This window comes from Micrasema longulum, unplaced genomic scaffold (assembly GCF_059751315.1).
Source record: "Micrasema longulum isolate JH-2025_06_02 unplaced genomic scaffold, ASM5975131v1 h1tg001071l, whole genome shotgun sequence".
NCBI classification, from domain to species: Eukaryota; Metazoa; Arthropoda; class Insecta; order Trichoptera; family Brachycentridae; genus Micrasema; species Micrasema longulum.
Genome location: NW_028278259.1, coordinates 266,709 through 338,797, shown reverse-complemented (window position 1 = coordinate 338,797; position 72,089 = coordinate 266,709). Strand labels below are relative to the sequence as shown.

The following is a 72,089-nucleotide window of genomic DNA, read 5'->3' as shown; positions in this document are numbered from 1 at the left end:
TTTGTGTAATCTATATCTTTAAATTTTGTATTGCTTAATGAAAAAGTCCTACGAAAAAAAGCATTTTTAACATATGAAATATACAATATATATATATACATATATAAGGGAGGGCATATTGCCTTAAGGCAATTTCTTCCTACCACCTAAACCATTCAGTTCAAACATCAATAAAGCGCTCTTTTACTTCACAAAAGTCAACATTGAAAGCATCCACCATAAAACTGAATGCCTAGACTTCCTTATTCCCTACTCAAAAATCTTTTTATCTCTGTTGCAACACATTAAGATCCATCTTTCATTAATCAGAAGAAGCATTGTCAATAATTATATTTACTTGGATGTACTTAATTGATTTATCCAAATGTATTATAGTAGTTTACACATCAGGAGATAATTATGATACAGTGATAAAAAATATTAATTATGATGTAGGAGGTATTTCAAACAGGATGTGAATAAATTGTTAACTAAAAATCGAAAAAAAATATATATTAATATTGGGATAAAAAATTTACCCAAAGGATACAATATTATATTTATAATTTAGCCATAAATTATGTGGATTAAATGAACGTAGTTTAGCAGAAAGCAGCCAGCCATATAAAAATGAAACTGAGATAATAGCACTTTCGTGATTTTTTTTTATTTATTTATATACGGCATTTCTGCCATTTGCATATATGTGGTATAAAGAGTGCTTAAAAATTAAAATATAAAAAAATCGAGTGTAAAATATTAATATACTCGTACTTTACACATTATAAATTATTTGAAAGAATTTTAAAGAAATTTTACAATAACAAAATACATTCATTAATCAAATTATAACTATTCCAACCTAATCTCCTGAAGTTGATTTGCTCTTTTTGATAAAAATATGTTGGTCACTTTATTTTTTAAGTAAGGCAGAGATAAACTAAATATGTTAAAATATGATGCATATTCATTCTCGGTATTCTGTTATCTAAAAATAAGTGAATTATCAAATCGCAACAACAGTTGGAATGTTTTTGACTTTAACAAATGATAAACGTGAAAACATAAGTTTTTTTATATATTAAAAACAAGAATCTAATTAATTTGGTAATGCATCCAAAATAAAACAAGTTTATTGGATTATAATTCTACTTTATTTTTTACAAAATATACAAAGGGTATATTGTGACGCGTTTCGTCTTGTTAGGACATTTTCAAACAAACTAACTTAAATATTTACAAAGTTTCCTTATATACTAAAAATGATTGCTATTTTATGTTTGTGGATTTCTATACAAGCCAAAATAAGTGGAGTAATTAAAATTCAATAAGGGTATACTGAGTATATTAGAGGAATATTTTGGTTCTTCTTCCTTGTTCTTCTAGAGGGATATGTATATTACCAGAGGGACTGCATACCTGCCATATGTACAGAATGTAACTGACAGGATAGCCAAAGTACTGAAGAAACAAAATATTGTAACAACGTTTGGGACTGTGGGAAAAATAAAAGACCATTTAGTAAACCCAAAAGATAAAAATCCTCTGAAAACTGAAGTCGTGTACAATCTAAGTTGCCAAGGATGTGATAAAGTGTATATTGGACAAACAGGGCGCACAGCAAAGAAGAGAATTGAATAGAAATGTGCCTACTGCCGACTGCGACACGGTACAAATTACTAGAACATAAACATAATTATTATTTCCTACAAAACTAGAAATGTGCCTACTGCTGACTGTGACACGGTACAAATTACTAGTACATAAACCCATACATTTCTCTATAAAACACACAGTTTTCCCTGAAGATGGCTCCTGCAATGGTAGCCGAAACGTCGGATCAAATCCAACATACACGGTATCACCCAAAAAAGATACATAATAATGTTTGAGAAAGTCTCCGCCAGGAATAACATATTACGAAATCTCACCGGTTCATCTTGGGAAGTATTCCGCACTTCTGCCTTAGGTTTGTGTGAAGTCAGTACACGCCAAACAAGTGAATATTGCTATAAGTGACATGGCGCGACTGGTGTCCGGCTGCCTGAGGCTCACAACGGTGCACAAACTTTATTCTATTATAGGAATCACTCCACCCAACATAAGGAGAAATGTAGCAGCGGACACAGAGAGGCACAAACAGATCCATGACCCTAGACACCCCCTACATGACCATCAAATGACTCCTCCGAGACTGAAATCGAGGAGTTTACAACTGACTTAGGGACTCTGCCAAAAAACGCAGATAGGATTTGTGGGGAGAGGAACTCGGCGATAGGCTCTGGATAATGCCATCTAAAAGCACAAACACCGCTCACAATTTGGGCTTCCCTCCGTGGAAACTTCTCAATAGACTAATGGTAGGAGTGTATAGGTGGGGTTTTATGGAGGAAGATGACATGAACTGCGATTGTGGAGAGGTGTAGGATGATTCTCATCTGCTGCGGTGTCCATAAATACAGTTAACTTGTGATGATAATGATTTGAGAATGGCCACTGACAAGGCGATATCTGTCGCTGCATACTGGAGTTGTAAGGTCTGAAATCCGGACCTGATAAGTATGTAAGTAAATTTTAAAAGATTGCACAAAGAAATTGGCTTGCTCACAGTAAAAAAAACAAATTAAATGTGATATGGCAATTTTTATGTATAAAATAAAAAATATAAACAATTTTATGCAAAAATTTCATACATAATATGAAACTAGAGATAAAAAAAAGATAAGATTACCAATGAGGAGAAAAACAGAGTCCCAAAACTCATTGTACAAGAGATTGAAGCTGTACAATGATTTAAATATACATACTTACAAAATAAGTTTAACTTTATCATATTGATTATTTATTACTGTAATTGATCCACTTCGTTGGAGAAATTTGATTTGATAATCTTCTCTATCCATTCCACTTGGCTTGATATTGATAAAAAGGTTGAAACCTTATTAAATATGCAACCATCGGGGAATATGGTTATTCCAACCAGGACCTCATCAACTACAACAGGCGATCCGTCATCAAATCTACAAGGACTCATTTCTCCTATTCCTCCAGCGCAAAATATATTGTCAGCAAAATATTCGGAATACTCTTCGCACATTTCTAGGTCTGGCCATATTTCTGTATTCATTTTATTCAATTTTGTCGGTAAAACCTGCAAAATAAAACACCGCTGAAAAACTTGGCGACAAAGAAAATATTTTTATCATAAATCGCATCTCGAGTGAAATACCAAAGTATGCGCGAATAGTGTTAAAAAACTGGATTTTTTAGATGCGAACGTTTAAATTTAAGCTCACTTTCTTTTCTTGAGACAAATGTGACTATTTTGCATTCAAACCTAGAAAAAACTTTGTCCACAGCAAAATATATAGACGCGATCAGCAGGAAGGATTAATTACCTTGGCCCTACCACTCACTCAAAGCTAGCTCAAAGAAACTTTACCTTCCTGGCTCCGAAATTGTTTAATCAACTTCCGGTAGCCATAAAGAACTCCACAAGTCCAATGTATTTTTTAAAAATGTTTGCAGTTGGTTGTTGCACATCGACAGGGACGAGGTTGTCAATTTTTTTAAAGTTCGAGATTAGCAATTAGCAAAAATTGACACATCTGCTTTCCTTCCATCTTTTACTTTTATTTGCTTTTTGTGTATCTTGATATTTTAATCTTTTTTCATTATGTATTTTTGTATTATTTAATTTTTTACTCTACTACTACTATTTGGCATATTATTTATTACTCCTATTTTTATATGTTTTTTTTGTATTGATTTCAATGATACTATTATTATGTTTTTTTTAATACTACTAAATTTTACTATTATACTATAATTTTGTTGATTTCAATAGTACTGTTATTTTGTAACTTTGAATTTGTATAAATCTAAATTTGTATGATGTATTTTTTAATACTTAAATCTGATTATAATTATCATTTAATCTTATTGATTTTACCATGAATTTTTTTTTATTTATTATTATGGCTTGACATGGGCAGATCCTAAAAAGCCTTAATAAGTTAATTAATATTCAACCGAGTGTTATTTTGAATAAAAAAATATATTTAAAATTAATCATGAGTTGGAGAATATTCCAGGGGTGGTATTCTGAATCGTCTCTACATTTTTTTTTGCTTGCATTTAGACTATGCTTTATAATTTTTTTTTGCGCCACAACAGGCCAGAAGGCCCAATACCAGTGGTGAATTACATTACCGAACACGTCCATTACACTAAAAACCAAACAAAAACCAAACCAAAATTTTTTATCGCCTTTGTTCTATGCAATAGATCTAAGGGCTTCTCTAGAAAATTATTACGCTGAGTAATAAACCAAAAAAGTTGTAATTAAAATAAATATTGTCTCACTGTAGGCGATGTCATTCCGAAACCAGTTATCTCACAGTTTGATCCGTAGGGTACTCCTTGATTTTTGTTTGGCAATGCTATAGGATACGCTGCAGGTCCTAAAATTATGGTCTTTTCAAGTTGAAGGAGAGCAATACTATTTTCTGGCCAAGGGGAGTAATATCGAGTGGCATTATTTATAACTGAATAAAACTGACCACCATTATAAACCGATGTTGAGCCCAGTCTTACTTTAAAGTCTGCTGTTCTGAAACTGAAATAAAAACACGGTACTATCAATCAATGATGTTACAGCAGACGCCGTATACCCCTACCAGACCTACGCTTATGTACATTAGGGTGGGGCGATAATTATTTTTTCCGAATTTTGAAATGAAAGTGGCCTGAAAAGTTGCCCTTTGGATCACTCGGAATGCAAAAAATATTTAAAAAAAAAATTTTTACTACTTTTGGCCCTCAACCAGAGCTTGAATTTTTTTTAAAAGTCAAATTTTCACGCTAAACCGGCTGTCATTTTGTATTTAAGTAAGAAAATCAGTCAATTTAAATTTTATAATGTGCATTGAACCTTATTAAATAAGCATTAAAGGGCGTGAGTTGCACTTTGTTTTGTAATAAATGGGTAGAATGTTTAAATGAACCATTGTTTTCGTCAATATTAGCCAGGCGCTCAACGGAATCAGTTCCGCGGAGTGTAAAATTATTGCGTTTCGGTAGTTCTAAAACGCATTTGAATTTGTAATGTGATTAAGTTATACCTTTACTAACAAAAAAATAATTTTATCGATTTTGATAATTAACAAAATGTTCAGACAGTTATAAATTTCAAACCTCGGTTGAGGGCCAAAATTAGTACGGAATATTTTTTTAAATAATTTTTACGTTCAATGTGATCCAAAATGCAACTTTTTAGACCCCTTTAACTTTGACGTCTAAAAGAATAAGAAACTTCATGCAAAATCGGCCCACCCTAATGTACATGCATAACTGCTGATGTCAGATGGAACGAGCCTTAATTTATTAATAATTCGTCGGATCAATCGGCAGAACTGACCGAGAAGAAGCGGAAGAGAACTTGAGACGCCACATACGGAGTTATTTCAGAAAAACAACATTTTCAAAAACCATTGCGCTGATAATACGATACATAAAAGTTTTTTTTTGGCTTACTTTAAGTCTATTGCTATTGATATACTGAACTTTCTCATTGTCTTTTGTGCCCTTATTCTCTAAGGAACTTTCATAACGATCAAACGTGATGCTACGAATATTTGATTGTGCCAATGTCAAAGTCGCGAATCTCCATTTTTGGCAGTTTTGAGTGAAATATACCATGTGAGTTCATTTTATACGGAGCACGCACTATCAAAACAGCCAATTTAAAATTGAGTAGCAAAATCGCGGTCTGACCACCTATCGTTTCACTAATCTGACCCATCTATGTAATGCCAAATTCTCTAAAAAAAAATCTAGACTTTGGCATTAAATATATTTTTACTTGTTTGCCTTGTTAAACTACGCTAAAATAGCGAATGCGGTCAATTTAAGTTTCCAGCGCCTTTGACTGAATGTAATGTTTTTTTTTTATTATTTATCCTTTTCTTTTTTATTTAACAAAAATATTATTCAAATCATTTAAAATCTAAAAAAAAACGGAATTCATTTTAACCATGGTAAAATAAATTAAAAATAATAAAAGATAAACATTTAAAACTAAAAAAATACAAATGATGCATTCTCAGCAAATCCATAATCTGATTAAAATAAAGTCAAATGCTGAGTAATTATTGTTTTTAATAAATCATCTTAATTAAGAGATTTTTTGAGATATTGAACTATTCGACACTAGTTTAGTAACAATACAAATTAATTTATGACACAAGTTTTAAACTTCAAACTGATGTTTTTGTCTTAAATCTCAAAATTATTTTTTTGCACATTTGCGACCTTGGCATTGACCCGACGACATATTCCATCGTCTGTGGTTAAAAAATGATTAAAGTGCTCTGGAAAAAAGCAAAAATAGTGTCAGGCACCTGAGTTTGGCAGGTGTATAAAATAATATTGAGTAAAATAAGTTAGAAACAAAAATACAAACCGAATAATAAAAAAAAAAAATTATATATTTTTTTAAATTGTAAAACCTTCATATTTAAAAAAAATAAAAAATATGCACAGGCATAATATTTTATAAATATGTATTAATTCATATTTATAAAATATTATTTACAATATGGAATAGTAAATTTTGCAGTATGTGCTCTGAAATACTTGAATCAGTACAATATATAAAATATTTGGGAATAATTATTGATAAATATTTTAAATGAACATAACACATAGAATATATAACAGAAAAAAATTGAAAACTTTCCCATATCTTCAAGTTGATACTGAACATCTTATTCCTAATTAAACTCAAACTCTTTTTTTTTATGTAACACTATTATAACTAATGGCAAAGTAGGATGGGGAGGCACTAATAACATCTCCAATCTGCTCAAAAATCGATTATTAAAACAATTTTTAAAAGTTTGTCAGGTACTCAAGTATCAAGTTGTTTGAGGAGTTCGAAATATTAAATAAAAGGCAATTAGAATAATTATATTTGTGAAAGCAAATTTTTCTACCAAATTTCAAAAGGAAAACTCCCACACTACCAGAAGTCAAACTAAAGGATGGGTCATGGGTCTACCACCAACTCTAATTTAGGGTAAATAAATTTTAGGTTTCTGGGCCCCAAAATATTCAATTTGTTACCCAAAAATAACAAAACCATGACCCAAATTCAATTAAATTATATTTGTAAAAAAATGGTTACCGGATTTAGGTAGACAAAAATCAGAAAACTTACTCAAAAACATTCTAAAACAATAAATAGTGAATTTATATAAAGTATTACTCTTTAATAAATTAGCTTGTAGGTAGTCTTGTTATTGTTTATTTTTGGATGAAAATGTCTGCCTTAAAACAGGATGTACCTATTTAGGGAGACATAATCCAGAGAAATCTTTTACCTAAGTTTGTATGTAGATAAAGAAATTATATTTTTTGTTAATAAACCATGATTATTATGATAATTATTATAACTCATTTTTTCTTTATATATATCCTTTGTTTTTTTTTCTCTAATGTACTTGTATTTAAAATTATATAAACTCTTAAAAAAACAACTACAACAGTGTAAGTCACTCTCCAAGCACAAGAGTTAGTTTCTGTTTTTGGAGAGTTACGGTGATAACATTTACTAGTTGTGTAAAAGTAGGTATGTATAGAATTTAAAAAAAACATGTACATTTTATGAAATTTATTAGTGAAAAAAAAAATAAAAAAAATCTCAATAGAAAAAATCGTAGAGATACGTTAGTCTCATAAGGAGGGGAAAAAATATGGTAAAGCGGTATTCATATCTCAAAACAGACTAATTCAGACTTTTGACAGTGTACTTTTGGGGGGTGCGATTGATGATATTTTTACTATTTAATGAATAATACAAAATTAAATAGAGCATTTGCATTTTTCAATTGAAAACTGAAGAAAGATAAATTATTTTTATTGAAAATGAAACAGGAGAGTAAAAAAGTTGATTTCATAGTTGCAATTGGTTTGATTGTATGATTGATCAGTGAAGCTTTTTTTCCATCGGACTTTATGATAACTTCATGTCGATGGTACGATCAGTTTTTACTTACTTTGTAATGCAAAAACGTGTTGTGATTACCGCAGTCTGAGTAATAATACTTCCAGAGCATAAGAATTTAGTTCCACCACTTGCGACTATTTCATGAACTGATGCCGTCCAAGGAGACTCGTTTATATCTACGAGAGATCCACCGAATATTTTCTCTGCAGAAACCGAGGAAAATTCTTCAGCTGAAATGCGTAAAAACGGATTTATTAAAAGACAAAAATAGATTGAACTATGTATAGTACATCGTCTTAATAATATTTTTCAAAGCATCAAAAACAAAATAATATAAGTTCATTATTTTATACGTATGAAGTATTACGCCTGTACTCTTTTATTTGATTATTAATTAAAACTAATGTCTGAGCACCCGATGACAAACTATTATTGAATAGTTTATCCGGACAAAATATATTTTAATACTTTGTTTTCTTTATACTGTATTAATATTTTTTTAATGTGTTTTTTTTATTGAATAAAGACTCTATGGGAAAAAAAGGACAATAAGATTTTCTTCAAGCAAATTAAAACACAATACTGTTTAGTAGTTGACGCAAGAAGAAGCCGCAACCTCGGGGGGCCACTGCTTGAACCTGAGAATGTTTAAGACCTCGCCCCCTAACTAATAGGCTAATGCTTTACGGATCTGAGGTTGCAGGGGGAGATTTAGCAATATAAAAACGTTCGCCTTCCACAAAGTAGCCAGGCTCTTTAAATACCTGAGCTTGGAGGGCGAGAACTATTCACGGGGACCTATTACAATAGACCTTTAAGGGTCGCAGTGACGTCAGAAGCTTGTATAGCACTGAACCCTACCCTTAAGAATGAGAACAATAGTAGTTAACACTTGTAAAATAACTAATACAAACTTTCTACATGGCTGAAAAAGTTATAGTTAAATGTTTCTGAAAGACTAATATGAAAAATGAATCAATGTTACGGAACTTGTTCTAAAACTCATAAAATTCTTACCATCTTGTATAGAACTACTAACCAATTACATGAAAAATATTTTCACGCAAATTCAAAGCATTTCAATCATCTTTGATGTGACTAACAATGTGTCATTAATTATGTAGTTAAAAATATTGCACTTACCATGTGAAATTTGTAAGCAAAATATCCAAAATAACATGTACACAATCATGTTGTCTGAATTATAATCACATTCAGTCAATAATTTAAATTATCAAAACACGTACCTATTAGATAAGCTGACTTTTTTATCAGTCAATTAATGAAATTATTGAAATCCTGATTATACTTAAATATAACCGCATTCATAAATACCTTCATATTAAAAAAAACAGCGATGAATAAATATATGAATATAGGTACTAATAATGACCTTTTAATTGTCTGTTCTATTGACACAGAAACAGATTTCTCAAGGTGCGAAAATGGAATTTCAGACGATGTAATTTTCATTTATCAATTAAAATATTTTCCCAAAATATAAGATTCTTATATGGTATTCTTGTTTTATCAATAAGAGTTTATTTTGCTGTATAATCACTGTATTCTCCGAGCTCAGGGTGTTGAATGGTTTCTTTAAACCAAAAAATTATCTAAAATTAAGTTTGACTATTTTCTTATTTTAAAAAATAATAATAATGTTGCAAAAAATGGGTAATTCAAGGATATATTAAAATAATATCTTACAGTTTGAGAGGTATTTCCTCAGCCAGTTACCCCGCAACTTGATCCATATGGTATGTTTTGACCTCTAAATGGTAACGCAACAGGATAAGGTTCAAAAACTATATTGAAACTCAGTAGGAGTATAGCTCTACTGTTATCTGGCCACTGGATGTCTCTTCTAGCTGCATTTTTGATTACTCTTTATAGTTGGCCTCCATTAAACCAATCTGTTGAACCAACTCTTACATTCAGCGCTTGATGTCCTATGAAACCGTTTACACATTTTTTTTTAAACGCGTTTTTAATGGTACACCGCAAGGGTTTTACTTAGAGCTTTCACATTTTAACACGACTTGCATACAAGTTTGATAAAGAAGTGTTTTGAAACTGTAGATTAAAAAAAACTGAGTTCAATGTTTTATGTTGCCATATTTCTAGAATGATATATTATTTTTATACTATCTCATTTATTTAGAATATCAACGGTAATTCATCAAATAAAAAAAGTACAATGAAACCAATAACAGATATCCACAAATATATAGGGACGAGGTTGTCAATTTTTTTAAAGTACGAAATTAGCAAAAATTTACAAATCTGCTTTCCTTCCATACTCTTTTACTTTTATTTGCTTTTTATATTTATTGATAATTTTTATGTTTTTCTTATTATGTATTTTTGTATAATTTAATTTAGTACGTACTGTTATTTGGCATATGATTTATTGCTCCTATTCCTTATATTTCTTACTATAATTGAGTGAATTTCTAGAAAACATAACTCAATTATCATTTCAATTATGCTTTTATATATATATATATGTATTTTTTTTCTGTTGATTTAAATCATGCTCTTATTTTGTGTTATTTTTTTCAATACTACTATATTTTACTATTCTTTTGTTGATTTTAATGATACCACTATTTTGTATATTTGATTATGTGTGATTCTTAATTTGTATAATTTATATTTTAAAAATTATTTCTGAATATCTATTTTGCATTGTATTCTTTGGAATTCGATTATTTATTACATTTACCTTTTTTTCTAGATTGTGATTCTATGTCATTATAATTTGATCTAATTAATTTTACTATGTATTTTTATTGTTATTTATTGTGGCTTGACACGGGCATAGCCTAAAAAGCCTTAATAAGTTCGTAAATATTTAATTTTGTAATTTTGAATGAATAAATAAATAAAATAAATAAATAAATAAATAAATATAGTAAACGTACAACAAGTATAGAATGAGAGTGGGTAAGTGTATTTGTGTGTGAAAGTGAGGGTGAGGTGTACGTTTGCAAATAAGGATCAATTAAGTATTATAGAAATACAGTTCATAAGTATATGTAAATATTTTAAAATTGCAAGATTAATTATACATATTGCAAGAATTGTTAATAAGAGTAGAGTACCTAAACGAACATAAATATTTATTATATTTGATTACATTTATTATTTATTACTATATTTTTATTATAAAGAATTGAAAGTGTTTAATAAGTTGTATTATTTTGAATATACAAAAACGTTTTGAGTATGTTCAAATATTTGCAGACAGGCTGGATTCTCTCCTAGGATGTAAATTTGTTGCAATATAATAAGCCCTGTAAATGCCTAGACTTCCATATTTTCTTCTCAAAAATATTTTTCCTCTCTGTTGCAACAAATTTAGATCTAAATAACTCCCTAGGGACGAAATCCAGCATGTCTGCAAATATTTAGACATACTCAAAACATTGGTGATTTAATTAACTGGTTAAGAAGTACAAAAATTGGAAAATTGTTTTCAGGCGTTGCCTAGTGGGTGAATTGGTTCAGCCGGATGAATCTCACCAACGTGTTAAGGTTTCAGCTCTTTTACTTCACAAAAGTCAACAGATGAAAGAGTTGAAGAAATGAGGACTTACACACAGGGAGAATGGTGAATGTTACACAGTGTGTTAACTGGCAACTTGAACCAAGAAATGACCGGTCATAAGCCATGTAAATGCATAAACTTCCATACTCCGTTCTCAAAAATGTTTTTCTCTCTATTGCAACAAATTTAGATGTATTATTATTCAAAAAAAAATATTGACGTAGTCCGTAAACAAGAAAGTCTATAATAAATTTACTTAAATATTTGAAAACTCCTGGTTTGAATTTTGTATTCTTTGACATAAATTTAGATATATCAAAAATATCTAGAACAATAAATGAAATATATTTTACAATAAAACTGATTTATTGATGTCAACTTACACTTGAAGACAATGGGCAGACGTTACTACAACCGTTTGAATAATTATGCTTCCGCTACATAATAATTCTGATCCATTAATGACTAATCCTTCAATTGAAGCTGTCCATGGAGCATCTTCTATTTCTATACATGTTCCTCCAAATATTCTGTCTCCAGGATTGGACAACAAGACACTTGCTAAAACATGCTTTTTGAAATCTCTCATACCCAAATTCTGTTTGATAATTTTTACCCACCGTTTCTGTGTTGTAACCGGTATTTAAAATCTCAGTTAATTAATGAATAACTCGGTAATTACTTTAAATATTACCACGAAATTTTGTGTAATTTTTAATTAATCTATAACATCCAAGAAAAAAAATCACGTATTTAGGTATATTAAATAATTTTAAATGAAATATTTTGTTCATCAGGATCTCTAAAAATGACAAAATATCGAGTACTCTGAGACAAGTATATAACACATTCATTTGAGCAACAAAAAGATGTAATCTAATTAGATCACTAAGTAAGACACACATATAATTTTAATAAGATGAAAAAAGACAGTGACTATCAGGCGATCATTTCCTAACCTCGGGTTATCTAAGGTTAACCTAAAGTAACCTCAGGTTACCACACAGACTCGAGGGAGTTTTTTCGTAAAGCATTTTTAGGTTAAAACTGAAACAATAATTCGATTCATCGTGATTACAAATTATGTGCTCAAAAATAGTATATCTGTATAAAATTATGCCATATTTGACAGCGAGGATCTACTGACTAGCAAATGTAACATGAATATTAGGGAAATAATAAATATCAACCAAAAAATTATGCTGTTTTCTCTCAAGGGTAGCTAGAGAGAATAGAACGCCACATCACTGTACCTTTAAGTAACGTTCACACGAGGACAGGACAATATTATCTTGTCCCAGCATTACCGTAATTTAATGAACTAAGACATTGTCCTTGAGAAAGACGGGCAGGCTATCTCCGCAAGATGATGGATTATTACCACCACCGCAGCCGCATTGTCTTCGTGTAAACGCGCATGGACAGGACTGTAGAACAAAAGCCACTTGCTCGGCGGGTGCAAATTATTGTATTTATTTATTTACATACATAAATTTATTGTACATTATTTGAGACATAAGTCCCAACTCAATAGGACTAGAAGACCTGTGTTGAGATGGGACGAGCAATTAGTTTACACAGACACATGAGTATATTACTACAAATATTAGATCAGAAACAAGTATATGGTACATCAATATGGTAAACAGTAAACTCAAACATTTGAAAAATCACTTAGGAAAATCCAGTCTTTAACTCCTTTCTTGAAATAAGTTTTTATCCTTGAGAGCTTGATACGCTCTTCCAAAATATTAAACACTCTCGGTGTGACGAATTAGAGATGTCTCTTAGCAAAATTTGTACGGGTTTAGGGTGTCGCTTTCATTGTTCTGTCTTGTGCGATCGAGGATGTCCGGGGACTATGAAATATATTAGATTAAATAGTTTTTTTTTTCTTTCTTGCCTCTTCCCAGTTCACCTAGGATCGGTTCGTCTAGTCCGCAGTCTCCAAGTCTTTCTGTTTTCTCACTTCTCAGTCTTCGTCATTCTTTCTGTCTTTGTCATCTGCTTCTCCCCTCAATATTGGTCCACCAGGTGGCTTGCGAAAAACCTCGAGCCCTCGCTTGTGTGGAGATACCCAGCGAAAGTCTGACCATTTGATCGTCATTTCGTCTGTTAACGTGTCCTGTATACATCGGAGTCTAGTCTCTTTAATTTTCTCCAGAAATGGCATGACCTCAATACTATTGCGATCATCTTAATTTTTTATTGGCATTTTAGTGAAAAATACCTTTTTAAAAATAAACGTTTATTTCATACCAACCATGCCGAGAATTCAATCAAATAAAATTTGCGAGAAAAACAATAAAAATCAAACTTGCCATATAACAAGTGCAAAAAAAACACAATCTATATTTTACAACACGAATGCATGGTGCGAAATAATGGTATTATTTTTTTCATAAATAGTCGATAAATGTTCACATTTATACTGATACAAGACGTTATCTTTTATCATTTGATATATTTTTAGCGAAAAACGGTTTATCGAAAACATCCGTAAAAAATAAACAACAATCATAATTATGATAACATCTTTTTTCATTTTTCTGTATGCATCCAGTGGTGCATAGGGCACTGCATTGGCACTCCAATCACAGAGTATTTAGATTTTTTAAATATATCGGAAGGTAAGGCGATTAGTCTTACGATTCAGACACCGTTCCAGAGACAATGAAATATTGCATTGTCAAAACAAGTATTTCACGTCTACCTTACTAGTAATGGAACCTGGGACCTCAAGACTGGTAGGCGAATGCGCTATCACTACACTACGAGGCCGACTTATTCCTACTCCATTTTTTTTTTTTGGGTTTTTACCCGAGGGTTAATCATTGAGTGGAAAATGCTTGTCCAGGGTTTTGGTTATATTTCACACAAAGAACTATATTTTGTCAAATTTAATGTTTAGATCTTTTACTTCATTTATGAGAACTAATTTGGTTGTTTTATATTAATTAAAAAATATTTGTTTTTAATATTAAATATATTTAACTGTATGTTCTCTGAATAAAATAAATAACTTAATGCCCATAGATAAACAATTCTTTACGCTTCAACTCATTTACTACTCATGTATTGTTCGCTTCGCGGTCAAATAGATAGCGAGTTTGCTTACAATGCAAGATGTCTCGAATCCCATTCCCAATATGTCGACGTAATAGGTTTATTTAAACAGGTGTTTAACGCTAGTATATTTTACTTGACAGACACTTGAAGCGTAAGACGGACAATCTTACCTTTACGTTATAAAAATGGTCAAGATTTAGCAATGCAGTGTCCCTACGCACTATTAAGTCCAGAAAAGGAATGAAGATGAGTTATTTTTATGAGATCAGCATGTTATTATTTAGGTAAATATTTATTCATATGATTTTTTTTACCCATCAACCCCTGTCAATAACTTTAATATTTGCTGCTCATTAAAAGCTGATTTAATTTTTTTATAGTTTTAGCAAGTCGGGACATAATTATTAAAGCCGAGTAGCGTGCTTATTGTAAATAACCGTAATGAAACAAATAAATATATATATAGTTAGAATATGGAACATTATGGTATCCAAAAGCTTCTCTGGATGTTGCCAACCACCCTTCAACATTTTATATCCATATCCATAAAGATGACATCGAGAATTAGACGACTTGTAAAAAAAGAAGGCAAGCTTGGAAGGTTTTCAGGAGACATAATTGAGCATTGAATCGTTCTCCCTCTAAGTCAGTAAGTTTTTTTTATTTCATATTATTTAATTTTCTCATAAAAACAAAACAAATTATATAATTAAACAACCGTTTCAATATTTCGGTAGAAATGTATTTTAAAAATGTGTCTCAATTACATTAGGAGGATATTTTAAATTATAACACAATCATAATTATGCTAAGTGCTTGTGTACTTGTGTTAGTGTATCGGTGTTATTATTGTACATGTTAGTGAGGATGAGTATACGATTATGGATATTATTATGTGAGAGGGTGTGTTATATGTGTATGGGTAAGTGAGTATTGTATGTATGTGACAATGGTAGTGAATATGAGTTGACTTAATGAACAATGAATATCAAAAATTATTCAAACCTAAATGAGGAAACCTTTAACCACATTTTCGATCTATGTAAAATTGGTTAAAAAATTGTTAAAACGCTTCGGCCTGAAATCCGTATTTAAAAAAATGTTAAAATTCTTTAAAAGTAATTAAAAAATATATATTAATAATAATAAAGTTGTCACAATAGATTGCTGCATCCGCTGTCCGTTTTCAAAAAGATAATAGTATTTCTATTTATCATCATACCTTTGACATTTTTTGCTTATAAATACTTTTGAAAGCATTGTATTTATATTTTATTTCCAATAAGAAGAGGCACTAGGCTAGCAAGCACGAGTGAATTAGGTAATTATAAAACACGTTTTTTTTTAGATAGATGTATCGCAACTGCAGCATATCTTGTTAATTTTTTTACATAGAGGTGAGATTTTTTATTTTATTTTATTTAAATGTACAATATAGCACGACTGTTTATTACAATGTACAGATTACATGATGAGGTAATTTAAAAAAAACACCGTAGATTTTTAAGATCAAACATAAAGTCTATATAAACAATAGTAAACCGAGACGAATAAGTCACTAATACAAATTATGATACGTAGTAAGATCGGAAAAGTCTGAAACTGGCAATCCCAGCATGGAAAAGATCGACGTCTTTCGGTAGGCTGCTCAACAGACCAATCATTCTCTCCACAGGCATCATCAACAAATCAGGATGAATTTACTAATTTGCCCTGAATTCAGGAAGAACAAATGGTGAGATGGCCAGTCTTACGCGTCATGTGTCAGTCATGAAATATTATAGTTCAAAAAAATCTTTCCAAATAAAACTTTACGTTGATTATGACAAAAATAGTATCCTTGATCTCTTGCAAGGTGACAAACGAATCGACTATTATACCACGAGGTGATTTTTGTTTACGTATTATATTATTATTCTTATTAATACTAACTTTAATTTACTAAGGCATGTTTTGCAACAAAATTTATGTAAAAATAATAAACTCAGAAAGCATTCTTTGATAACTGATTTTTGATAGCTCAATTTCTGATGTTTATATTATACAACCACCAAAATCTATTTATTTCACTGTTTTTGCAATTGACACAGGTTTTTTCCCCACTAACTAGGATTCTTACTGTGGTTTTCTTTTATTAGACGGTGCTAAAATAATAAAAATTAAAACAAATGAGATTTAAAATTGAAAAAGAAAAATAAAAATGAATTTAATTAAAAATAACAAATGTTATAAAACATAGTTAAAACTAAAACAGACAAAATCTTATGTCAAAGAATGAATTCAGAGGATACACAAAAAATTCAATTTTACCCATATGCCCACCATTCTTTCTTCTTATGTGCATTTTTATCACTGAATAGAGAATATCGTAGTAATTGGCAGACATCTTTATGCCAGGGTCCAACATGCGATTAAAAATACCATGAAATTCTTCCAAAAATGGTCAGTTCTATTTTAAGGTACCCTAAAGTAAATGCTCGTGGAACATCGTGTTTTAATATATTATTCATTTTTATTGTTTATTATAAACAAGTTTTGAGTTAAAATGTCATGAATTCTTTGGGTTTTTTTTTTCAATTTGGTTTTTTTAGTAAACACAATTATTTTTGCAATAAATTAGATTTCAACAATTGCATTTGTTCATCCAACATATTACAACTTTAACCCTTCAAGTGCATTTTGAGGTTTATGAATGGTAAATTTATAGAAAATAATATATGAATTCTCAATGGTCTTAGAGAAAGACAGTGATGACAAATTTATTATAGAACTGCCAATAAATTCAATAAACTACATTCAGGAATTTGTGCCAAAATAATATCACGTAGTATTAAGTGTGAGCATCAAAAGGTTGCAATATTTTTTGAGCATTTAACGAAAAATATGGCCTTTGGGTGAAGAAACATAAGTAATATTTATGACAAAGTTTTTTCCGGGCTTCCCAAGGGATAAAATTTTGGCCCTTTAATTTTTTTATGGAAGAAAATGTATTGAAACACATGTTTAAAATTTACTTTAATATTGGAATAATTTGACAAATATTACCGAAATATGTATCTAATTGTATTTATAAGAAAGCATGATTCATTTTTCCTTTTTGATATGTACCACGTACATATATATGAAGTTCTATAAATACTGCTGAGTTTAGTATCCTGTAAAGTTCGAATTTAAAACAGAAAGTATCCACTCAACTTGATGAGCCACAGACACGAATGTGGATGTTCTGTTTTGGTTGCATCCAAATGGATATATAGTTATTCCTATCAAAACTTCATCGACTACAAGTGGAGCACCGCCATCGATTCGGCAAGGACTTAATTCACCAATCCCACCAGCGCAAAACGTGTTATTTGCAAAATCAGTTGAATATATTCTGCACATTTCTTGATCTGTCCATATTTCTGTATTTAATTTCACTAAACTCTTCGGGATTTCCTGTAAAATAAAAAATAATCTTAAACAATACAAAGTTCACAAGAGCTAAAAATAAAGATGTTTTACCGAATAGTAGGGTTTCAAGAGTTATTTGTAAAAAGAAACGGAGAAAAGACCTCCCTGGAGATGGTATAAACTACAACAATAAATTTAGGATTAGTGATTTATTCTAAATTTAGTTGCGGTGTTCATATTGATGGAATCTGCGACAGATTAAGGTACTGGCTTAAAGGCATTTATGTAATCAAAAGCATACTACCTTTCAAAACGTTAAAATACATAATATATACCTCGCTCATTGAATCGATTATATTTTACGGAGTGCGTATCTGGGGTCTCACCTTCCAGTCTCATCTGGGTAAAATTTATGATATTCGGGTGAGACTTCCAAAGGAGACAGTACCGAATAGCATAATCCGTGAGGCAAAACATATGGGTGAAGATGTATATTTTAAATTCTGTAATGTCCTGCCGGTAAAACAACTTTGTGATTCTAAATTCATTATAAATCACTTTGTTGATCCGGAATATAAAACAAGAATTTCCCACACTTATAAAACTAGATAAAAAACTAAGGATCCCTGGTCGTTCCCCGAATTACAAATTACTTCGGAGAACGAACATTAAATTGCGTTATTCCAAGGTTGTTCAATGGTCTCAAATTAAAAAAAAAAGAATTAAAGAAATTTATTTTAAATACTTAATGGTGCCAGTTAATAAAGAAATTTGTATTATATAAATAAAATAATGTAAAATAAACCTGTCATAAAAAAACATGTGTCCCACTGAAAAGATTTTAGACTTAGTGGATAACAAATTTTAATATGTATTTAAAATATAAAATAAACGCTGTTTTGCAGCACTGAAACAAAATGATAATTATTGGCAGAGTATTGTTATAATTTATTTAAAAAAATACTTTCTAATCAAAAATATCGAATTAAATCTTACTGATGGAGTGATAAATCCAAATCCAGTTATTTCACATCTTGATCCAAAGGGTATTTCTTGATCTTTCGTTGGCAATGCAACAGGATATGCTGTGGGTCCTAGAACTATGTTCTTTTCAAGAAGAAGAAGAGCGATACTGTTATCTGGCCACTTGGATCCTCGCCTTGTTGCATTATTAATAACTTTAAAAAGTTGACCATCGGCCCAATAACTTGAACCTATTCTCACTCCCAAGTCATCATAGCCTCTGAAAATAAGAACTTTGCTGACTTCTGTTTTTTAGTGTCCTTGTATCCTCTAAATTTTTTTAGTGAAGAGAATACGTTTTTCAAAAAAAAAGTCATATTGATTTAACTGCCTGGGGTCTAGGAAATAAAAAAACAGTACGAGTATATGTCTATAAAGATTTTGACTTTCCAAAATACTTATTTATTTTACTTTATTACACATATAAGCCAAGGGGTACATAAAAAAATATCATGGATAAGTACGAGCATAGTAAAACAACAAAATGCCTTTTAAAAAACCCAAAAAGTATGCTCTAATAAAAGAAAACAATAAAAGTTAATTTAAACAGAGAAAAAAAACATTTTTTAGAAGGGAATATGAAAGTCTGGGCATTTACAGGGCTTGTTTTACAAAAAATCCAACCATGCATAACTTTATATCGTGTTATATTTATCAAAAAACATGTATTTAAAAGAAAAATTTAGCATGTAAATATTTTTTTTTAAATCTATTTTCAATCATTTATTAGAATAGTCGTGTAATTTAGGCCTGTTGTCGCAAAATACAAATTTGTTATTTTTAAAAGATGCATATATCAAGTCTTGTATCTGTGTAGACTCATATGACATCATAGTAATCTTCAATCACATATGGGATAATAGGATGGGGAGGAGCCTTGAACGTGCATAGTCGCTCAATAGAAAGTGGATAGAAAAGTATAATTAAGATCATGTACAAAAAACATAGACTATTTTCTAGTAATGAACTAAAGTAGTAGAGAGTAGACTCTTTAGTTTTAGAAAGTTATATTTATTTCAGTTCCTGAAATATGATAAGCAATAGATCTGAAATTGCACTGTCAGTTCCAGGATGCAGAAATAAGTTCGTACAAAGGGAATCTTTTCATGTTGGTCCAAGATTCGTCAATCTCCTACCTAAGGAATTGCAAAACATTAAATCTCTTCTATAGTTTAAAATAGGTTTGAGGTCTTGGATTAGCATGGAAGGAACAGATAGACACCTTAAAAAAATATATATATACTGCATATTAATCCTATTTTTTTAATAGCAGCGTATGTTAATCTTGTTTTTCTTTTCATGGTTATGTCATACTATATCTTTATACTATAAGCTTATAAATTATTTAAAAGGAACGGCTTTGTGGGCATTTTTTACAAATAACGGTATAGCTTTTTAAGATGTATTATTTAAAGTGTATTTTTGTAATAAAAATTCTACGTACTTAAATATACGCATGGAAAACAAACAAATAAAAAAATAGCCATACATGGGTAAACTGGGCAATTAAAAAAAATTACTTAAAGGATTTTGGAGGTTGAGGATTGGAGCTCTTACCGCAGTTGGAGATTGACAGATGACACGTGGTTGATGTTTAATGTGTATTTATTACGTGGCGAATAAATATATTGCGATGATACGTTAAACTGACTGCACTGACTCTTTGAGCTTACTGCGTGCTACCACGCCCCGTGGTCTCCTTATAGGCCGCGTTCCTTTGTTTTTCTTGTTTCCGCAGCGTAAATGAACTACGGGATGCAGTTTTTATGTAGACGGACGCTTTATGCGCAATATTGCTAGTCTCGCAGAATATGATCAATATTAAATTATGACTTTCTCCATCGATCGTTGCTCTATATTTCAGGTGAAATCATTGCACGTGCGTGTGTCATCGACCAGTGGACTATGACCCCCACAGTCACACTCTTATATTCAAAATGTGTAGTTATTATTAATGATTGACTTACGTTAAAAGGCAAAAAGCTGATGTAGCTACCACGTTCTGAGTAATAATGCTTCCGCCACATACTATATTTGTTAAATTATTATTATTGATAGTATGCACTGACACTGTCCAAGGAGCTTCTTTTATATCTATAGATATACCTCCATATATCTTCTCTCCAGAATATGAAGGCAAGGCACTTGCTTAAAATCAAAAAACATTTATTGAATCGATTGATAGAAGAAAAGAAAAAAGGAAATAGGGAAGTTTAAGCATTACATGGTTGATGCCACGTCATTGGTTGGTTCAAGTCACTTTCCACACTTCACTTTTGCTTGCGTTTAAATACCCATATTTTTGAAAAATATCTTCTTTTTTTTAAATCAAGCAACAATGGCGAAGACGCTTGATTCAAGCATGGGGTTCAATTCGCAGTGATACCACAAAACAAAATGCCTTTTTTTCTGACCATTGCGTGTTTCTTTAAATAGGCACACTGGCCTGTTGAAATAACCCTATTAAATTGATATGTTTAATTGAATCAGCATTCACTTCGTAACACTTCATTATGAATTATTATGAAATGATGGATGAAAAATTTGTTATTAGTGTTACACAGAATTGAATAACAAAGTTTTATTTTCATAATAATCTATTAAATTGAATTTATATTTATGATTATTGAATCCTTCAAATACTCGAAAACTTGACCGTAAAAACTAATAATTAAATTTAAACTTTGAAAAATAATTAATGGAGTTACAATGAACCTAAATGCTACCATAAATTTAAAAATAATAGTTTTCTTACCATATAAAAGTTGTAAGCAAAATGCGAGTAATATTGTAAACACAAACATGGTGCCTGAGAGCTAATTTATTTTGAGTTCTATCTAAAAAACAAAGATAATTTTTGTTCGATAAGTACTTAATTTATTATCAGTAGGTGCTTTGATAAAACGTTTAGCCAATTCTTTGAAATTTTTTGTTAAGTAACCTGATTATATTAATTTGATAAATAAATTTTACATCATCAACATTTCACTTTTCGCTCTCATTGGTTCACAGGGAACTGCATTAGTACTCCGATTGCAGCCTATCTTGATCATTTGATACCTGGAGGCAAGATGATCAGTCTTATGCTTCTGATCCAAAGAGTGACACTCCCTCTTCATACCCGAAAAAACCATTTTGAAGATCAAGGCTCTTTTTATCGGTTTTGCTGATACAAAAAACAGTTTTTTTTGTCAATGAACGTGTTACTCTTTTAAACTGATAATTTTTTTTAATTTTATTGATTGAGATTTTAATTGAATTTATCTCTACAACTTTTACTGCCCTTTCACTGTGCGATTGCCAAATTATATGGAAGGCCTTTGTCTGATATTGTATTTCTTCCTCGTGACTATATTGCAAACACGAATAGTAGCAAAAGCTGTGCTTACTTGTATCAAATTCAGTTACAATAGTCTCTGTCAATTACAGTGTTTTTTTTATAAATTTAATAATAACATCAAGTTAGATTATTATTATTATCATTATTTTTTTAATTTCTCAACTCTGACACCCCTCAAGTTATCAAAAGAAAAATTCCATAATCCTGCACGTAGTTGCAAAGGTTATTAACAAAGCGACTAAAAAACCCAAAAAAATCGAAATGACTGAACCAAGCAATCTGGCTTCTCCTGGAAACGACAATAGTCGGCCAATTCTTTTGCTACCGGTCAGCCGTCTCGCGTCCGAGATCTAAAAACAGTAAAATCAATGCCACCTCCCCTGTTGACTTCTCACAAATGAGGGTATCCAAGGAGGTGAACACCTACCATACTCCATGTGGATAGCCCTCAATAAACTACGGGTGGGTGTTACACGATGTAAAAAAAAATCCAAAGCTGGGGGTACGAGTACCTCTCTGGTGATGATAGATTGTAAGACCCATAACGAGAGCCACCTATTGACATGGCCGCTCATGAGAGAAGGCTGCACTCTCGGGGACCTGATTGTGGCAAACGACAAGGTGAAATTTGCTCAATTGGAGATCCAGATTTACGGACCTTAACTATAAAACTTCTTGTCATAAACATAATATACTTAGTCTTGAGGATCGTCGTTTGGTATTAGATATGGGGATTTTACATGATATTCTTAATGGACGTCTTGATAGTCCTGTTCTAGTTTCTGAGTTGGCCCTTAATGTACCTGGCTACCGCACCCGTCACACGAATCTATCTCTTTTTCATGTACCTATAGTTCGCACCAACTATGCACAGAACTCTCCTCTAATTTGCTTGACGCGTAATTATAATTTATTTTTCAATAACATAGACATATTTAACTGCAGTTAACTCACTTTTAAAACCAAAAAAAAAAAAAAACTATCAAATTAAAAAAAAGATGTTTCTTCTCAAAAAAAACTATTTTTACATTATAAATTTAAGTTGTTTCTATTCACTTATATCAAACACACACTCACCCAGTCCATAAACCTACCCTCACACCCATATGTATTGTATTTATGTGGAAAACTGATTTGGCTTTATTTTATGTTTTTTTTATGTTGTGTATATTTTTTTGTATTGCTGTTGTTTTTCTGAATAAACAAAATTAAAATTAAAATCCAGAGTAGACAGAACAGAAGGGCATGTATGGCAAGATGTATGCAAGGCGGTACATCCTCTTTGCCTACTCTTATGTGGGAATGGCGTGATAGCAGTTGTTCTTGGAAGAGTTAAATTTAAATTAGGAAAGAAATGTGATGAAAAAATAAGTCAACTAACATAACGCGATTTTATTTTCTTCTATTAGATACAAAAAAGAAATTCAGATTAATGCATTTAAATTAAATCATAATTGTTAATTTTATATTTCACAATTATTTAAAGAATGAATGACACCACAGTTTAAGAAAATTTCAATTACTTAACAAAAAATAAACACAATTTAATTACGTACTGAACAATTGTATTTCAAACATGGCACCTATAGGATTTCGAAACTCTTCTTCATTTCGGTGCAATATCACCAGTTATAATTTGATTGCATCAAAAATTTTACGGTTTGGTAAGGATTACAGATTCAATCCACTCAATTTGGCTGGAGACGGACATGAACATTGAAGTGAGGTTGTACTCTGGGAAGCACCCAGTTGGGTATATAGTGATTCCAACAAGAACATTTTCAACGATAAGGGGATCACCACCATCGTGTGCGCATGGAGTATTTTCACCTATTCCACCAGCGCAGAATAAATTGACGGATGATTCCAACTGGCACTCCACATGGTTAGTCCTAATTTCTGTGGTTAGTCTTCTCAAAGGCGTTGTTTCATGAATTTCCTATAAAATAAAGCAGGAAAAAATAACACATTATTTTTAAAAACTAAATCTCAAGATAAAAGTTTATAGATTATCAAACAAAAATAATATGTGTCATGTTAGCTGCTTTTAAGCCTCCTTCTCTTTTTGATGAGACTATAAACTTTTCCAATGATGTCAAATATCTGGAAATAATCTCAATCAAAGATTAACTTGGAATTTACTTTTTAATTTTAATTTAATTTACATGGTAAGACCTGTGGTCGCCTATAAATACATAGCTTGGCACAAATAAGTCCAATAAATCCATGCGAAGGAACTGATAAAAGGATACTTGCAAAGGTTTGCCTTCGACCCTAATAAAGCTTAGCCGAAATCAAGTGAGGGTTATCACTAAAGCTTTTACAGGGCACTGCAGATTGAACAAACACCTTGCTTGAATGAAATTTTTCAAAATTTCTAGATGTAGGTTCTGCCGTGCAGATGAGGAAAAACCTAAACACATTATATGTGCATGTGATGCTTTACATCATAAAAGAAGCCTCATAATCGGAGGACCACTGGTTAAACCTGAGCATGTTGAAGAGCTCGCCTCCTACCTAATAGCCCAATATTTTACAGATCTGAGCTTGGAGGGGGAGATTTAGCAAAATGTAAACTCTCGCCTTCCAGACAGTAGCCAGGCTCTTTATAAATCTGGGCTTCCAGGGGGAGATTTGGCAAAATTTAAACTCTCGCCTTCCACACAGTAGCCAGGCTCTTTATAGACTTGGGCATGGAGGGCGAGAACTATTCACGGGGACCCATCACAAAAGATCTTCACAGGTCGCTGAGACGTCAGGAGCTTAAAGTGTCTAGGAATAATATTATATTACAAACAGAACACCGCGCACAGATTTAATGTAATGAATACTTCATACATTTTACCTCAGTTGTATTTTACTGAATTTGTTAACAAAAATATTATCGAATGACTTGAGCTCAATAGCTGTGGACTTTAACAAACACGTAATGATTTTTTTGCAGATTGTTGCTCATATCGGCTGTGAAAATGAAAAAGTTACTAAGCGGTTTGTTGCAACTATTCAGAAGAAGCTAATTTAAGTTTTAAAAAATATTTTCAAAAATTATCATAAATACCTATGAGTTTTTAGTGATTTTAAAATAATTTAAATAAAGTTTTTAATCTTCTTCTTCTTACATTTTCACTCCCCGATGGGTGTTGGAAATCATTGCAGCAATTCTCACTATGTTGGCAACTGTCCTGAACAAGGACGGATTGCTGCAACGGAACCAGTCACGCAAGTTCGTTAGCCAAGAGATGCGTCTTTTTGTAAAATGTCTGACTTGTAAAATGTTATGTTTTTCGCCTCTCATCACATGGCCAAAGTACTCAAGTTATCTTTTCTTTATAATCTTCAGTACCTCTTTATCCTTGTTCATCGGTCGAAGAACATCATCGTTTCGGACTCTGTTATCCAGGAGATTTTTAATATCGTCCTGTAGCACCACGTTTCAAATGTTTTGATCTTTTTAGAAGTGGCTTTGAGTGTGCGCGTTTTGACGCCGTAGAAAAATAAAGAGAAGACGTAAAATCTTACAATTCGCATTCGGAGGTCTAAATTGAAGTCTCTACTGCAAACAAGATCACGCATCCTTAAAAAGCAGTCTCGCGCCATCTCTATTCTGACTTTGATATCTTATGATTGATCCCATTTTTTATTCATTTAAAAAAAACTTAATTGACTCTTCTGTAAAGTTGCTAAATGTCGGTTAGTAACTTTTTCCTATCCATTATCGCGTCGATATGGTGTTATTACCTTTTGGTACTTAAATCTCTCATGTGAATAACTAGTGATCCTATTCTAATACATACTTCAACATCATCATTCCCCTCACCCACACCCGGTTATGCATAGGGCACTGCATTTGTACACGAAATTAAATGTAACTTGATCATATGTTACATGAACGTAAGGTGATCAGTCTTTCGCTTCAGGTGCCAGTCCAGGGTCATACAAATATTACAGTGGAAAACCACCAACAAACCAATTTTACATATACTTACGGTGAAATAACCCCATCCAGTGATTATACATTTGGACCCATCTGGTATTTTCTGGTTTTTTGGTGGCAAAGCGATTGGAGAAACATCTGATCCAAAAGTTATATTATCTTTCAACAACAATAGACCGACTAGGTAATCAGAAACTGATGCGTTTTCGTGCATAACAAATTCTTCAACATCGTACACTTTTCCTCCCGCCATATGATGAGCTGATCCAACACGTACTTGGAAATTTGGAAATTGCTGCCTATAATCAATAAACGTTTTAAGATTGATCAATCTTTACAAACATAAAAAATTTATGATTTTGGTGTGTTAATATAAAATTTTAAAAAATCTGAATCATATTTATTTATGCCCACTTTAAAAATAATTAATTATATATTTTTACAAAGATTTCATACCATACAATACAAAATGCTGATGTCGCTACGACCCTTCCTGTAATAATACTACCTGCACAAGCAAATTCAATACTACTGCCCCTAACTGAATGGATGGATGCCATCCATGGTGCTTCTTTAATATCCACGAGAGTTGACCCTATTAATTTCCCATTGCTAGGAACTTGGGGAAAAACTGCAGCTATAAACAATAACAAACCATTAATTTATTTATATTTCAAACTTTAATATTATTATTATATTATTTACAAAAGAAGGAAAAAAAAGAAGCACTACTTAGGGTTGCTAAGATATTTATTAGTTTCAAATGGTTCGAGTATATTGACTAGATATTTAGAACACATAAGATCCTTCAAAAATAAAAAAAAAGATTCTCAATTTGCCAATCACTTAGTTAAAAATAATCATAAAATTCATATCTCAAATAAACCAATTCAATTACATGTTGAAAGCAAAGGGCGTAAATTTAATATACTTGAACAATTGGAAATTAATAAATATCTAAATAACCTTAATATTAAAATGATAAATGAACAAACCAACCTAATATATTCACCATTTTCAAAAATATTTAAATAGATTGTTATTCTTTACTTTGTCCATTTATGTATACGCTTGCATGATGCGTAATTAATCATTTTACAATTTCATTTATATATTTTGTTTAAAATTTCTTTTAAAAAAAAGTACTGTTAATTAAAAAGAACGCCAACCTTTTACAATATTATTGATGTTTTTTCACAACAATTATCTTAAGATATAAAACTTCATTAATTATCTCAAAATACATACATGTTTGTCAATAATACTTACTTTGTTATACATCTTTCCGAAATTCAAATACATATACCAAAATTCCCCATTACCTATTAAACACTTAGCCTTGCCCTTAACTATTGGTTTTTCCCTTCTATTATGATTAATGTACTTGCTATTATTCATAGTTTTTTTAATATTTTTTACTTAATTACCTTGAATTATATAACTATATATGGATAGTCAATCCATCTAATCTTCACATTCGTTTGGAAATGCCCTAACATGGCAAAACAATGGTCTCGAAATTTTTGTTCTTATATTTGTAAAAATAAAATAAAATGTTCAGTAGACTCAAATAAGTGTTTGATTTTTTATATTATAAGTTGAGTATGGAGTTCTAGAAAATAAACATCAAATCTATCAACAATGTACATAATATATTGTTTAGATATGTTAATAATTTGTATATATTTTAATGATAATTAGGTGTAAGTAAATATTAGGACATTCATGTATTCTGCTTGTACTATTTTATTACTAAATTTAAAAAAAAAGTAACATGCATGTACCTAATGCAAATTGAATGAGTATGAGATAAAGTGTTAAAAAAAATACATAATAACAAGAATGGAAATGTTTTTAAAATCAACAAACTCTACATACTCTACAAGGCAAATACGATAATTTTTCAGTACAATTTTATTCAGAGTTCTTACCATAACATGGGAATATTGTTAATCCACAAATGACGGAAAACACGAACATTTTACTTGGATTCGATTATTATATTATTTAGATTATTGAATCTATGAACGCTACCGCAAAGTTTATGGATACAAAAATGATTAACTCACTATCCACAGATAAAGTTTATAGATATTAATTTAGTAGGGGCTTAATTTTTTGGCGATTCATGTTTTACAAATAGCATCAATTCTGTTATATAATAATGTCAAAGACGTATTAACCCATTACATATACGAGAATTAAGGTAAAAATTTACATAAAATATATTAACAAATGATAATAGAGATGGAGAACGTTTTTGAGAAGTGAATTCGGAAGTCTAGGCATTTACAAGGCTTACGACCTGTCATTAGCTGGTTTAAGTGGCCACATTCTTCCTCCGTCCTTCTCCATCCTTTTCCATCCTCCTCCATCCTCCTCTGTTTGTGCTCAAACCAACAGTGGTAAAACCAGCACAGACAGAACTTTCAGGTGAGAGGGTCGCCTTTCTTTCTCAAGTCAAACAACTGGTGAACTTTTTTAACTCAAGCACTTTATTATAACAAAGAACAGTTTGTTAATAATAAAGCGGTGAATCACTGTAGAATCTCCAGATGGTGTCTCGAATTTCTTCTTTGGGCGATCTCCGTTCGTCTCTTTCTTGCGGCTGCTTGTTCGAAACTGTCTCTCTCTCTCAGAAACCTAAGCTTAAATACTAACCCTTGATCCCTGGGCCCATTCCCTATTTTACTACATCTGGGCGCGCCAATTTTCTAGGACACTCACTTTTTTATGATTTATTTTTATTCCATACTCATATTCCTAATTTAAGATATAATTACACAATACCTAGGCTAATTATTTATTATATTATCATAGACTTACATATCCTACAATTTTGTATTATGATTTATTTAATAAAAAGTTCAAATAAATCCTACAAGTCAATGCAACTACCCCAGTATCTCTAACTTAAACATACAAATATTATGTTAAAATAAAATTACAATACATTATTCCTATTCAAGAAAGACAATGTCATCTCATCATTTACCGGGCCAAAGTATTTCCGTATTATTTACGCAATTATTTCAAATTTACTAACTGCAAGAACACAAATACCCAGCTCCAACGCAACGATTGCATCCTTTTGTAAAGCGTTGTCTGTAATTGGTGCATTCTTGGTCAATGAGAAGTCGTCTTATGTATCTATCGTTTAAGTAAATTGCATGTGCCAAAAAGAGCCGACTATATCTCTGGTTGCATCCCGCCTCTAGTTCATTTCAGCTCCGACCTTGTCGCCGACAACACGTGTTCAGGATCCCGGTCAGATTTCACAAAATTTATGAGACTCCCTTAGTCTGTAATACAACTCATAAAAACATTTTTTAGCGAAACAATGTAACCTACTACAATATGTTAAATGAATTTATTTATTAGGTTTCTTAATAAAATCTACCCTACTCTATTTTCATTACGTAAAATTAATTTTGGAAGTAACATCCTCCATGCCAAACGGTCTTGGGCTATTTGCATCCACGCTGTTCCCGAATGCTTCACAACATCCTTTCTCCAGCGGAGCTGCGGTCGTCCGGGGTTCCTGGTAGTAGTCCGAGGACGCCAGCACTGGAGGCGTTTTGTACATCCATCGTCTGAGCTTCGGAGCAACATGAACAGCCCAACAAATTACGGATAAATAATTAATCTTTTGCTCAAAGCCCGAATATGAAAAAAACGATAAAAAACAAACGACTGCTATGGTAAACTGGCATTTAAATTAATGCTCTCTGAATATTTATATGAAGATTTAAGATTGATAACAGTGTCAAAGAGTGGAAAACAGTGATCAAAAGTGATCTTCCCAAATAATGGATTACGCATCCACAAAATATAAGCAATAACATCTTATTCTGTCAAACTAAGTCATCGAAAGGGTCGGGAATTTCAAATACCTGGGAGTATTTGTTACGGAAAATGGCAACTTTCAAAAAGAACTGGAAGTGCGGTTAGGAATAGCAGACGCCACATTCAACAGTATAAAAGCTGTCTGAAGATTGGATATTTACTCAGTGAAAACCAAATTCTGCCTGCATAACACCTATTCTTCTCTACGGATGCGAATCGTGGCACCCCACTAGGGCCAAAAACAGCAAAATTCTGAATTTCGAGAATCGATGTCTCAGAAGAATTTTGGGTGTCCGGTGGTTTGACTTTGTGAGGAATGAAGTAATAAGAGAACGGACACTCAAATTCCGATAACAACTGTCATCAAGCAGAGGCGATACGGTTGGCTTGACCGTGTTCTGCGGATGCCTTCCGAGGGGCTTAACCACGCTTGCCTACTTTACTAGGCATCAGTAGTTCGTGTCAGAACTACGGGACGCGAACCTGGCTTGAGAGGATGCACAGAAGATCTTCGTGAATACTTCGTGGAGTGGATATGGAATAAAGATGATGATGAACATCTTTTCGCCATTAGACTAGAATTATTATAATTAATGAATTTAGAGAAAGAACAAATTAATGTGTTTTTTATTGATAACGGTTTCAACAAATTCAAGAATTAATTTTATCAGTGATTATATTTAGCTTAAGCAGTCTTAATAGTAAGCTTTTTTGTTCTACATTATTATATGGTGAAATGTGGCGAATTTTAAATCGTGAGGTTATTTTGATCAGCGGATATTCCTAAATTTGTTGCAACATGGGAAAAACATTTTTGAGAAGGGATATGCAAGCGTAGACATTTATAGGGCTTATGGTATGTCGTTGGCTGGTTTAAGTGGCCATTATACTAGCTGTGTCACATTCGTCATTCTGCCCGTGTTTAACCACATTTCTTTCATAAAATATCATAAGTCCTGTAAATGCCTAAACTTCTGGTTGCACCACATGTACTATGTATATGTGTATTGAACACTTGCTTGTAGGTTGCTGCGTTCAATTTATTGCACCTATTGATCCCTAGTTGGAATGTAGTAATTATCCTACTGTGGGTAAAAATATTATCTAAAAAAACTCTTGTTCAAATATAGGCAGAATGGTGAATGTTACACAGTGTGTAAAGGGGCCACTTAAACCAGCTATTGACAGGTCATAAGCCCTGTATATGCCTGGACTTCTATATTACCTTCTCTTAAATGTTCTTCATCTCTGTTGTAATATGTTAATTATTTTTTTATGACTGAAAATGTTTCAGGTCGATGTGCTTTATGCGGAATTTGAAATGATTCAATTTTACTATGAATAATTTCTGACGTTTGTACGTCAGATATTTTTACTTTTTTTTTTAACAAAATATATTATTTTTGTTATGTTTTTATAATTTACCTAAATATTTCAATTCTTGTGCCCATTTCCAACGAGTTGTACATAACTCAGTACTAGAAAATAGAAATCAAGTTGGGGTAGAGTGAGATTCGAACCTCAGACCTCTAATTCGTGAGTCCGCAACACTAGCCAAGGGACCACAACTCGATTCTATTCAATATATAATATTATTTTCGTACAATATTATGTAAGAATAGCTGAATTTAAAGTAATATAAATATTATCTAGAGTAGATGGTACAGAAAATTCTCGTTCGTGTGAATATACCGAATATTAGCAATTAATTTGTATCCTTGTATAGGTGTAATGATAAATGATGAATTAAGTTACAATATCCGATTTAGAATACACTTATTCTAATTTCTTCTACACATCTCAATAAATTCAACTGATTTAACGTTCCCTGAAATTGTCGATATACATTCAACGACCAAATTCACACCATATAAATTAGTTTTTGGTATAAAACCTGTAATATCCGGAAAGCTATACGATATTTTAAATCTACAACAACAATCAAAATCAACTAAAATATCAATTTTCTTAAACAAATGAAATAGCTAGAGAAAACATAAAAAAGTCTGAAGAAAGATATGATAATCATACTCAAGAAACTGAGTACAAAGTAGAAAATCTCGTCTTACTAAAATCTCATTTAAGACTCAGAAAGGGACAATCACCTACATTTAAATGATCTGATAAACTCACTAGTTCTTAAAACATTAAAATTTAATTAGAATTTTTTAAGATATCTTATTTTTCAAAATAATAATTATTTAAATTTACAGAATCATTCTGATGGTCGCGAAAATCACTTACATCCGGGCAAAAAATTATACAATACCAATAACTAGTGCAAAAGGAATATACTATGAAAATAGTAATGATTATTGGAAAAAAAAATAATGACTATTAAAAGACTATTTTAAATATTTCAAACTGTCACGAACATTGTCAACATTTGTAGTTTCAAAATTTTCGAGAAAGTTTTCAAAAGTTAGTACATAAAATGATATTCTTAATGAAAAATTTGCGTTTAGATAAGTTTTTCATGACTCGTAATTAATTTTATAATCATATTCTTCTAATTTATGTATCCAACGAACTTATTTCGAACCTGAATCTTTGGCATAATAAAATAAACACGTTAAGGGTTTGCGATCAGTTATGGTATTAAAAGTTCTCCCGTGTAGATAAAGTCTGAATGCCGTTGGTACCGGTAAGGGCAGGTATGAAGGTCATAATAACGTAAATAACATATTGTTATAAATTACATATTACTACCAGAATTGTCTTTTTTTTAAAAAAAAGAGAATACAATTCTATATGAAAAGGTTTCAACTAAAATATTTCGATGAATATTTTTTTTTAAGTTAATACTTCGGTAATCCGAAGGCATAATTTTACGTAAAAAAAAACAAAAGTTCACAAAAATGTATGTGATTTAAAATGCTTGTATTTGTTTTTAAAAACAAAAACTTAAAGTTTTGCTGCCGCCACTTTTATGTTCAATTTATTATCTTTAAATCCTTCCAAAAAAAGTTAGTTCAATACTTAGTCTTTATTGAGATCCCAGATACCTAAGTTTAGTCTTAATTTGAAATGGCGTAATCTGCCAGTCTAAAAGTAATAATATTTTAGTTACATAAAACTTTTAAGTATAGTTTTTAATATAAATACCTTAAAATACCTTTGTTCTTATCTCAATTATGTTTTTTTATTTTTTTTATTATTGCGCGATTAAAAAAAACATTCGTTTTAAAATAGCAAAATTGTATGATTTCCTCATTTTGCGTGCGTTTTACCAGACTGCAGTATCAATGTTTCTATTTAAGCTTTTAAATAGCATTACTGACTGCCCCAATTTATCTAGTTTAATTAGTTTCCATGTGCCTTTTAAACGTACCCGTCACATTAAATTATTTTACTGCACCGATGTAAACACTAATGCAGCAAAAAATTCGTGCATTTATAGAATTTGCAACTTGTATAATAATATTATTGGAGCCAATGCGAGTGATATATTCAATATGAGTAATAATAAATTCATAAGTGAAATCAGCAAAAGCATGCAGGCATTGAGTGGTGATAAGTAAATACAATATAATTTTTTTATTTGATTTTAAATTTACAATGGTAAATATGTACAAACATTTTATTTATGGTTTTCCAAATTCTATTCTTGTATGGTTTAATTTTATTTATGACACATTACACCTTAATTATAGATTTGAAATCATTTTTAGCCTAGTATTAGTATTAGGTATCTATTATATATTTTAACCGTATTATTGTATATTTGCCTACCATGAAAGAGGTCTCGGGTTCGATTCCCGGCATGGTTTTATATATAATATTTATTTAAAAGGGTGTTTTCACACTAAAATATTTCATAGTCCCTGGACTGGTATCCGAATTGTAAGACTGATCACCTTACCTTCATGCAACAAAATTGATCGGGATATGCTGCGATTGGTGTACCAATCCAGTGTTCTATGCACCATTAGGTGCGGAAACGGATTGATAATGATGATGACGATGATTGTATATATGATTGTAGATTTCAATAAATAAATGAAAAAAAAAGTAAAATAAGAATAATACACAATTTTTTTTTAATCACTGAACTGTAAACCTGGCCTAATTATTGTTCATACATTCGTGTTTCCTAGAATTAAAATGATGTTTAAAAATAATTTAGATCCGTGATTATGGATTTGACGATTCTCGGATTTTCTTTAATTTAATGAATTATTTATCATAATTCCCTATTAGGGTTTTTTTCAAATGATAACAGCATAATATATTTAAAGAAAGGTCAATTAAGTCTTGACGGTGTTTTTTACCTACTTTAATGTAATTATAATCCTTAGATTTTATCATAAATTTTGACTTGAAGGCATTTTCCAGTAATCCCAGTGAAGAAGTTTAGTGGTCATCGTACATCACAAGACTATTATCTATCATAAGACTACTAAACCGAGCCTTTTTTATTAAAGTATCGTATAATCAGAGCAATGATTTTTTAAAGTTTTGTATGTATTTATTTATATATACGCTCAATGGGCATTTTTATGGACAAATTTATAGATATAATGGTTTATAGTAGACTTTGTGGGAGTGGAAGCGGGCGACAGGTGTTTATAATTGAATTTGATTCAGTGATCGTTTGCAAGAAGACAACTTGTTATCAAAGAAATCAAGACTGGTATGTTTATTGGCAGGACTAAGAATTCTGGGCGTAGGAGAATGAAAACCAAAGTTAGTTCTGTGGTTATCGGTATGAAAGAGTAAGTTTTGTCTGAGGTTTCTAGTTGGGGTATTTAATTTTATTGGGCTCATTTTTATTTCAGAAATTACTCCGCGTGTGACGTCTCAAGTTCTCTTCTGCTTCTTCTAAATCAGTTCTGCCGATCGGTCCGTTGATTCACCACTAACCGGAAATCTTTCACAATTTTCTTATCATTGATTAATTAATATAAACTAGTGACGTTGTTCATAGTATTTCATTTTTGTAAAAAAATTTTTTTTTTTAATTCATGGTTATTCAAAAAACTTGGCCGAACAATAATTTTATGCTATATTTTTTACCAATTTTATTTCCAATTTCTCTCAGGGTTGAACTTCCTCATTAAGTAAATGCTAAATAAACAAGACCGAGATTTGAACCTGGGAACTCTAATTCGTGAGTCCGCGACACTACCAGGGTACGTATTACAATGGGAAGTTTAAATTTATCTTCAATTTTATTAAAGTAAAATTAAGTTTTGTGTATGCAATATAGAAAATGATTACAATTTTTTTCTCAACATGTTCAATTACCGGTTACCGAGGAAGATTTTTTCAATTTTCATACAAATATACACACTTTCATACATAAATACCAATATCGTTCTTGCTCTAACTATACTTAATGCTTTTTTCATCAATTGATATATTTAACACGCCCCTTGATTTTTTAAATAATAAATTAAGACTCATTTTTTCTGGCTGTGATACGATCCCTGGATGATGATATTTCATAATCCCTGGTCTGGTACCTGAATCGTAAGATGGAAAATCTTATTTTGATGTAACAAAAAAATGAAAAAGATACGCTGCGATTGGTGTGCTAATGCAGTGCTGTATGCGCCATTAGGCACGAAAAGGGGAATGACAATGATGATGATTTTTGAAATAACTCCTTGTGTGAAGTCAGAGGTTCTCTTCTTTCGCTTATTCTCTATCAGTTCAGCCCATTGGTGCATTGACGGCAAGCAAAACGGAAGTTTTCCATAACTCTTTTTGGGATAGTTGCTAAATGTACACCTTGAGTGGTTTATGCTATGTATATGTGTCGCATGTAATGTGTATGTTTTATATGTGCCTTCATGTGTTTGTGCATAGATGGCTCGGAGTGTGCATTCGGTATTTTCATTTATTACCAATAATAACCTCCATGGAAAACGCAATTAATGTTAATTTAAAAATGATTCTTTTTTCGCTTAATTTAAAAAAAATATATTTACTGTCACATTTAATCTTTTGTATATTTCACATATTAAAATAAAACTTAATTGGTCTTTTTATGTTTGAAAATTTTTATTTTTAATACTTATTATGTACAAGGGTTGTCTGAAATGTTTCCGCCCTAACAATGAAACAAGGCATATTTATTCAAAGTTCAAGTTTTTTATTTTTATACATAGTCTCCTTTTACATCTGTACACTTCTCCCGGCGATGCTTTCATCTCTTCAATCCATCCGAATAGTAGTTAACGCCTTTTTCTGTAAAATATTAGTTTACGAAGGTGATGGCCTCTTCATTAGACGAGAGTCTCTATCCTCCGAGCGCAACTTTTAGCTTAGGGGACAAAAAAAAGTCGCTCGGGGCTAAATTTTGTGAATAAAAAGTGTGGGTGGTCAAGCAGTTCAAACCGCAATTCGTGTATTTTTGCCATGGCAACCGCTGAGGTGTGAGAAAGTGCATTGTCTTGGTGAAACAAATTATTTTATTTTTTAAAAGTGGGCGTTTTTCCGTAATTTCTGTCTTCAACTTATTAATTAATAATGCTTAGTATGCTTCCGTAACGGTTTTTTTTTTTAGGTAGTCGATGAAGACAACTCCATGACTATCTCAGAAAACAGTCACCATCACTTTCCCAGCCGAAGAAACAGTTTTCACCTTTTTGGGGCTTTGGACTGATTTTCTGTTTCTGGAGTAGCATGGTGAATTCAAATTTCATGTACCGTTATTAATCGGTGCGAAAATTCTAATTTATTGCGCGTTAACTGCTCCAACGGTGAAAATGTTAATTCGAACACGTTTTTGGTCTGGAGTGAGCAAACTCAGCACCCAGCGCGCGGTCAGCTTTCTTATGCCCAAATCTTATTTTAATATGCAACAAACACGTTCTTTGGACATGTTCATAGACTTTAATTTTTACCCTTATCTGACGGTTGTTCAGCACCATTTGGTGAACTCGAGCGATGATATTTTTTGTGGTTGCAGATTTTGGTCATCCCAAACGTTCATCGTCATCCAAGCTGGTACGTCCATGTTTAAATTCAGCTGCCCAAAATTTTACTGTGGTAAATGATGAAACAAAATCCACGTACACAGGGTCCAACTTGTCTTTAATTTTCGTAGGCGTATTGCCTTTCAAAAATAAATATTTTATAACAGCTCGATACTGGATTTTTTCATTTTTACAAAAACACTTATAAAAACTAACTCAAACGACTGTCAAAAAATAGTTGCGCGTCCAAAACGTCCAAATTTTTTATGAGTTAATTTCAACGCAGGCGCAAACACATTCCCCAACTTTCGTTGACAAGTGCTGCCCTCTTCATGTTGAGGTCGGAAACATTTCAGGCAACCCTCGTATGACTATGTTTTTTGAATAAAATATTTTTTTATTTTTAAAAACTCTCTTATTATTGGTTGATTCATGTGAACCACTGGCGTCGTTTAAAGTAATACGTTTTTATTTATTTTTTTTGTTCATTTTCAGGAAGCTTTGTAGTACGATTCTCCAATTGCTCCAATTTTTATTGCGCGCAAGAAAACATTTATTGTATCCAATTTACCGTCAGGCTGGAGTTCTTCATTATCTTAAACTAATACCGGAAATGTTAAAGGTACACGTTTTAAATCTAGTTTTTCAATTACATATTATTCGTTTTGATTCTGTTACCAATTAATTGTAAATATTATCGTCTTATCTTCCTTGTGAGAACTGTTAATCAGTAATCCGATTCATTTATTAGAATCGGACCTTATCTGTAGCAAGTTAGTCATCAGATACTATTTAAATAGCGTGGAACACAGGTAAAGTGTGTCATTTAAAAAACAAAATGTTCCGACTCACTTTATTGGTAGCTCTTTTTGCCGGCGCAAATGGTAAGCATCGTCATATTTTTAACAATAATTTTTATGTAAATAAAGATTTTTAATTCCTTTACAATACAATACAATACAATACTTAATTCATGTATTATGATTGCTTAAAAGGTATTCAACTTGTGAAGTTATTTATATAATATAAATAATATCTACGATTATATTCTCAAGCACGTGCAACAGTTTGCCTGTTTTTTTCACCTTCATTCGTACCTATCATTTTTTATAAATAATATCATTTTAAATCTTTATCAGATTTTAGTAGCAAAAGTATCAGGTTTTACTATCTTATCTAAATAAATATAATTTAATATTTAGGTAAGGGTTTTAAGCTGCTGCCAAAAACATAATAAATGACAATTAAAAGCAATTAATTTTTACAATATTAAACAAATCCAATTACTATTTTTTAAATGTAGTATGAAACCTAGTGTTGATTTTCATTGATTAAGTGATTATTGATTTCTATTGAGTATTTGTTTCGATTTAGCCGCAATCCTACCCGAGGCCAGGATAGTTGGAGGTTCGTTAGCCAACATCAATGATGCCCCTTGGCAAGTAGCACTTCTATATGACAACAACAACAGTGGGATCTTCAACCAAGCGTGTGGCGGAGTCATTATTGGAAGATCTGCAATTCTTTCTTCGGCTCAATGTGTCTATGGGTAAGCAATTGATTTGTTATAGTTTGACTAACATAAACTAAAAAAATCTTGTTAATATCATGGTTCAACTGTCATTTTTTATTTATTTTTATTATTTTATTTTCTTTGTTTTCAATGATCTATTAAATTCATTTAAACGAAAGACTTTATTTAGTTGATATGTTTACATGATTATGTGTTTACATGGATGATGCCGTGCTTCTTGCTAGCAGCAAAGAAGACCCGCAATTCTTGGTAACAAAAGTCTACGATGTATGCAAGAAAAGCGATTTGCTTATGAATGTTGATAAATCGAAAGTGATGGTTTTTGAAAGGGATGAAAATATAACTAAATGTGAGATCAGTGTGAACGGAGATATTCTGAATCAGGTAGAAGAGTTTGTGTATCTGGGAAGTATGTTTACTAGGGATGGAAAGACCGAGAAAGATATTGAAAGGAGGATGAGTGCCGGGAACAGGGTGAACGGTGCACTTCGCAAACAAATTTTTATCGCAGGAGGCTAAACTAGCAGTTCACAATGGAGTTCTAGTGCCAACTCTAATGTATGAAAGCGAAGTATGGTATAAAGGGGTGCTGCGTTGGTTTGGACATGTAGAGCGAATGAACAGCGAAAAAACGGCTAAACGGATCTACGATGCAAATGTTGATAGATGCAGAAATCGAGGAAGACCGAGAAAGACATGGCACGATCAAGTCCATAAAATACTTGAAGATGGACATGTCAAGAGTAGGAAGAAAAGGAGGTCTCTGCTTACCCTTACGGGGAAACGGCGTGATGGATTGTTTTGTTTACAATATATTAGGAATGGGGTGGGTGTTTCGGCTGTGGCCTGTTTCAAGAGCTTCTCCCCATTTGCTCTAGTGACGAGGAAACCACAGAAAACTCGTCAGGAGAAAGCGGACTGTTGATATTCGTCAACAGTCCTTCCGATCCACTTGAAGATTGTAAGGCATTTGGCGTCCTGCTATCATTGATACCTTTAATTGCCCATACTATATCTATCATGTAAAATGTTCCTTTTTTAATACACCTTTGTGTGTGAATACCCGCTGACAAGGCGGCTTCGCGGTTTACAGGGTTTCTTTATTTTTCTTTTCATATTTTCTGTTCATGTTTACCTTCTTAAATAAAAATAAATACAAAAAAAAGGAACCAGAATCCCAAAGAAGTATTTTCGGCTTAACCTTTAGAAAATTTTATTTAATTTTTACAATTCACTTTCTAATGATCTAAAAAATATACAAGACATGTACTTACTTAAAAAACACCTAAATAAAACAGTTCTTACAGCCCGTGAGACGAGTGATATGTGATGTTATCTTATCGAATTTATATTTAAACTATTGTGTTATTTTATATAATATCCCCTCATACCAGCACTTTTGCTGATTGGGAAAATTTCGTACTAATAAAATATGTAATAAAATGTAATATGTAATATATAAAGAGAAAATCGAGCTAAGATAAGTCCACCTCGCAGTGTGGTAGTTGTTACGTTCGCCTACTACGCATGAGGTCCCGGGTTTGATTCCCAGCAGGGTGAACGTGAAATATTTAAGGGTGGTTGTACACTGTACTGCTCGTATTTCATTTTCGCGGACTAATCTCCAAAGCGCACGACTGACCACAGTGACCACTGATCAATGAAAAGATTTGATCAATCAAATGAAAAATGTTCCAGATTCGCTGCAATTGGAGTAGGCACCAATGCACTGCCCTATGCATCGTTGATTATAGATCGGGAAATAATGATGACTTACTTAATTTGTTATTGAATATAATGAAAGAATACATGGGTGAGGCTCGCACAGAGACATGCATATTTTATTGGCCCAAAAATTTTTGATTCTTTTTTTACTGGTTATATTTCATTGATTCCAAACTTTCAAAATTTTCCTTCTTTTAAAAAACATTCACAATCCTAGTTTCAAACTAAAGATATGAACTCTTTTTTTCTATTATATATTTTATTGCCCTTTAATAATAAGGAATATTTTTGTGTTTTTTCAAATATTTTTTTATTTGCTTTTTTAATTACTATAAAAAAATACAATATTATATATTACAGAATATTTTTTTTTTCTTATGTTACACAAAAGCATTATATAACTGTCTATTATTTATTATAGGAGCAAAAATTAATTATCATTTTCTTGTATACCCACGAACAGGCCATGCCTTTGTGAGATTTTTTGTTTACTATTAATATGTATTTCATTGCTATGTAATTATGCTTTATTTTTTTGATACTCTGTTTTATAACTTATGTTTATTGTAAAAAAAGAAAAAAAAATAAAGGTCTTGACAAGAAGCTTGTGAGATTTTAGGTCTACATTATAATGTTATGTTATAATATTCATTTTGTTTTTTAAACATATTACTTATTTGCTGACACTTATTCAACTGAATTTACAGAACAAGTTCTGCCCGCTGGAGAATACGCGCTGGTTCTTCCTTCCACAACTCTGGAGGTCAGGTGATCCAGGTTTCTGGATTTAAGATTCACGAGCAATATAATAGCAATAATCTCAATAATGATTTGGTCATTCTATACCTGGCTACACCAATCACTCTTGGAACAAGCGCCACCACCGTAACCCTTCCCGCTCAGGGACTTACGTTTCCAGATGCCTCTCCCTGCTTTGTTACTGGATGGGGAAGACTCACCGTAAGTAAATTAACCTTCTTACTTATTTTTCAAGCATAATCAGTTTTTTTTTTAACTTTCACAAAATAAATTTACACCCCCAAGGATAACCAAAAAATAATTCCCATTCTGGAACGCATAAAATTATATGCACCGAACAACTACTACAACTAAGAACCTGGCAACACAGACCATTTGTTATTTTAGATTACTGGACGAATTTACGTTGATGATGCCCATTTACGTTGATCTACCTCCACTGGCCTATCAATAGAGGTAGATCTTTTGAATGCTGAAATTACCAGTTTTAGACTATTCCTCTCTACCTATATATAGTAATGTGAAGAGGTAATTTAGTTGTCTTTGTTTTTTTATATTATTTATGGCCTACATGTTGGCCCTATACATTTTCTTTTATGTACTTTCCTTATGTTTTTCAAATAATTATAATTAACAGGTGTGCATTATCGTATCAATTAACAATGAATAAATAAACCCATTCAAAATATATAAATCCATTAAAATTCTGACCAAAAAAACGTACTAACTATCACTCATATCTACGTCTATTACGTCTAAGTACTATTCTAGATGATGACGTTTTTTAAATTCTCTGCTGCAGCGTCTTATGAATTTTTAAAGATCTTGGTTAAAAAGTAAAAAGCAAGACATGTTGTGTTTTTATTAATCTTCTATAAATTGCGATATTCGGCGTTTGTTTATTAAGAGTTCTCAAAATATTTATTATTTTTAAAGCCCGGTGGAACCATCCCAACTCAGCTGTACAAGATGACCGTTCCATCGGTGAGTCAAGCACAATGCGTCAACGCTTACTCCGGCATCAACACTGTAACTGCCAACATGCTGTGCGCCGGTCGTATCGGTATCGGGGGAATGGACGCCTGTCAGGGAGATACAGGAGGCCCACTGACCATTAACAACATCCTCATTGGAATCAACTCTTGGGGCAAGGGATGTGGAGAACCGCAATATCCAGGAGTCTACACCAGAGTACCCATGTACAGAACTTGGATCAACGGCAACGTTTAATCACCTCCCGAAAGAAGCAACCATTTTTCATTTGTATCGATGTATTTTCCAACATATCATTTTCATCAAATCCTAACACATGATCAATTCGCGTATTTTTCAAATTTATCTAATGTAGATTGAAAGTATCTCAAACATTTAAATCTAATTTCAAATATATTGGGTTTTATTCAAAATTTCGATATAGTTTTTTTGTTACTTTTGTGAATGTTCATGTTACGAATGGTAAATTAAATATTTCATTCTAAGTATTTACTAACTTATTATTACAATAAATATATATTTAATATTTAATTTGCTTCAAGTGTTCAAGTCTATTGTATTACTGAATTTAAATTATAATGTTTCACGGTAGATAGGTTTAAAAAGGATAGTAAAAAATATTGATGTATTAAAAAGATTTAAAATTCTATTTGTTATTAGAAATTTTATAATACGCATAGTTACTAAATATACAATAAAATTACACATATGCATTGATCGGGGGCTGTTAAACTGTATCTGACCTTATGTGCATCTAGAGTTCGATCATATGTTACTCTATTAAGAATAATAAATATATTAGATTCAATACAAATCAGTTTAATTTGTATGTTAAAATCGGTGGACGCCTACGTAATTATAATACATTTTAGCGTTCAACACAATTAAAGTTTTTTTATTGATTTTTTTATTTAATTTTTTGTTCAACATACACATTCATACATTACACATCGGCGAAATTGTAGCTTTAAGCTATATAGCTTGTTTTTGGTCGGTTAGAAGATATCTTCTAACCGACCAAAAACAAATGGATGTTTGTAGTCCTGCTGTTTGTTTACATTTTGATAGATGTTTAAATCAGGATGTCTTTAACTCTTAAAATACTGTGGTAAATAATCCCTTTGCGCGCGGTGATGTAACATCGTGCTACCACTGGTAAACGATGGAATATTCTAAAGTTCAGACATTTGAAAAAAAAATGTAGTGTTTTATAATTCCTATTCCAAAATTTATGCAAATAAACATATAATTTAGCCCAGTTATAGCAAAATAAATTAAAATTTACCAATAAACCGCTCATATTACGAGCGTGCGTCTCCCATCACTGTCATCAACCGACTGAATCTGGTTTACACAACACACTCACAGCGTCTCTGTCTTCCTTGTTATGAGTTTTATCTTTTCGCTTTCTCTTATACAAACGTGTTGCTGAATTAGCGGACATTTATTATTCACGTAGCAAGAATATTTTTTATTAACATCCAGCATAGTTATTAAAATTTTACTTTCAAAATCCCGTTGAAAAATGTCCGTTTGAAGATTACAAAAAATACGACTCAATCATTAAAACAATAAGAGTGATATATCAAGTCTTGTATCTCATGTCGACTAGTGTGACATCACAGCCACACAAGAATTAAAGCTGCTAATTATCGTGAAAGGGTTGTCCTGTATAAATTGTTAAATATTAGCTGATGAAGGAGTGGCGACAGCTCTGGTTTGCTTAAAAATACTCGGTTTTCCTGGTCTACTAACGAGTTACTAAATTAATACATTTAATCACCATCACAAATGGGAAAACATTACTGATGGTGAGAAACAAATTGACTATAAAGATGGAGGTGCTCTGACAGTGATAAGGCATTAAAAGCAGAAAAATTAAATTCTAAAAACCGCGAATCAACATTTTAAATAATAAGATAAGAAAAACATAAAAATAGGGATCAGGTAATAAAATAAGTAAACAGAAAAGAAGGAAAGATAAAGGAAGAGAAAGGAGACGTTTCTTCAGACGTGATTTATACGGAGATACTGTAGTAATATCTTTGATGGTGGATGGGAGATGATTCCATATTTATTTCTTCTTTTCTCCAAACGAATATAGCCAAGCATTCTCAGTATGAAGTCTAACCACGGATAGTACCCGTACCTCCTTAAGTAAAGATACCTCAGAAATTTATTCTGAACCATCTCCAGCATAACGGAGTATTTTGATTCGTGAGGCGCCCAGATCAGAGATCCACACTGAAGTCGGCTTCGCACCAACGAGTAATAAAGCTGCTTAAATGGTAAGATTGGTCAAAAATCGTAATTTTATTACGTGAAATATGAATTGTTTTGATACAGCACTATTAACACAGAAAATCGATATGATGACCGTAAGTAAAAACGAGATAGAAGGCTGACTATTCTAATTGGTTATTTACGTTCTATATTTAAAAGGTCCATTTTGAAATGTCGACAGTACTTTCCATAATAATGGGCATTTTTGGCACACGCAGTCTAGATTTACCCAAATATTTTGGTTTGGAGGCATTAAAGTTAGTTGAAAATAAGTTAATGCTAGGTAATAAGAATAAAGTTATTAAAGACCAGGATTCGAGCCTGGGACCTCTGATCCGTGAGTCTGCCGTATTTCCAAGGATCATATTGGCCTTTAAATATTTATAATGGAAAAATAAATATAAGAATAAAGCTCGTATTATATTGGTAAGTTTCTTGTACAATAATTCTTGGTACCAAATCATGGCCGTTTACCTTGCTGTTTTACAGTTAGCAAAATGAGCTACCTTGTAACGATGCGACTACTGACAACCAAAAATATTATTCTGCGATCAACAACATTCAACATCGGAATTCATGGATCTATTAAACATGGATCATACAACATATTTAAATTCACTCACTCACTGAAGTAAAAAAGAGCAGGAAAATAAATGAGACAGACAAATGAACTGACAAAAGCAACAACAAATACGCGTTGACAGTTTAAGTTGACAATTAATTCATGAATGCACAAATCTTGACTAATATGTTTATTGATAAATGGACATGTTTTGAGTTATTTAAATTTTACCAAAAAAATCACTTAATTCGTGTATTACGCGACAGAATATTTATTCATAATAACCATTTTCTGATATATGTAATACGAGCTTAAGATGTATTTCGATCACACATCGTCTAATTAAACGATATAAGCTTAACTGTAGCAGAAACGGGTATTTTTACCAGTCGGGATCAACGTTGAAAATGCAATGTATATTTAGAGTAGATTTTTATGATTCTAATGATCTAACCATAATTGTATTAAAAAAAGTTTTCATTTATAATTTTTAAAATGAGTCCATACAAAATGTCTCCTAGTTGGGAACACGTCATTTTGACGTGACGCGTTTTGACCGCAGACAGCGATTCTAATAAAAGTTTCGTACATGATTGGAGCCAAAACGTCATACGTGCTGTTTATCCCATAGGACGCTAAACGTCTCGTTTTCAAGTAATTCAAAATACGCATTTCTTAAACCTTTGTTTAAAATTTGTCCGACGTCGCAGAAAAAATATATTAACACCGTTACTAACGCAACTTTGTTCTTACTAAAAAATAAAAATAATTCAATAACGTTATGATACCCTTTTATACTAAACGTTGACCGGAAAACGGTGAAGATAGACGTTATAAATCTAATTCATCAATATTTATTATCATGTTTGAAAAAACATTTTTTTTTCTTTTTCTTACAATTAGATACTTTAACAATACATGTGTATAATAATAAAATAAAATGATAAAAAAAACAACCACATGGGCATGGCCGGTGCGTGGGTAAATAAGTATGATAAGTTTAAACTTTTTGCTATCTTCGTTGTAAGAGCTTATCTGTAACAAATGAGTAATCAGACACTATTTAAATAGCGGAACATAGGTAAGGAGTGTCACTAAAAAATCAAAATGTTTCGACTCACTTTGCTGGTGGTTCTTTTTACCTGCACAAATGGTAAGCATCGACATATATTAACTATGCTTTTTGTGTATGTTTTTTTAAAAGTTCTCTCCGAAATCCATTAATAAACTTCAATGTATTACGATTGCCGAAAGTTATTCAATTTTTGAATGTATTCGATTATCTCGAAGTGTTATACAATGCTAGCACTTCTATATGGGTGTGAATCTTGGCACCTGACGAAAGCTCAAAACACCAAACTTCGGAGTTTTGAGAGAAAGTCCCTGGGGAGAATATTAGGCATAGAGTGGTTCGATTTTATAACCTAACACTGAAGTCCGCGAATGGACGCAGTAGCCTCTTACAACGAGCGTCTTGAGGATGCGGCGATGGACCTCTCTTAAACACGCGCTCCTCGGGAGAACCTCAACCCGAGTCGCCTCCACTTTACAGCTGCGAGCTCCCGCGTCCTGGAAGGCCACCGATGACGATCTTTTGACTTTAGGCGAGAGTGCTGTCTGACAATAAGGTCTTTTGGAGGCGTCAGGTGATGTCCAAAAGCTCCTTCTAGGAGCGGATGCGGAAAAAATAAGATATTTTTAAAATATCAGCACTACAAAGATATTCTTATGTACATGTAACAGTTTACTGTTTTATATTGTTTGAAATAAATTATTTATATAATTTTTTAATTTTATTACATGTTAGTGGCTGGAGTATCGTATTTGCCTATCTTATCTAAATTAATATAATATTACAGATAAAGTTCCAAGGCTGCCTAGATATATCATTCATAGCCATTTAAAATCAATCGAATTCTACCATATCAATAAAACAAATTACTATATTCCGTTGCATTCTGTATATAAAGCCGTATATGTGTTAATTTTAATTGACAAAGCTACGATACATTTCAATTGAGCATTTGTTTGAATTCAGCCGCAATCCTACCCGAGGCCAGAATTGTTGGAGGTTCATTAGCTGACATCAGTGATGCTCCTTGGCAAGTAGCACTTCTATATGACAACAACAATAATGGCATCTTCAACCAAGCGTGTGGCGGAGTTATCATTGGAAAATCTGCAATTCTTTCTTCAGCTCAATGCGTCTACGGGTAAGCAATTAATTTTTTATCAAAATCCTCGATGCATGCAAGAAAAGCGAATGAATGAACGTTGATAAACCGAAAGTAATGGGTTTTGAAAGGGATGAAAGAACAAAGTCTACGATGTATGCAAGGGAAGTGATTTGCTGATTAATGTCGATAAATCGAATGTGATAGTTTTTGAATGAAATGAAAGTATGACGTAATGTGAAATCACTGTGAATGTTATGCCAAAACAGGTAGAAGAATTTTTATATCTAGGAAGTATGTTTACTAGGGATAGAATGCGTGAGGAAGATATTGATAGAAGGGCGAGGAAGATATTGAATGAAGGAACGGTGCCCTTAAATTGACATTGGCAAATAAATGTTTGTCGCAAAGGCAACATTAGAACTTAATAATGGAGTCCTGGTCCCGATCCTGATGTATGGGAGCAAAGTAAAGACTAGGAAAAACCGGAACGAAAGTAGACCAAATGCTGACAAAATGAGATCTCTCAGGCAAATGTTTGCTAAAACTATGTAAAGGGCGGTCCAACCATAATGCACGATTTTAATTGTAAAAAATACAAAAAGTTTTCAGAGAATAATCTATTTTTTTTGTTTTGACAATTATGAGTAAAACAAAATATCGGCCAAATGCTCGCCACAACTTTGGTGGCATCCGATGGTCCATATTTTCAACGACGTTTAGGCATAATTGAAGTTCAATGTCGTTAATGTGCCGAATTATCTCATCCTTTAGCTCTTGAATTGTTCTTGGCTTACGTACACTTGTTTTTGATTGTTGAAAAGCCGATGCATCCCCAGTTGGTTCGTTCGCCTACCACTCATGAATTACCGAGTTTGATTCCCAATAGAGTGGACGTCAAATACTCGTTTTAAGAGCTCTTCTATTCTGCAATATTTCATTTTCCCGGGACTAGTCTCCCAAGCGTACGACTGATCACTGTTAGTCTTACCTTCCATGTAACAAAAGGGATCCAGATACGCGGCAATTGAGATACCAATGCACTGCCCTTGCGCTATTTGTATAAATCGGGAAACGATGATTACTTACCTCATTTATTATCAAATTACAACAGAGATGGAGAACATTTCAGAGAAGGTAATTTGGAAGTCTAGGGGTTATGACCTGTCATGGATTGGTTTAAGTGGCCACTTTACACACTGTGAAACATTCGCCATTTTGCCTGTGTTCGAAAATTCATATTTCTTCTTGCGTCAGTTGATTTAAGTGAAGTTAAAGAGATGAAACCTTTATTGTTGTGAAGAGATTCACCTGGTTAGATTACTTCACAAACTAGGCAACGCCTGAAAACAATTTTTCAATTATTAAGTTTTTAGACCAGTTGGTTTTATTACAATATTTTGAGTTTGTCCAAATGTTTACAGACAAAAAACTGGATTTTACCCCCTAGGAAGTCATAAAAATTAAGAAATTCCAACAGAAATGGAGAACATTTCAGAGAAGGGAATATGTCTTTCAGTCTTTTGTCTGCAAACCTTTGGACACATTTAAAATATTGTACCTAATTTATTATTGAATATTATGAGATAATGTTAAGACCAAAAGACCGTACAGGACGTATTATTTCACTTAAGGAAAATTACAATTTAGTGATAATCAAACCTTTCTCGAAGGCGCAAAAGGATAGCAAAATGAATGTTTTCATTAGGAAATCTGTAGTGCTGATTTGCACCTATATTTTTAAATCCAATTCTAATACACTCCGGTTTAAATTCTCTAAGATGAAATGGTTTGCAGCAAAGCTGTATTTTCTTTGCCGCTTTGATCTGTCCTGTTCGGCCCTCTTGTCGTCATATGACCTGCAGCTTATAATATCTTCGCATAAATCCTGGAGTCGTTCTCGGCGAGGACGCTCTCTGTCGTTTGAGCGCTAAGGCATCCTCTCTATTACTTCTACATGAATCCCTCGAAACACACTGTATCCAATCCATCTAGTACGTTTTCCGAAAATTGTTTAAAGCGGGTGCCTTCCTCGTTCGATTCTCCTTCGAACCTCGTCATTTGTGACGCGATCTCTTCATGAAATTCTCAGAATTCTTCTATGGGACCACATCCCGAAAGCCTCTGGTATTTTTGTATCTTTTGGATAGGCATCGTGTCACGCAGCTGTACATTAAGACACCACATAGATAGGTATTGAAAAGGAACTTGCGAAATTTCAGGTTTACTGTACATTATAGGATTGAATATTTTTTTATTATACGCTATACTTATTCGCTGGCACTTTTAAAATAAATTTATAGAACAAGTCCAGCTCGCTGGAGAATCCGCGCTGGTTCTTCCTTCCACAACTCAGAAGGACAGGTGATCCAAGTTTCTAGATTCAAGATTCACGAGCAATATAACAGCAATGATCTGAATAACGATTTGGCTATTCTATACCTGACTGGACCGATCACTCTTGGAAAAAGTGTTACCACCGTAACACTTCCAGCACAGGGACTTCCTGTTATAGATGGCACTTCTTGTTTTGTGACTGGATGGGGAAGACTGACTGTAAGTTAATATACCTTTTTATTCTTTTTCTGCATGTTAAGTTTTTTTTTACTTTCACAATACAAAATTATAGCATTAGAGATTACTAAAAAAAAATCCAAGTTTGCAGAACATTGAGGCAATACAAACGATTTTTAATTCCTGAATTCAGGACTAATTTACGGTCATGTTGCCTGTGGGAGGTTGATTAGTCTGTTGAACAGCCGAAAAATAGCAGAAGAGAAGTAGATCTTTTCTATGCTGAGATTACCAGTTTAAGACTCCAACTATGTATCGTAATGTGTTCGGACCAACTCACACTACTTCTTTACAGCCGTTTCTCAGTTCTGAGAGTCGTGATCATTGGTACTCTCTTCAGCCATTCCATCGACAGTGCGTCTCCACCCTTCACGGCTATGCGCCCTCTTCACAGGTTCATATAAGGTCATCCGTGTCGTTGTTTTCACCTGGTCGATCCATCGAGCTGCAGCTCTGCCTCTGCTTTTTCGTTCTGGCATATTGCCCGTGATATTATTTTTTTCCAGATTTTTTGGGTTACGTTTAGCTATGTGTCCGAAGAACTGCAGAATACGTTGGCAACATGTGGCCAAGAGGCAAATTTTTACGTTAAGTTCTTCTAGTATGGAGACATTTGTTCTTCTGGCTGTCCATGGTATTCTCAGCATTCGACGCCAACACCGCATCTCGAAAGCATCTATTTTCTCCTATTCACTTGTTTTAACTGTCAACGTTTCTGCACCATATAAGAATATTGGCAACACGAGCGTATGCACTATGAACATTTTAGTATCTTTCAAGATGCCTTAATCTTGCCAATTTTTAGTCAGTCTAGTCATGGCGATTTATTGCGGTTAGGGTGCGTCTTTTAATTTCTGATGTGCACGCGCCGCCTGCAAAGATGGATAAGCCTAAACAAACAAAATCTGGCAGTTTTTTAAGGTCTTGCAGTCTATTTGATGGTTGTAGCATATTGACTCTGTCAACGATCGTGAGCTTTGTTTTAATTCTGTTTACTTCCAACTCAAATTTGCGACTTTCTTCTTCTGCACACCTTTATTGCACATAAATTTTTACCCATCCCACTTCCCGTTTTCTTAGAGCAGATTCACGCAACAATAATAACATGTGTGTGTGTTTTCAAAATGTTTATTTTTAGTAGACAAATAAGACAGTGGATAGAATAAATTTATATTGGCTTGTGTTTTTTTTAATGTTCTATGAAGTTCAATATTTGGCTTTTGTTTTGAAAGGGTTTTAATAATATTTGTAATTTTTAAAGGCCGGTGGAGCCATACCAGTTCAGCTGCACAAGATGACCGTGCCGTCCGTGAATCAATCACAATGCGTCAACGCCTACTCCGGCATCAACCCTGTAACTGACAATATGCTGTGCGCTGGTCGTATCGGTATCGGGGGAGTGGACGCCTGTCAGGGAGATACAGGAGGCCCAATGACCATCAACAACGTCCTTGTCGGAATCAACTCCTGGGGTATGGGTTGTGGAGAGCCACAATATCCAGGAGTCTACACCAGAGTACCCATGTACAGAATTTGGATCAACAACAACGTCTAATCACCTCTACTAGAAGCTACCATTATTTAATTCGAATCCTGGTATTTTCTAACATATGATATACGTCCAATCTAAATACCTGATTAAATCGTGTGGTTTTTCAAATATATTTCATGTACATAAAAAGTATCTCAAACATTTTTATATCTAACTCCAACTGAATAGAGTTTTTTTTGTTGAATGACTTCACACCTGACTTATGGATTTCTTCATTATATTTTTCTTACGAAAGTAAACATAAATATTTCGTGCAAAGTATTTTAATAAATGTTTTTCACAAAAAAAAAATATTTTGTCATTTGCCCTCAAGAGCTTAATGTTATTTCATTACATTTAAAAAGGATACTAAAAATGATTTATTTACAAAAAATAAATGTAAAAATGTATTTCTTATTTGAAATTTTATATATGTCCATTTACCGTGAGCTGTTAAACTTTACCTGATCATGTGCATTTAGAGAATGACCAAACGTTATTATATTAAGTGCATGAACTAAATAAAACAATTTAAGAAATACACATGAAATATTATCAAAATATTTTTTAATATCATTATTTTAGTTTACTTATTGAATAATAAATTTATATATAAACATTGGCGGACTTATGGCATATGGCTATAAACGATGTTTTAGGGCCAGACCGCGAAACTTCAAAGGAACATTACTCATGGTAAACTTTTTTTTTTGTAGGTATTTATTTTTATTTAAGAAGGTAAACATGGACTGAAAATATAAAAGGAAAAATAATGAAACCCACTAAACCGCGAAACCGGCTTTTCAGCAGGTTTCTTATTTTTCCTTTGCAAAGAAAAAAGTTAAAGAAATTACGTAAATTTAAAAAGTAATATAAACATTATTAAGAATTAAAAGCATACGTATTTTTTACACAAAATTTATTTACAAAAAAATTAATAGATGACTATTAACATAAAATAATAATCAATATAAAGCCTTATTACATATAAGCCATTAAATTAAAAAAAAAAAAAGTTTTGTCAACATTTTATTTTAAGACCTGTTCAGAAATCTAATAGAAAATTTTAGAAATTGTATAATAAAGTGTTCAGTTTTCAATTTCAGTGCTGCAGAGCAGCGTTTACAATGTTATTTTTTACATTATATTTATTTATTATGTACTTGAACATAATATAAAAAGAGTGTAAATGAATGCCTCGACACAGGTTATGGCCAGTGAGGTGTTTTTTATAGAAAAGAAAAAATATAAAGTTTTATGTGAAATAAATAAATTTAGGATTTTTTTTTTTTAAATAAAATCGCATTTTATTTGCTGTTCTTTCTGAAAATTGAACACCATGAAGGCTCGTTTTAATTAATAAATAAACAACTTTAAAAATAAAAATTGATTAAATTTTTAATTAAATAAAAAAATATTGCGATTATAGCATCTAAGCGGGGTTGTATGTCCGCTGATCTTGAGGACTTAGATGGAATCGTGAATACAGAATAACAGTTGGATTAATAAATTAAGGAATCAAGTTTCCAGATAGTTAATACTAAAAAAATGTGGAATAAAAAAATGTGAGTTCTGTTCAATGATCTGTCATCACATTCCCACGAACGTTTAATCTATTTTATTACCCATACACCTTTGCTTGAACTGCGTGCCACAAAAGAAGAGTACATAAATTAATTATTTATTTAACAAATTACAACAGGGAATTAGAGCATTTTGGGAAGAAGGGAATTTAGAAATATAGACATTTACAGGGCACTTAACCTGTCATTGGCTGGTTTATGTGCCCACTTTACATACTTAATATTCACCATTCTGCCGACATTTTTATTTTTTTTTATTTGAAGTTTTATTTAGTAACTCTCTCGGATTATTACATTCATTTTACAAAAAAAATAAATTACTTTTTATTCATACTCTGTTGTTGACGCCAGTATAGCAATTTATCTGTATAAGAGAGAGCACGAAGACAGCACTTATAACAAGGAGGACAGAGACGCTGTTCTGTGACCGGTGCAGTCAAGTCAGTTCTGTCAAGCAGATTTAGTCGGTTACTGACTGTTATGGGGGACGCACGCATGTAAAATGACCGGAATTTTTGTAATTTATAATTTATTTTGCTACAACAATGCTAAATTATATTTTTATTTCTACGAATTTTGGAAAAGGAATTAATAAACAGTATGTCTTAATATTTTTTTTCAAATGTCTGAAATTAAGTGTCGGATTGTATTTTTTGCCTCGTGGTGTAATGGTCAGCGCGTTTGCCTACACTGCGAGAGGTCTCGGGTTCGATTCCCGAAATCAATGATATTAAATATTTATTTAAAAGGGTGTCTTCACACCAAAATATTTCTGGTACCTGAAGCGTAAGACTATTCATCTTACTGTAACATTCACCATTCTTCTTATGTTTGAAAATTTGAAAAAAATTGAAAAAAAAACATTTAGACTTTCTGTTTAATAATTCTTTTTACGTAATTTATGCAAATAAATATAAAAAATAGCCCTGTTTTAGCAAAATAAATTATAAATCATAAATACGCCGCTCATATTACGCGCGTGCGTCCCCCATCCCTGTATTTAACCAACTGAATCAATCTGATATCTGTTTGATACAACACTTGCAACAGGACTGCGTCTCTGTTTTCTTTGTTATGAGTACTATCTTCGTGCTCTCTTTTATACATTTATGTTGCTGAATAAGCGGATATTTTTTGTATTAACATCCAGCATAGCGATACAAATTTTACATTCCAAATCCAGGGTAAAAATGTCAATTTGAAGATTACAAAAAATACGACTTCATCATTTAAAAAAATAAGATAGATAATTAAAGACTTGTATCCCATGTTGACTTGTGTGACATCACAGTCTGACAAAAGTTAATATTGGTGATTTAAATGCATGTTTCCTTTATTTGATTATTATATTTTATATGTTTGAAATTTTTACTGTTTAAACTTATTTTATTTATTATTTATGCCTATTACTTATGTGGCACCGTGTAGAAGATACGTGCGTGTGTGTGTGTGCGAGGAGTGCTAACCCGCTAGGCGCTACAGGCACGGGCCTTGCGTCTTGCGGCCATGGAGGTCAAGGCCATGCTGCGCACGCTTCATGCGACATGACCAAAAGACACAGGTCTGCGCATATCTGATTGCCGACCAGTAATCTCACATCACGGTAGTTGAAAGCATAGGAGCCATCGTCCGGAGGTCGAATATTACTTTTTATTTAATGATGGACCAACTCAATGGAGACGAAGAAGATTAACAAACTCTAGGTCCTAACCATTAACGATTTAGTTATACAGCTTACCCACCACATACCGCACACCGCATCTGAGGACATAAGTCTCCTTGGCGGTGCCCACATACACGGAAAATTTGCTCGTTGTCAAACGAGAAAAGCTGCCCGAAGGAGCTCTCTGAAATCTGGTAGCCTTTGCATCTTTGTGCTGAAAGAAAGCAATCCAGAAGTACATAATATGTACTTCATTGGATTGAGAAGAGAGGGAAGTGAATTCTTCACTGACTGGGATTAAATTGATTGGACATGATCAATTCGCCGAAATGATTACAAAACTTTTTAAAAGCCATGAAATTCTTTTTAGAAGCCACCAGATCTGTATATCTGACAGGACCTATAACAGGGCCACGGATAGTAGCGAGAAGCTCCATTCGGTAATCATAGAGAAGAGGAAAGGAACAAGACCACAGGATGTGTTCAGAAGATTGGTTAGGATATCCGCAGCAGCACGAAGGAGAGTCAACAATATTAAAAACAAATAATTTTTGATTAAATTTACCATGACCTGATAAAAACTGCGTAGTCCAGTGATCGGGGATAACCCAAGAAGATTCTAGGCGCTGACGGATCGAAGGAAAAAAAAGAAAGGTAACCCTCCCTGAAGAGGAAGATTCCCATCGCGATTGCCAAGCATTAAGAAGAGCATTTAAAGTCAATACATATATATAAATATATAATTCATATCCATATAAGGGCGGACATTTTGCCTTAATGATCTTTATTTCTACCTACTCAAACCGTTCAGTTTGAGAAAATAAATTATAATTACAGGGACATATTCTAGGTCATTATACAGAATTTTATAGAAAATTTGAAACAAAAACTAACTAAAAATCCACACTATACTATGAAGAGAGAAGAGAAATAGAAGAAGAAGGAAGAAGGAACAACTTAAATATTTAGATAGTGACATTTCGATTTTGATTTAAATGACAATAATTCGAAGGGGAGATAAAAAGAGAGGCAGAATTTTCCCGATGGAACGATATATTTTTTTTTATTTTATAAAAAGTAGCTTTTATCGATTGCTGGAAAAAAACGACAATCATTTAGTCCATGGCGACGTAAGATCATTATTCTGTTTTAATTTAAATTAATTTTTCCACAAAAAATATATTTTTCCTATCATAATTTTACCAAAGGAGTAATTATTTTTCAGGATGAAAAGTAGCCAATGACAGTTTCTTGCTCTCCGGCTATCCTTATGCAAAAAACCAAATTGATCGGTTGCTCCTTTGCAACGTGAAGAAAACACATACAAACGCATATATATATTTTGACTGCCATGCAATATGGTCTTTTGAAAAAATAGTTTTTGATTAACTCTTGTGTGGCTTGAATGTCACACTAGTTGACATACGATACAAGACTTAAAATATGATGTCTTTTATTTTTTTACATGATGAAGCTGTATTTTTTGTAATATTCAAATTTATCTTTTTACACCAGATTCGGAAAGTTAAATTTGTATAACTATGCTGGATTTTAATACAAAAAATATTTAACCTTGCCACCCGAAAAATAATGTCTGCAAATACAGCAATATATCTGTATTAGAGAGAGCACGAAGATTGAACACAAAACAAAGAAGACAGAGACGCTGTTTTGTAGCCCGTGTTGTGCGACACAAATTTAGTCGGTTTTTAACAGTGATGGGAGACGCATGCGTGAATTATGAGTGGCGAATTGAATAGGAAATGCGATCCCTCAGGCAAATGTGTGGTAAAACAATGTATAATAGGTGCCCAAATGTCGAGATCCGTGAACTTTGTAAGGCTGAGATTTGCATTATCTACAGAATAAAGAAAGTGGTGAAATTTGGGCACGTAGAGCGAATGGAAAGCAAAAGAACTGCTTAAAGGATCTACGATGCGAATGATGATGGATGCAAAAAACGAGGAAAACCGAGACCGAAAGACATGGCACGATCAAGTCCATCAAATACTTTAAGATGGACATGTCAAGAGTAGGAATAATCGGCGTGCGTGCATGAGAAGATGTATGATTGTAGAGGAAGCGAGTTCTGTATGCAAAGACAGAGTGATATGGCCTTCTATCCACTATGCCTACCCCAACGGGGAAACGGCGTGATGGTTTGTTGTTGTTAAATTGATGATTTTTTTTGCTCTGTCAGGGCTAAATCATATTTTACTTTTATAAATTAAGGAAAAGGAATTATTAAACTGTATGTTTCTATGTTTTTTTTTTCAAATGTCCTAGCTTTAGAATATTCCGTCTTCTACTAGTGGTAACACGATGTTACATCACCGCGCGGAAAGAAATTATTTACCACAGTCTTTTAAGAGTTCAGAAATCTTGTATTTTCCTTTTATATAAATAATATTTAAATCAAAAAAATCAGATGGATCATAAACATTAAAATAATTACGTGTTTGATGGTTTTGTTAAATAAAGAAGAGGAATAAAATAAAAATCAAAAATCAAAATTACATCTTTGGTTGATCATGATCAGAAAAATCCTAAGTATTTTGTGTGTGGATCCACATGAAACGTTTATTAGCTTCTTTTTACGACTGTAATAAATTTTAATACCAGAAAAACTTGTGTTTTATCTGTGGAAAGCATGAGACAACAATCTCGTGTAGGAATATTTGATTTGATAGACAACTACAAGTCGGGTAAAGAAACGAAATAAAAATCGATCACGTGTGACGATTGTCGAACCAGGATATGATGGTTAAGTGGTTTTTAAACGAGGCGAATAAATAAATCATTCGATACTGTAAAAGTAACCTATCTAGCAATAATTGGCTCAACCGAGTTGCGCTGTGAAAAATCTAACAATTTGATTATTGCACTGAATGAATATCTCAGGTATCAAAAAACCGATTGTTTTTACTATCCAAGCAATCGCGAGTTAACAGATTGGGGTAGTTCAATAAACTATATACTATCAAACTAAGACAAAAAACAAAAATAATGTTTTTACGTAACTTTGACAGGTCATAAGGATCAGAAGATTTATTGATAAGGACTCTTGCAAAACTATTTACAAAGCAATTATTGAACCACACGTTAACTACTGTAGTAGCATTTTATTTTTATCAAACAAAGAAAACATAGATAAACTAACTGTATTACAAAATAAAGCCTTTAGAATCATTTTGTAAAAAAACAGATACACGAGGGTAAAGTCGATAGTAAATGAAATGAAATTATTAACATATAAACAAAGAATATTTTACAATACAATGATATTTATTCATAAAATTATAAACTCTAATAAAAAAACAGAATTTTGGAAAAAAAATGATCGGAACCAGCATGAACACGATCAAAATACTAGAGAAAAGAACAAAATTAGACTTCCATTTAAAAGGCAAAGTCACAAAATTCAATTTTATTTAAAGCAATTAAAAAGTATTACGAAATGGAAAAAAATATTTATGAAGAAAAAAACATATCAAAATTTAAAATAATGGTCAAGACATATGTGATAAACAATTTATAAATTAAATATATTTGCAATGTTATTATTAGAACACACATAACAATATGTATGATATGTGTGCCCTACTTTAAGATTTAAATAGAAATAAAATATTTCAAAAAAAATTTCATTTATGGGAAGATTACGAAATGTAATAGATTTAAAAGTTGTATTCTTATATATATAACAATAATATGTCTACACATTAATTTCTGTTCTTCCATTATTTTTTTATGTAATGAAGGAGAAATTCAAAATACACAAATTCTTCAAAATAAGGCAATGAGGATTATACTAAAAAAAATATATATTCTAATGCAGAAAGAATGCACAAAGAAATTGGCTTGCTCACAGTAAAGCAACACATTAAATATAATGTGGCAATTTTTATACATAAAATAATTAAGGGGATGAATAAAATAAAAACAATAATAAAATTTAATCAACAATGTCATACATATGAAACAAGGGATAAAAAAAGATAAGATTACCAATGAGGAAAAAAACAGAATCTCAAAACTCATTGTACAAGGGATTGAAGCTGTACAATGAGTTACCTGAAGAAATAAAAGAAATAGATAAAATTGAAATATTTAAAATTAATTTGAAAAAATACATGAATGAGAAATTTTGATAAAAAAATTGAAATATTATTAAAAGTTTATATTAGTTCTTAAAATGTTATGAACTAACTTAATAAAGCATAAATAAATAAATAAATAATCCCTGTAGATGTCCAAACTTCTGTATCACCTCCTCTAAAATGTTCTTCATGTCTGTAATTATATGTTTATGTTGACAGCTCCTCGGGGAGTTGAATCTTGTCCTTGTCTACAAAAATTTGGACAAATTCGAAATATTGTTGATAAATCCACCAGGCCATGAAGAAGTATAGAAATTGAAAAAAAAACATTTTCAGGCGTTGCCTAGTACGTAGGTGAAATAATTCAATTAGATGAATCCCACCCGCATAAATACAGGTTTCAGCTCTTTAACTTCACAATATTAACAGATGAAAGAATTGAAGGAATATAGATGTTCAAATATGGGCAGAATGGTGAATGCTACACAGTGTGTAAAGTGGCTACTTACACCAGCCATTAAACCAGGTCATAAGCCCTGTATATGTCTAGACTTCTGTATTACCTCCTCTTAAATGTTCTTCGTGTCTGTTGTTATTTGTTAATGTTGACAGCTCCCCGGGGAGTTGAATCCAGTCCTTGTCTACAAATTTTAACAAACTCAAAATATGGTTGGTAAATCCACCTGGTCCATGAAGAAGTATAGAAATTGCAAAAAAATAATTTTCAGGCGTTGCCTAGTACGTCGGTGAAATAATTCAATTTGATAAATCTCACCCGCATAAATAAAGGTTTCAGCTCTTTAACTTCACAAATACTAACAGATGAAAGAATCAAAGGAATATAGATGTTCAAACATGGGCAAAATTGTTAATGTTATACGGTGTGTAAAGTGGTCACTTAAACCAGCCAATGACAGGTCATAAGCTCTGTAAATGCCTAGACTTTCATATTCCCTTCTTTAGAATGTTCTCCATCCCTGTTGTAATTTGTTAACATCATTGTCAATATTCCTCTCTTTAACATTTGAACAAAGGTGCAAGACTTATTTTTCTGCTGAATCGTTTAATATGCCACATAAAATTAAATTAGTTGATTGAAAACAGTATTTAAAAAAAAAAAACGAAATGCGACTAAAGAAAATTAGGAGATAAATAAAAATAGTTTAATGACATTTGAAATATGTAATAAAAAGAATTGAACACTTAAAGACGTTTTCTAAAGTAATTTTTATTTACAGATTTTGATTGTTTTGTTGATTATTCTATACTTTATTTAAACTTAATTGTTGAGTTTTAATTATTCTATTGTATTTCATTTTATGAATTATATTATAAATTAACAAATTACAACAGGGATGTAGAATACCTTAAATAAGGGAATATGGAAGTCTAGGCATTTACAGAGCTTATGACCTGTCATTGGCTGGTTTAAGTGGCCACTTTACACACTGTGTAACATTTACCATTTTGCCTACGTTTGAACATCCACATTTCTTCAATTCTTCCATTTGTTGATTTTAGTGAAGTTAAAGAGCTGAAACCTTTATTATTGTGAAGAGATTCATCTGACTGAATTATTTCACATACTAGGCAACGCCTGAAAACAATTTTTTAAACTTTTTCTTGGACCAGTTGGTTCCATTACAATATTTGAGTTTGTCCAAATGTTCGTATACAAAAGACTGGATTTCACCCCCTCGGGAGTCATTAAGATTAATAAATTACAAAAGGGATAGAGAATACATTAAATAAGGGAATATGAAAGGCCTTTACAGGGCTTATATGACCTGTCATTGGCTGGTTTGAGTGGAAGAAATATGGATGTTCAAACATCGGCAAAATTGTGAATGTTACACAGTGTGTAAAGTGGCCACTTAAACCAGCTAATGACAGGTCATAAGCCCTGTAAATGCCTAGACTTTCGTATTCTCTTATATAAGGTATTCTCCATCCCTGTTGTAATTCTTTATAAATTGTTCACTGCTGTGATTACATTTTTTTGTAAAGGGTTCAGTAAACCGTTGATGAATAAATACTTGTGAATATTAAAATATAAATGTTGTTGATAAAATACCAGTCCTGAAGATGCATAACTTGGCGAAGGTGTTTGTTGGCTAAATTGAATAAAGTGATATTTAACCTAGAAGTTTTATTGTCAATTTTATTCATAATGTTATCATGATTTTTACCAATTGAGTTTTATCGAGAAATGTCAACAAAAACATTTTTTTTTTAAATTTTTCGAATATTTTTTTGATCTCTGTTGAGATATCTATCGGTCTAATGTGATATTGTTCACAAAAGTAAGTGTGAGATCCCGCAATACGCAACAGCGTAAACCTAATTGAAGATGTTCTTTCAGTCACAAAGCAAAAACATTTCACACAGAATGATACCACTCCCACTGGGTTAATTTAACTGTTGAATCTAACGATTAGGGTTTTCAGTCGTCACAATTCTCATTTTATCAAAAACTCAAGTTACTCATTTTATCAAAATACAACCTTCGTAATGAATTGTGAGTATATCTTTATACGTATAAAACCTCTCTACGTGTGATGTCACCAAACTCCACCTAAACGGCTTAACCGATTTACGTGCGGTTTTCAGAGAAATGTAGATCTTTACGCTGTGCGTATTTGTAGATATTAGAATCCTCAATCTAATATGTAAAAAAGAAGTAAGGAGCATAAATATTTTATTCATTGATCTACTAGAGTTGCATTCGAGGAGAATGCATTTCGAGGAGAGCTCATTTTATCAAAAACTCAAGTTACTCATTTTATCAAAAAACAACCTTTGTAATGAATTGTGAGTATATCTTTATACGTATAAAACCTCTCTACGTGTGATGTCACCAAACTCCACCTAAACGGCTTAACCGATTTACGTGCGGTTTTCAGAGAAATGTAGATCTTTACGCTGTGCGTATTTGTAGACATTAGAATCCTCAATCTAATATGTAAAAAAGAAGTAAGGAGCACAAATATTTTATTCATTGATCTACTAGAGTTGCATTCGAGGAGAATGCATTTACAAGAAAATGGAAAGATATTTTTTTTTTTGTATGAAAAAGTTTGTTTTTGAATGTTTACAAACATAATTAGTTTTTTGTGGATCTCATTCAGATTCTTTCCTGAAATTGCTTAAATTTCCACCCATTTATTTCTTTTTACTGAATTTTTAATAAAATTTGGTTACATTAAATTCAGTACATTTTTAAAAAATCGTATTCCTACATGAGTACACCCCTCTGTTGGCAAGAAGACCGGAGTTTTACGTTTGCAAAAAGAATGCCAAATTTGAAAAAATATGTATTTTATGTTTTGGAATTCAACCATTAACAAGTACCTAGGTATCTACTTAAATTCAATATTTGAATATTATCTATTTTAAGTTTTGGAATTTAATCAGAAACACGTACCTAGACCTACTTATCGATGAAAAGTATTTTTCCAATCTAATAGCAGGCAAGCCAACGTTTAGGCAGGGCAATGTCTGACGGGTCCGCTAGTACATTTATATAATCGAACATAAACCCAATTTTTAAAATACCTAATGATGAATACTGCACTGCATTGATTTTCCAACTGTTGAGTATCTTGATCATTTTTGCTTATAGAAAATAAGATGATTAGTCTTACGCTTCAGTCTATGAAACACTCCACGCTGTCTTAGTCCTTGTTTGTTTAATAGACCATTTTGCAAATTGTACAAACGACATTTTATTTGTTTTTAAAGTCAAATAAGTGAGTAAATATTTACACTCAAAAATTCTCAAAATACTATTTTATAACGGGATAAATAATTATTATTTGGTTGCATGAACCCGTAATAAAATGAAGAACATATTGGCATACATAACTCAATTTTTTAAGATGGTCTATGGAACGTATAAGAACGAGGGCAGCTTCCAGCGTAGAAATACTTTATTAAATAAATCATTAATGTCAACCATATCAGGCGAACCATAGAACTATTGCATGGTAAGCAAACGCGTTGACTATTTGACCAGCATGTAAAAATAATCACCGAAACTAGCCAAAAATATATCTTAAATCCTGTTAAAATCTGGGTGCTAAAGTAGGACAGAATAGTGTTAAATGTTGATTTTAATCTGAATTTGTTTTTTTTTAATATTTTTTTTTATATGGGAGTTGCTTTATTATTTACTTTGCTTATAATATACAAGGTTTATAAATAAAAAGGTGGACTTTTCTGCAATTAAATTTCTTTAAATTTATCTAAACTGTTAGGATCGGGAGGGATATACTTATGTGGACCAATCGGGAACTTCTCAGCATTTGCTCATGTGGAGAGGAAACCACTTAAAACTCTTCATGAGAAGTCGGCCTGTTGGCAGCAGTCAACAGGCCTTCCGTTCCACTAGAGGAGTGTTCGGCATTTTCTTCCCTACTTTGGTTTATTTTACCAATTTCCTGCGCTATATTGACCATAATCTGAATTTGTTACAACAGCGAAGGAAAACATTTTTACAAGGAAATAAGGATGTCTTAGCATTAACAAGGCTTATGAGCTGTCATTGGCTGTATTAAATGACCATTGTGTAATATATCACCATTTTGCTTATGTTTAAACATCCACATTTCCTCAACTCTTCCATCTGTTGACTTTTGCGAAGTAAAAGAACTGAAACCTTTTTCGGTGCGGGTAAGATTCATCTGGAAGAATGAATGTTAAACAGTGTATAAAGTGGCCACTTTAACCAGCCAATGACAACAAATATAGATCTTTATAACTTCCTAGGAAGAAAATCTAGTCTGTCAACCTTAATTTGGATATCGCTGATAATTTAAACTTTAAACCACTAACGTTCAACGAATATCTGTCCCTTCAAATATATTTTTTTCTCATGAATGTTTTTTTATCTTTTTAAAAATATTTAAGTTTTGGCAACCCTGTCGATAGATCGGTCTTTGAACCCATTGTCCAATCTTCCCAGGCTATTGACAGATGTATACCGAAGTCAGTATAATGGGAAGCCGACACGTTCTAGGCCCATTCCCAACGCAGGCCCCCAACGCGCCGATGTGGCCGCGCCGATTCGGATGTGAAATCATTTTTTTAACTTCATATTTTCCCGGTCGTGACTATCTTACTCGCTTCATTACTCGGACTGGGAAATATAGCCTCGATACTTTGTTATTTCTGAATAAGAGTGGGACAAACTCGGCTTTCTCGTCTTCATTTATTTATTGGACCAAAATAACTTTATCACCTAACTCAGGTTGTTTCGTTTTGATTCTCCCTTCCCTTATGAACTAGTTCACATTGCATCTTGTGATTGTGAGTCATGCGCACTCAACCAGGAGTACAGTAAGAAACGATTTGGTGATTCCAATAGCACGTACAGCGGTATTCCAAAAATCATTTCTATATAACGGACCTAAACTATACAACCTGATACCGTCATTTTGGAAATCTGATTTTTGAAAAGAAATTTAAAAATTTGGTTGACAGACATTGGAAGTAAAGAATCGGAGAATTTATTGAAGATAGTAATCTAAATATTATGCTATCCCATTGAATCATATATAAATTTATTGTATTTTCGCATGTGCATATATATTGTGTATGAATGTGTGTATATATATGTATATGTATGTATATGTGTGTATATATGTATGTATGTGTATATGTATGTACGAAGTATGTATGCTTTATATTTATGTATTTAATTGTATTTTTACATTTAATGTAAACTTAATTTTTTTTTCTCTTTTCTTCTCTTTTGGGCTATAACTGTTTTTTTTTTATTTCTTCAATATTGTTTTTTATTTATAGAAAAAATATTCGTAAACCATATTTGCCGCAACAAATCGGTTTCTTAGAACAGGCATTTGCCCATATAGGAACCGATTGCAACATTAGGCGTATTAATATTTCTGGCTTGCCGACCCTTCATATACTGAGCCTACTCCTAGTACTAGCAGAATTTGCCAGAGTGTTTTTTGTGCCATTTTGTAACATTGTATGTATAAACTAATAAATGAAATGAAAATGAATCTAATAACTACAATAAATATCATTAATTATGGGTTAAGATTTTCGAAACTCCTCCGTTACACGCTTGTTTATTAATTAACGAAAGCATACAGTCTTTATATAAAAACAAAGTACAAACGAACAATATTAAAAAGTAAGACCAATTGCAGATTTTACATGAATTGATTATAAAAGAGGGGAAAAATAATTAAAATTAAAAAAATAAAAGATAAATATTAAATAAAAAGTACATAAAAGGGAGAAGACGTTGTATAGCTCTTACTTTACTGTCCTCCCTCTCTCTCTGCTTCCATGAACATTTATATTTCTTAGTAAAAATTCACAACCAACAATAATATGATTAGATGCAGGTAGTAGATGCACATATTAATTAGTTAAAATTAAGAGTTGAAATTAAAAGTTAAAATTAAAATTAAAAGTTGAAATTAAAATTAAAAAGATAAAAATCAAAAGATAAAATTCAAAGTTAAAGCTTACGTATCGGTAATTTTTTTTTTTTAATAATTCGTACACGCCAGATAGCTCCCAACACACCGGTCTACCTGCTTTTATTTATTAATTATTTATTTGACAATTGTAGTCTGCATTATTTTCGGGCTGTTTTACCCTTCAAGTAATGCAGACTGTAAACGTGATTTGTTTGACGCTCAGTTATCTTTAACTCTTCATATGGTTAATCTATGTAATGACTTCCTTAAAATGCCTAGTTTTGTTCTTAGAAACGCCAAGATTTTTTCTAACACTCAGATCATGAGGACATTGTATAATTCCTAGGTAAGAAGTCGTTTGGAGTTTGGTTTCATTATTTGGTCGCCACGTGAGGCTCGGTACTCTTTGCTGACGGAGAAAGTGCAGAAGAAATTTCTGCGCTATCTGTACCTAAGGAGTATGGATATTATCCTCGGCTCTTCTCAACCGACTTTTTTACTGGGGATGCTAGACTATCAGTCATTATGGAGGAGGGGCGTTCATTTGGGTGTTCACTTCTTCGAAGTGATTGGTGGTCGCATACATAACTCAGAAAATTCTGATGGATGTAGGTCTGTTTGTACCTGATAACTATCTTCGACAAAGACAGCATCGATTGTTATACCTACCACGATACAGAACCAACCTGCCAATTAGTTGCCAAATAGTTATGCCGGTTGGTAGAGCAATCTTGCTACTTAATCGCATCACTTCGGATGGCGACATATTTCACGACAGTGGATCTTCCCTAAGGAAAAAACTTTCTTACTTATAATTTTTCTTTTTACACCTTTTTATATTACCATACTAAAATCATTATATTATCTTATTAGTTGTGATTTATTATTGTATTGAGAATGAATTAGTTTTTTTTGTATTGTTCTAAATAACTTAATAAAATAAAAACGAATAGAAAGCAGATAGCTGCTTAACTGCAAATATGTACAGAAAAATACATCCACATTATCAGCAGAAGCCGTATTTGGCAATCGAATTGCCCTATTAATCGGTGAATTCTGACTTCCATTTTTACGGCTCCTGGGCGTGTAAAATAGTGCATTATATCTCGCTCTTGTATAATTATTGGAAACATACAGACACATTTTCCACATTTATTCACATTTAAGCAAAATGATTTTAACTGCAAACGTCTTTTGACGTAAGTCACTTTGCGAGAATGTATGTAAAACTTATGCAATTGGTTTAAAACACATTAAAAATATCTAGTGAGCTGAATACGATCGATATCGTCTCTGTGGGTAGTTCCAAATATAAATTAAAAATATGAGCCTTATATACTGGAACCTACCCATGGAGCAACGCTTAATCTAAACAGTACCCGACGTACCAACGGGTACGGATTGGGGGTATGATGATGCTTTTTAAAGTTGTATGTAAAGGTAAACATTTTATAGCAAAGTTTTATGAGAAAACTAAACAGCATAGAAAAAACCAGGAATGCTCAATCAAATATTGAGTTCAGTAGATAATTAAGTTTTTTTAAATCATATAAACAGACGACAACATATCGAAGCTACACTGACAGAAAACATTAAGTCAACAGTCTTTACATATTTCAAATATTTTTTAATGTAGGTGCAAGATGCCGATTCAAAATTTTATGCTATGCCTAGAATAAAGAGAACTCTTTCAAAACTTCAAAAAAATTGTGGGAGAAATAATGCGTTGAAAAAAAATTAAAAATTCACTACCAATGATATTCGTGTGAAAGAAAATACCTATGACGTGTCTTCACAATAGCAATTTATACGAATTCGCAAATCACCCAATCAATTTCAATAATGACTAAAATAAAGATTCAGTAGTTAAATCTTACATACATATCGACATTAGGAAAGCTTTAAAAAATAATATTCTTTGATCAATAATCAAACAATCCTTTTATACAGCCCATTTATTTATTTATTTATGTATTTCACAGTTTTAAAATGTACAGAGTTTCTTTAGTCCAGGTCCCCTACTAGCTAGGAAATTCCTGTGTTCTTCCTAAGAAAGATCTTCTTTTTTACATGTGCTTTTTTTATTTTATTAAATGATGCTTAATAAATTCAAGGAATAATAATAACAGATAGATGAATTAATATAAATTTTAATCAGATAACATGCAGGTAATAATAATTAAAATTAAATCTTAAATACAAATAAGAAAATATAACAGTAATAGTTAAAAAATGAGATATAATTATTATAAATTAGAAAACATAACGATAACAATAAAAATTGAAGCATAAATACAAATCATAAAATACAGCATTAATAATTAAGAAATTAATCATAAATATAAGTTGAAAAACATACCGAATGTAATAAAAATTGAAGCATAAATATAAATTTGAAAATATACCGATAATAATAAAAAAATGAAGAATAAATATAAATGAGAGAATATACCATTTGTAATCAAAAAATTAAACATACTTGTAAGTACTAGTAATATTAAAAAAAAAAAAAAACAAATGTAAACGAATGAACATAAAAAGTAAAAATAAAATATAAATAAAAACAATTAGGAGATATTTGGCAATCAAAAGCAACACAGTTTTTAGTCATGAAAATAGTTTACAGGATGTAAAAAGGTCTACCCTTTATCCACTTGCTCACCTTCTTCTTATAAACATTGTAACTGACATACGCCTTTATGTCATGGTCCAAAATGTTACAAACCCTAGGGCCCAATACTGCAAAATGCCTCTGAAAAAAAGCAGTTCTACTTTGAGGTACCCCAAAGTTTATGCTCATTGTATATCTTGTTTTAATATTTTGTTGTGTTCTATTTTTTATTGAAGACCAGAAATTTGTTAAAACTTCCCTAACATAAAGTTGTCTGACAGTTAGTAAATACAGTTAGTCAAATGACAGTTAGTTATACGATATGTAATAGTCACCCTTTAGCTATTAAATTCACGCTTCTTCCTTCATCCCTCCCCGTGTTTTTTTTCAACTATTTCTCCCGCAAGATCCAATATTTTCATCACCTAATCAGTGCATGTAATGGTTGCTTATTAAAATGCAAGTCGTGTTAGTTTTACATTTTTGTACAACAACTATGGTAAAGGTGTGTAGTGGGTTTGCATGCTGGTTTAATTAGTGTCCCGATGAAGAGACGGGTATGTTTCAAAACCGGTAGACATAGAAAAGTCGGTAAGTGGTTACATATTATAATCAAAACATTTTTGTGAGCTTGTCCAACTTATTGTATTTCAATTCAACCCCTAGGGAGCTGTTAATATTCCCTTTTCTAAAACATTCTTCATCTCTGTTGTTATACGTAAATATTTACAGCTCTATATGGGGATGAATCCAGTTCTTGTGTACAAAAAATTGGACAAACTCAAAACATTGATGATAAATCCACCTGTTCCAAGGAGGAATAAAAATTGAAAAATGTTTCAAGTAGTTGCCTGGTATGTAGGTAAAGTAATTCAATCATATGAATCTCATCCGTATCAATATTGATTTCTCTTTAACTTCACAAATATTAACAGGTGGAAGAACTGAAGGAATGTTTGTGCTCAAATATAGGCAAAATGGTGAATGTTAAACAGTCTGTAATGTGGCCACTTTGATGTGACAGGTCATAAGCCCTAAAAATGCCTAGATATCTATGTTCCCTTCTCCTAAATATTCTTTATCTCTGTTGTAATTTTTATATATTTATTTAAATAGTTACATTTGATAATACATGTTTTTTTTTCTATTACAATCTACTTTTTATATTGAGTTAATGTTATAGCTGTAACCTTACAAAAAAGAGACAAGCATTTGTGCTTGGAGAGTGAGTTAAACTGTTATAGTTATTAAGAAATTTATACAATTTCGAATATACATAAAAAAAATATGCTCCATAAAAAAAACAGGAAATAATAAAACAGCAATACTCATAAAAAACAATACTGTTTTTAATCTATTTTCGTTTTAATAGTTTTTAGTTCATTGGGGAGATAATTTTAATTTTTTATTCCTTTACACACAAATATATTTTGAATGAATAAAAATGGAAACTGTGTCACTAATGCTTATTTATTTATTCATTTAAATGTACTGTACTATATTTTAAGAATTCTATTTGCTTACCATGACACATCCGGAGACACCCTCGTAAGATGAAAAAAACACCCCCTCTACTATTTATCAAAGTGTACAATAGATTTAAGTTACCTACCCCGCTTTGTACCACGAAGAATATTGATGATGTCAATATACACATACATACATCATTTAAGGGTAAAAGGGGGTGGAGTATTGCTTTACACTATTAAATTTATAGTCCTTTTATTCATACATTTGAAAATATATTTTTTTAAATTGAAAAAATGGGCGATATTAAAATATTTCCACAAATCAATCGATACTAATTTTGTGTCTGAGCGGATAAAAAAAAATATTTGTGAAATAGAGCGAGAACCCTGGGCGTGCTAATCGATGGGTACTCTCAGGTTAAACCCCAGAAAAAGGAAATTGAGTAGAGATCTGGTCTGCCTCGTAAAATAGCGGCTGCCGCGTTCACCACCCATGATCCTGGGTTCAAGTCATGCAGGGTCAACAGTAAATATTTATTTCGGAGGTGGTTCATTGTAAGATTTAGCTGTGCTTGAACTGGCAAATAAAGCATAAAACGGACCATCAGCTTTTGTTAAAGATAATTAAAATACACTGCATTTCATTGTATCGATTTGGTATATCTTATACAACACTGGGTGATAGGTGCATGAGCGATGCTGATGAATATTAATTTATATTTTCGGGTCATTTTCCAAAAGTCGAAAATAACCGTGTTACTAAAATGAGAAATAACTTGCGGTAGGACTGGATTCGAACCTTGAACCTTCTGATCCAGATTTTGCAACAAGTACTTCCTCCACATACCTGAAACTCCGAATACTCCGACGACCTCTGACTGGAAAGTCTTAGGCTTAAAATACTGTAAGGAAGGCAGCTACCTACTGGAGCCCCCCCCCCATAACCTGGAAGTGTGAGAAATGTGGCCGACTGTGCTGGTCCTGTATAGGACTATACTGTACCGGAAAAGCTGTATTTTCCAGTCTTTTAATAAGGTGTACATCACCATCGTCTTTCGAAGATGGACGGTTGCCATATAGATAGATCACCGTAAGTCTCCACAAGAGCTTAATATGCTTCAGCTGCAATTTTGTAAACAGAAAAGTAATGTTTTAAAATTTCTCTTTTTTTTGGCACGAAATTCGACATGTTTTACGCTCTGAAAAAATATGTTTACACTTCGGCGGAACAATAGTGTCATTTCAAGTCTAATGGTGGAGCTTCACGATGTACTGCCCGATGTAAAAAAGCTAAGATAACACCATTTGTCGGGAAACAGTGTGAACTTATTTAAATCCCGATATAACTTTTGTGAAATTAATTATTCTAAAGTTCAGAAAACGTTTAAGAAACAAAATTAGTATCGAAAAATCGCATAAGATTATAAACTTCAAGAAAATTTGCTTAAGTTTCCTAATAAATATTGACAAAACTACGCTTACCCTTGCAATCCAGCCATGAGGCATTTTTCTGCATTTCGTATCCCCCGCATGGCCGCGTATAGGGTTGTGATTGAATTACAAAGAATGGAGAATGATGAATATCTTAGAAATTGTATTGGGGGATGAATAATGATAACTCATGAGACGAATCAATTTCAATTGTATGCTTTCCTCTAATCATAATTTTTTATTTGTTAAAGCATTAACATTGTGGTCAAACATTTGCACTAATGTTAGTAAATATAAGAATATCGATGGTCCTTACGTAAACTATTAAAACTGCATTTTGCGAGGAAAAACAAAGCTTGGTATTTTTTTAAGAAGCTGTCAGATACTGTAGAATTGGCAAACATCACGTGTCTTTTGTACGAGTATTTCAATTTTAATAATTGTCAATAATAATCTTTTATTCATGAGCATATTGCAAATACATCAAATGGTAGCAAAAAATTGCCGCAATATTTTCAGTTTGGCTAAATTTTTGTACACATGAGATTATACAAAAGAATATATTACAGCAGAGATGAAGAACATTTTAGAGAAGGCAATATAGAAGTCTAGGCACTTACAAGGTTTATGACCTGTCATTGGCTGGTTTAAGTGGCCACTTTTTTTTTTTTTTTTTTTTTTTCTTGGTTGTGTTGCATTGTTTTTCCCTTGCTTATTATTTATCAAGGTGATATATTTGTGCTGTTTTTAGTGTTAGTGCTTTGTGTATGATTTTACGTGTAAGTGTTTGTGTACTGTCAATTAGTTTACAATCACATCAAAAGCACTAACACAAATACATGTGTCGGCGCCCCCGAATGCGACTAAACTTGTTTGTGTTATGTATTTTGTTATTTGTGTTCGTTTTTATGTGAGTCATTTTGCGTGTTTGTGTTTTGTGTACCTATAACCTCTGTTTTCATGGGCTAGTTTCGCTTTCCGACATTCGTCCAAGTGTTAAGGGAACCATGAGAAACCTTAACAGGAAAGGGAGGTATTTGTGGAGAAATTTTGATTAGTTTACATTTTAATATTGTTATTATCACAGATTGTTATGACAAGTATAGAGTGCCAGCCTCTTTACTTGTTCATGGGTCTTATTCTATCTATAATTACTTTACCAAAGTTCACGAACATCCCGGAGAGTAACCTGTTTTGAAGTACCTGCGTAAAATCTTCAAATGGAACATTTAATCTGTTGCACTCTTTTTCGAAACAGAATCGATCTATGGCAAACATGGGGCAGTGAAACAACAGATGATCTACGTTTTGCTCCGTCTGTGCGTCGCAAGGACAAGCCGGATTATCTTTCAATTTAAATCTGTGAAGATAAGAGAGTGTGGCTCCATGGCCCGTTAGAATTTGGGTTGACTCGAATGTTGGCGTGTTTGATTTTCTGAAGTTTTTGCACTCTTCTAGTGTCTTTAAAAAGTATTTGGTTCCAGAACCAGTGGTGCTGCTTTGGTATCGTTCTTCCCATTCTGTTAAAGTCAGACTTCTTAATTCTCTTTTGGCGTAACTAAGTGGAAATTCAGTGT

At 32.1% G+C, this 72,089-nt stretch overlaps 2 protein-coding genes and 2 long non-coding RNA genes across 4 annotated transcripts; 2 read left to right on the top strand and 2 right to left on the bottom strand.

The window, feature by feature from the left end:
- Positions 1 to 1,175: 1,175 nt before the first annotated feature.
- Positions 1,176 to 9,191, bottom strand: LOC148277200 (uncharacterized). The gene is made up of 4 exons (XR_015823558.1): positions 9,131 to 9,191; positions 8,037 to 8,217; positions 4,345 to 4,597; positions 1,176 to 3,130 (listed from the first exon to the last, which is right to left on the bottom strand). It is a non-coding gene; the product is annotated as an uncharacterized LOC148277200 (long non-coding RNA).
- An 8,442-nt stretch (positions 9,192 to 17,633) lies between these two features.
- On the bottom strand, positions 17,634 to 21,828 carry LOC148277199 (uncharacterized). The gene is made up of 4 exons (XR_015823559.1): positions 21,778 to 21,828; positions 20,990 to 21,170; positions 18,996 to 19,242; positions 17,634 to 18,044 (listed from the first exon to the last, which is right to left on the bottom strand). It is a non-coding gene; the product is annotated as an uncharacterized LOC148277199 (long non-coding RNA).
- Positions 21,829 to 37,823: 15,995 nt separating this feature from the next.
- Positions 37,824 to 42,978, top strand: LOC148277198 (trypsin, alkaline C-like). The gene is made up of 4 exons (XM_088233215.1): positions 37,824 to 37,949; positions 38,440 to 38,614; positions 41,032 to 41,284; positions 42,020 to 42,978. The coding sequence occupies exons 1-4, from the start codon at positions 37,904 to 37,906 to the stop codon at positions 42,311 to 42,313; spliced, it is 768 nt and encodes a 255-aa protein (XP_088089341.1). The 5' UTR covers positions 37,824 to 37,903; the 3' UTR covers positions 42,314 to 42,978.
- A 3,013-nt stretch (positions 42,979 to 45,991) lies between these two features.
- On the top strand, positions 45,992 to 51,512 carry LOC148277197 (trypsin, alkaline B-like). The gene is made up of 4 exons (XM_088233216.1): positions 45,992 to 46,074; positions 46,960 to 47,134; positions 49,399 to 49,651; positions 50,931 to 51,512. The coding sequence occupies exons 1-4, from the start codon at positions 46,029 to 46,031 to the stop codon at positions 51,222 to 51,224; spliced, it is 768 nt and encodes a 255-aa protein (XP_088089342.1). The 5' UTR covers positions 45,992 to 46,028; the 3' UTR covers positions 51,225 to 51,512.
- Positions 51,513 to 72,089: the final 20,577 nt, after the last annotated feature.

Coding starts and splice junctions, on each gene's coding strand:
- LOC148277198 (XM_088233215.1), top strand. CDS start 37,904: ATGTTCCGACTCACTTTATTGGTAGCTCTTTTTGCCGGCGCAAATG. Junction 37,950..38,439: donor TCTTTTTGCCGGCGCAAATG/GTAAGCATCGTC, acceptor GTTTCGATTTAG/CCGCAATCCTACCCGAGGCC. Junction 38,615..41,031: donor TCGGCTCAATGTGTCTATGG/GTAAGCAATTGA, acceptor CTGAATTTACAG/AACAAGTTCTGCCCGCTGGA.
- LOC148277197 (XM_088233216.1), top strand. CDS start 46,029: ATGTTTCGACTCACTTTGCTGGTGGTTCTTTTTACCTGCACAAATG. Junction 46,075..46,959: donor TCTTTTTACCTGCACAAATG/GTAAGCATCGAC, acceptor GTTTGAATTCAG/CCGCAATCCTACCCGAGGCC. Junction 49,652..50,930: donor CTGGATGGGGAAGACTGACT/GTAAGTTAATAT, acceptor TAATTTTTAAAG/GCCGGTGGAGCCATACCAGT.